The sequence below is a fragment of the Triturus cristatus genome, chromosome 11 (assembly GCF_964204655.1).
Source record: "Triturus cristatus chromosome 11, aTriCri1.1, whole genome shotgun sequence".
NCBI lineage: Eukaryota > Metazoa > Chordata > Amphibia > Caudata > Salamandridae > Triturus > Triturus cristatus.
In genome coordinates, this window is record NC_140594.1 from 432,938,552 (window position 1) to 433,010,640 (window position 72,089).

The following is a 72,089-nucleotide window of genomic DNA, read 5'->3' on the forward strand; positions in this document are numbered from 1 at the left end:
GTCCATATCTTCCTCCATGGCAGCCTGCTGACCTGGCTCAGCCGACCCTCCGCTCTCTGTCCCGGCTTAGGCTGCCCTCCGCTCCCTCTGCTTCTGCAGTTCCCGCACACCGCTGTCAACTCCCTGCGCACTAGCCAGCGTTTCCGGCGCTCGCAGGGACGTCACAATCAGGGCACCGAAGAGAGTCGGAGCGCTGGGCACAGCTTCCGCGTATCAAGCCTCGTTCTAGCGCGGGGACAAAAGTGAGTTTCAGGGCAATGTTTCTCCGGCGGGGCTCCCATGCTGAAGGGAGAGCCCCGCGGTGGCGACCGGAGTGGAGCGAAGACCCGGGTCCCAGGAGGGGGCCCGGATGAAGACTGCGGCGCCCACGCTGGCGCGGGGCTCCCGGGAGTGCAGGGAAGCCCCGCAAGAAAAGTGCTGCAGCCGCGAGGAGGAGCCCCCCCCAGAAGAGAAGCCCGGTGAGTGAAGAAGGGCTGGGGGGCTCCGTGTGGGCTATTGTTGGTGCCTGATCAAGGCACAGCGTCCTTTTGCCATTCTGAGCGGCCCCCGTCTTGCAGCGGGCCGCTCCAACAGGGCTGACATGTGGTCGGAAGGGGGACAGGAGATGTGCACGCCGCGTGGCTGTAAGCGCGTACACCAATTCAAATCCACTAAGAGCCTGCGCGTGCACATCTCCTGTCCCCCTTCCGAGGCAAGTCAGCAACAATAGATCTCGCTGGCGACAGCGCTTCGCGCTGCGTTTGCCAGGCGAGACCTAAAAATAGAAACAACAAAAATCCACTCAGTAGAACTGGAGTTATAACTCTGTAAAGTTTTAAGTGAAAACTAGTGCCCAGATGTTCAAAGTGACAACCACAGACTTCTATTCGTTTTAGCCCTGGGCAAAGTTGAAATTTATGGCTGACCATTATGAATCGTGAGAAGGTAAAGTTGAGCAGGGCAAGGCAGCCAGCAGTGTCTGAGGAGGAGGCATCATTCTAGGGGAGCCTCTGGACAAGTTGCGGTGAAGATTTCTGACTACGTTCTGACTTAGACTCTTGTTTGAAAATCAAATCTCTCCAGCAGGACAAAGCTGCAGACTGTAGTCGACATGTGCTCCAGGAGGCCACATACCCATCAGACAAGGAGCCATTAATCAGGATTTTCTGCTACAGAAAAGAACATAGATAGAGCTACTGCAAAGTCAGGCCCAACGCTGATGCACCTTGGGTGAATCGATGAGCAGCTAGGTCCCAGTCTCCTCTCAGTACTTGGGGCACTTTTTGGCTGATAATGTTCTAAGTTCCAAGTTTTAAATTTAGGCTGTTTGGGCACATTTAGCACCACTACCAAGTGTCCAGGACAGGGTGGGCACTACTTGGAGGGTAGGAATCACTTCAGGCATGGCCCAGATGCAGGGTTCAAATTGTTGGAGCTTTTTGTTTCCCATTAGCTCCCAACAGCATGCCTGTCAGCTTGCACTGGTAGTCCTGGGTTCAAGCAGCAAGGTAGTCCTCCAGCAGGAGGAGAGTCGTCTTAGGTCTCAAGGCGTACTTCAAGCAGCAGGCAGTCCTCTGAAGTACAAAGTAGGTCTCAAACAGGAGGCAGTCCTCAGAAGTGCATAGCATGCCTTCTGAGTGTCCCCTGCAGATACAGAAGTGAGCTGAAGAGTGGGTCTGAGGGTCCTACTTTTATACCTCATTTATACCTGGTGCTAGCTAGAAGTGGATTACATTTCTGGTGCCCCCCCCTCCCCACCACCACAGATGGTTCTGGAATGTCCTTTCTCCGTGACCAGGCTCCAAAGGGTCTGGGGTCACAAAAAGCTAGTGTAAAGATCATTGTGACTGTGCTGAGGCAGCTCCTTTGAAATGTAAATGGGGTAGGGAACATCTCCAACCCTCCTATCCTGTCAGGATGCCCCATCGTGCCAACACCTAGTCTCCCTTTGTGACACTGTCTGGGAGGAATACACAAAGGCCAACTACCAGTCTCACCTAATAACGTGACACAGGACACATGCTGCAGGCACCAAATGGTTAGGACCAGAAACGTCCAACTTACTAAAAATTGTATTTTCAAAATAGGGACTTAAAATCCAACCTTGCCATTTAAGAAGATTTTACATTACAATTCTTTAGACATCAAACATGATATTCCACTTTTTCCCAAACAAAAGTTATCACTTAATAAATATAACAGGATAACCCAATGTTACCCTATAGAAGACTTAGCACTCACAGTAGAAAAAACACATTTTGGAGTTTTTTACTACCAGGACATATTAAAATTAGAAGTACATGCCCAATGTTTTTATATAAAGCAATCTGCCTGTGGGCTGCTTAGGTCCACCTTAGAGGTGACTTATATGTATTAAAAAGGGAGTATCAGGCCTGGGAAAAGGTTTATTTTGGCAGGTGAAATTGGCAGTTTAAAACTGCACACAGGCTGCAATGGCTGGCCTGGGGCATGTTTTAAAATGGCTCCTTAAGCAGGGTGTACTATATGTGCTACAGGCCCACTAGTAGCATTTCATTTACTTACCTTGGGTACATGTTGTACCAATTTGCTAGGTACTTATAAGTAAATCAAATGGGGCAACCAGGAGTAAGCTAAGTTTACCATGCTTTAAGGAAGTGAGTACAAGGATGTTAGTACTGGTTATCAGTGTTAATGTGCACAGTCCTAGAGCCAACAAGAACACATTTCAGAAACTGGAAGGAAGAAGGCAAAAATGTTTGGGGGAAGATTATCCCAAGGCTGAGAGGTCTAACACTGGGCATGCCCTAACCAATGGGGTAAAAGTTTTTGGAACCAACCCTACCCACTATGGGCATTTTTTCGATAGTAAAAGGTTACAGCATAACTAAACTTGAGCTCTGAGGACTGTGTGTGTGTGTGTGGAAAGTGGGCTATGGTATTGCTTGTGTCTTCCCACATATAACACCACACTCCAGTTTAAGGCAGCTACTGTGCTCAAAATAAATCCAGAGGCAGAAGTCTACTAGAACAACAGTAGGGTGTTTCAACAACCAAACAGTGGATACACAAGAATTATTTTGGCATTTTGTTTCCTGTTCTTTGAAGTATGCCTGCAGTGTTATATCTAAATGCAACAGACCTGCCAAACAGTCTTTAACACTAAAAAAGGACTTGACTCTGTAATGTCAAGAAAGATGCTCACAGCCCCGCGTATTCTGGGAGGTTCAGAGGAGTGATCTCTGCCCATTCGGGGCAGCCTATTATTTACTCCTCAGAGGCATGCACCTTTTTTTATACCTATTCAAATGCTAAATACTGGCTGGCAGAAGTGGGTGAGCACATGCAAATTTAGCATCTAGGAATTTCAGGCAGGGAAAAGGTAAATTTAGAAAAATTGCTTTCCCTTATTATTCATTAAAAATCTAACTTTACCATGGAATTGGATTTTTAATAGCTATCAAAACTAGTTGTTTACTTTTTTTCTAGCTAGTCCTATTCCCAAGATACAGTATTAGGATTTTAATCTGTACTCTGGTTTTCTACAAAAGACAGCTAGGCCTGCCAGATGACTAATAACGTTTGGGTGCTAGTAACTCTAATAATATGTATGTTAACATTACATTTCCAAATGGCCTTCTTTTAAATACCTTGATCTCTGTCTTGTGGGTGACAAAGCCTACATAGGGCTGATGTATTAATATTTATCTGTGAGGTTCTGACCTGTCGAAGGGTTTATTATGACAGGTCGCATTGCAGTTTTTAAACTGCCACAGCCAGGCTATAATTGTAGGCCTGAAGCCAAAGGCGCGCCAAAGTCAAGCCCATATGCGCCCGCCCGTGTCCGACTGGGGCCATGGCCCAGGAACCCTGCTCCTTCTACTCCAGAACCTTCTCGACAGAAAAGATACAATGCAAGAGAATTGGTGCAGCAGAGACTGCCAGCTGCCCCTCAGTGTGCACACACCCTCACGGCAGAAAACCTGAAAGTCAAGAAGGCTATATGCTCCCACTGCAATGTCATTGTGAGTAAAGGTACCTCCGACAAAAATATGCAGTCCTCAAGGCCAGATGGGAGAGCACAGTGGAAAATGGGGCTAATAAATAGCAGATCCATTCCAGGACACAAAACAAAGATTAGGCTACTAATCGAGGAGGATTACCTAGACGTCTTATTTGTAACAGAGACTTGGCTCAAAAAATGCTCTACACCAGACATAGTAATGGCCCTTCCTCTGGGTTATGCTATTATAAGACAGGACCGGGTGGGAAGGGTCGGAGGTGGAGTGGCCATTATTCATAAAGAAGAACACAGATGTATTATCACACCGTTGTCCGTAATCAATTGCGACATAACACAATTCAGTATTGGGCTATCCCCCACGTTTACTTTCTCAGGGATGCTCGTCTACAGGCCACCTGGACCCTGTAACACATTCCTGGAGATTTTCCCGGATCTCATAGCAAGTACCACCGCTAGCAAAGGTTCAGTGACTGTACTAGGTGATTTTAACCAACACCTAGATGAACATAACAACGCATCCACCAACAGACTCATTCAAGACATAGAAGCGATGCAAATTTGACAGTATGTGCAATCTGTCACACATGAAAAAGGACATATATTAGATGCTATCTTCTCCAGTGACCCCAATATAAAGGTGGATACACCTATACCAGTTCCGTGGTCAGACCACTTCTATACCCTTTGGCAAAATTCATACACAAACAGAAGGCCATAGCATCATGAAGGCAGGCAGGAAATGGCCTAGACTCATACCGGGCAGCATGATTAATTCCCCAGAAGCACATACACCGGTTAAGACTAGGAATTTACAGGGTTCAGATATGATATGGTGTGACTGGTTCAACCAAGCAAAACCAAAGGGGATGATGGACGGAGTGTTGAACATTGCAAGCACTCTTCCCCAGTCAACTGATCTGGGTTTCATCCATCATCATTCTTTAGCTCACTCCGCCACCACAGTTCAGACATGGCCATATGCTAATCAGTCTGACCCTGTGCCTCATGGGAGCAGTCTAGCCCGAACTGTCAAGCCATGTCTTCCCGGGACCGGAAACAAGCATCCTGGGACCGGTTTCTGGCTAATCAGCCATCATCAGCCAGGCTAGCTTGAGTCCAGTGGCAAAGTGAGCAAGCGACCCACATCTGGGCATACCCTGCCAACTTAGGGTGAACAAAGCAAAACAAAAGGGAATGATGGACGGAGTGTTGAACATTGCAAGCACTCACCCCCAGTCAACTGATCTGGGTTTAATCCATCATCATTCTTTAACTAACTCCGGCACCCCAGTTCAGGGTAACTAGACATAATATCGAAAAAAAAATATCGAGTAGCCAGAATATCGAGTTTTTAATATCGAATGGACAGAATATCGACTTGCAAAAATATAGTGGTGAAGAATATCGAAAAACAGGTAAGAAATATCGATTGCAATAATATAGAAGTAAGTAATATCGACAGTCATAATATAGTTGTTAAAAATATCGAATTTTTTATAGTGTTTTAAGTGTTAGTATATGTGTTAAAAGTATGTATTAATATTGGAATGTATGTTAGAATATTTTTAAATTATTGAATTTTATGTATTTTGATTTTTTTGTAATTTAATTCCGTAGCGGGTTGTGGGTTTATAGGGGAGTAGGGTGGGAAGTAATTTAATTATAGTACATTCAATAATAATTTATAGGAATTATTAATTATTTTTAATTTAATTTTGCGTTTTACTTCTGTAGCGGGTTGTGGGTTTATAGGGGAATAGGGTGGGAAGTAATTTAATTATAGATTATTAAATAATAATTTATAGGAATTATCAATTATTTTTAATTTAATTTTGCGTTTTACTTCTGTAGCGGGTAGTGGGTTTATAGGGGAATAGGGTGGGAAGTAATTTAATTGTTATTAGTTAATTATTAATTGGTATTGCAAATTAATTGGTTGTTGATTAATTATTAATTGGTAAATAATTAGTATTAATTGGTAATTAATTTGTATTAATTGTTTAATTGATAATTATGTTAATTGTATTCATTTAATATTTGTAGCGGGCAGTGTGTTTATAGGGGAATATGGTGGCAAGTAATATAATTGTAAATAAATAATTATTTAATTTATTTGTGTATATTGTTAATTAATATATCTTTAATTTAATTTTGCATTTTACTTCTGTAGCGGGTTGTGGGTTTATAGGGGAATAGGGTGGGAAGTAATTTAATTGTTATTAGTTAATTATTAATTGGTATTGCAAATTAATTGGTTGTTGATTAATTATTATTTGGTAAATAATTAGTATTAATTGGTAAATAATTAGTATTAATAGGTAAATTGATAATTATGTTAATTGTATTCAATTAATATTTGTAGCGGTTATTGTGTTTATACGGGAATATGGTGGGAAGTAATATAATTGGAAAAAAATAATTATTTAAATAATTTGTGTATATCCTTAATTAATATATTATAAATTAATTATTAATTGGTATTATTTGCATTTATTAATGTTTATTATTAAAAAACAATTGTTTGTTAATTAATTATTCATTGCTAATTAATTAAACAAAAATGTATTGGTATTTATAAATAAACAATTCTTGTGTGATTGGTAATTAATTGTAATACTTGTTTTTGTATTAATAATTAATTAATTTAAAAATAAAAATACATTTATTATTTTCTCTACTATTGCACTTACTTGAGTGGGAATAGTAATTTTTACCCCTACACTATCCAATGCTTTCCCTATTATTGCACTCTCTGGAGTGTGAATAGTAATTTTTACCCTCCCGCTATCCAACACTTTCTCTAGTGTTGCAGTCACTGGAGTGGGAATAGTAATTTTTACCCTACCGCTATCCAACGCTTTCTCTAGTGTTGCAGTCACTGGAGTGGGAATAGTAAATTTGACCCTCCCGCTATACAACCCTTTCCCTACTGTTGCACTCTCTGGAGTGGGAATAGTAATTTTTACCCCAACGCTATCCAACGCTTTCCCTACTGTTGCACTCTCTGGAGTGGGAATAGTAATTTTTACCCTACCGCTATCCAACGCTTTCCCTACTGTTGCAGTCACTGGAGTGGGAATAGTAAATTTGACCCTCCCCCTATCCAACGCTTTCCCTACTGTTGCACTCTCTGGAGTGGGAATAGTAATTTTTACCCCTACGCTATCCAATGCTTTCCCTACTGTTGCACTCTCTGGAGTGGGAATAGTAATTTTTACCCTACCGCTATCCAACGCTTTCCCTACTGTTGCAGTCACTGGAGTGGGAATAGTAAATGTTACCCTCCCGCTATCCAACGCTTTCCCTACTGTTGCACTCTCTGGAGTGGGAATAGTAATTTTTACCCCTACGCTATCCAACGCTTTCCCTACTGTTGCACTCACTGGAGTGGGAATAGTAAATGTTACCCTCCCGCTATCCAACGCTTTCCCTACTGTTGCACTCTCTGGAGTGGGAATAGTAATTTTTACCCTCCCGCTATCCAACGCTTTCCCTACTGTTGCACTCTCTGGAGTGGGAATAGTAATTTTTACCCCTACGCTATCCAACGCTTTCCCTACTGTTGCACTCACTGGAGTGGGAATTGTAAATGTTACCCTCCCGCTATCCAACGCTTTCCCTACTGTTGCACTCTCTGGAGTGGGAATAGTAATTTTTACCCCTACGCTATCCAACGCTTTCCCTACTGTTGCACTCACTGGAGTGGGAATAGTAAATGTTACCCTCCCGCTATCCAACGCTTTCCCTACTGTTGCACTCTCTGGAGTGGGAATAGTAATTTTTACCCCTACGCTATCCAATGTTTTCCCTAATATTGCACTCTCTGGAGTGGGAATAGTAATTTTTACCCTCCCGTTATCCAACACTTTCCCTACTGTTCCATTCTCTGGAGTGGGAATAGTAATTTTTACCCTCCCGCTTTCCAACGCTTTCCCTACTATTGCACTGGAGTGGTAATAGTAAATTTTACGCGCCCGCTATCCTACACAGAAAATATTGAATATTTTTAATTAATATCACGTTAAGATATATGTATTAATTTTTTTTTTTTACTTACTTTAATTATTCATTAAGTTTACTGTTATTTAAGTATTTTTAAGTATGTGTCAGTTAATTATATGTATTATTTCATTAATTTAACATTACTTTTAAAACATTAAAAAAATTCGATATTTTGACTAACTATATTATTTACAACGATATTTTGGATTCGATATTTTTGTAATTTCCTGTTTGTAGATAGGACTTCGATATTTTGGCATTCTATATTTTGGCATCGATATTTTTGTAAGTCTATATTTTTGTAGTCGATATTATGTCAGTGATCCCCAGTTCAGACATGGCCATATGCAAATCAGTCTGACCCTGTTCCTCATGGGAACAGTCCAGCCCGAACTGCCAAGCCATGTCTTCCCTGGACCAGAAACAAGCATCCTGGGACCGGTTTCTGGCTAATCAGCCGTCATCAGCCAGGATAGCTTGAGTACAGTGGCAAAGTAAGCAAGGGACCCACGTCTGCGCATACCCTGCCAACTTAGGGTGAACAAAGCAAAACCAAAGGGGATGATGGACGGAGTGTTGAATGAACATTGCAAGCACTCACCCCCAGTCAACAGATCTGGGTTTAATCCATCATCATTCTTTAGCTCGCTCTGCCACCCCAGTTCAGACATGGCCATATGCAAATCAGTCTGACCCTGTGCCTCATAGCAACAGTCCAGCCCGAACTGCCAAGCCATGTCTTCCCTGGACTGGAAACAAGCATCCTGGGACCGGTTTCTGGATAATCAGCCGTTATCAGCAAAGCTAGCTTGAGTGCAGTGGTAAAGTGAGCAAGGGACCCACATCTGTGCATAACCTGCCAACTTAGGGCGAACAAAGCAAAACCAAAGGGGTTGGTGGACGGAGTGTTGAACATTGCAAGCACTCAACCCCAGTCAACTGATCTGGGTTTAATCCATCATCATTCTTTAACTAACTCCGGCACCCCAGTTCAGACATGGCCATATGCGAATCAGTCTGACCCTGTGCCTCATGGGAACAGTCCAGCCCGAACTGCCAAGCCATGTCTTCCATGGACCGGAAACAAGCATCCTGGGACCGGTTTCTGGCTAATCAGCCATCATCAGCCCGGCTAGCTTGAGTCCAGTGGCAAAGTGAGCAAGGGACCCACGTCTGGGCATACCATGCCAACTTAGGGCGAACAAAGCAAAACCAAAGGGGATGATGGACGGAGTGTCGAACATTAGAAGCACCCACCCCCAGTGAACTGATCTGGGTTTAATCCATTGTCATTCTGTAGCTCACTCCGCCACCCCAGTTCAGACATGGCCATATGCAAATCAGTTTGACCCTGTGCCTCATGGGAACAGACCAGCCTGAACTGCCAATCCATGTCTTCCCTGGACCGGAAACAAGCATCCTGGGACCGGTTTCTGTCTGATCAGCCGTCATCAGCCAGGCTAGCTTGAGTCCAGTGGCAAAGTGAGTAAGGGACGGAGTGAGCTAAAGAATGATGATGAATTAAACCCATATCAGTTGACTGGGGGTGAGTGTTTGCATTGCTTCAAACGCTCTGACAATCATCCCCTTTGGTTTCGCTTTGTTCGCCCTAGGTTGGCAGGGGATACCCGGACGTAGGTCCCTTGCTCACTTTGCCACTGGATTCAAGATAGCCTGGCTGATGAGGTTTATGAACACGAAACCGGTCCCAGGATGCTTGTTTCTGGTCCAGGAAAGACATGGCTTGGCAGTTCGGGCTGAACTGATCCCATGAGGCACAGGGTCAGACTGATATGCATATGGCCATGTCTAAACTGGGGTGGCAGAGTTAGCTAAAGAATGATGATGGATTAAACCCAGATCAGTTGACTGGGGGTGAGTGTTTGCATTGCTTCAAACGCTCCGTCCATCATCCCCTTTAGTTTTGCTTTGTTCGCCCTAAGTTGGCCGGGTATGCCCAGACGTAGGTCCCTTGCTCACTTGGCCACTGGATTCAAGATAGCCTGGCTGATGAGGGTTATGAACCCGAAACCGGTCCCAGGATGCTTGTTTCCGGTCCAGAAAAGACATGGCTTGGCAGTTCGGGCTAGACTGTTCCCATGAGGCACAGGGTCAGACTGATTTGGATATGGCCATGTCTGAACTGGGGTGGCGGAGTGAGCTAAAGAATGATGATGGATTAAACCCAGATCAGTTGACTGGGGTTGAGTGTTTGCATTGCTTCAAACGCTCCCTCCATCATCCCCTTCGGTTGTGCTTTGTTCGCCCTAAGTTGGCAGGGTTTGCCCAGACGTGGGTCCCTTGCTCACTTTGCCACTGGATTCAAGATAGTCTGGCTGATGAGGGTTATGAACGTGAAACCGGTCCCAGGATGCTTGTTTTCGATTCAGGAAAGACATGGCTTGGCAGTTCGGTCTGGACTGTTCCCATGAGGCACAGGGTAAGACTGATTTGCAAATGGCGATGTCTGAACTGGGGTGGCGGAGTGAGCTAAAGATTTATAATGGATTTAACCCAGATCAGTTGACTGGGGGTTAGTGTTTGCATCGATTCAAACGCCCCATCCATCATCCCCTTTGGTTTTGCTTGGTTCAACCAAGCGGCAGAACGTTGTATCCAGAAAGACAGGCCAAGGACACACCGCACCCATAGGAAAACAATATGGTTTAACAACCATCTTGCCTCTCTGAAAAAAGGATGCAAAAAATCAAAAGAAATTGGAGGAAAATATATGTTCAGATTATCAAGGATCAGTACAAGAAGGCCATCAAACATTACTATAATGAATTTAAACTAGCCCAGACTCTGCACTTCGATGAAAAAATAAAGTCAGCCCTCAACTCTTCTAGAGAACTTTTTAAGGTGGTCAGATCTCTCACTACTATAGAGCAAGAAGTTTCCTCTCGACTATCATCAAAGGAGAGATGTAACCAGCTCACGACGTTTTTCAAAAATAAAATGTAAAACATCTACAACACGATGCAAGGGAATACCCACACAGATAGTCCAGGTCTCCCAGTAGGAGACGATTACCCTTTTGGACAGGTCACACGGCCAATATTAGAGCATTTCCCAGTGCTAAGCAAAGAAACCCCTAGCATAATTCTGCAGAACATCAAATCAGTCTCTCCCCAAGGCCCTGTACCCCCAAATATTCTACTACAGGGCGGGGACACCACACTGACCATCACAACAGAGCTGTTATCGCTATCTCTTACTCAAGGGTAGTTCCAAGAAATTGGAAGCATGCCGTAGTTCGACCTTTACTAAAGAAGCCCCACTTAGACCCAATGGACCTGGGAAACTACCGCCCTATATCACTTTTACCTATTTTAGGAAACATTACGGTAAAGCACGTTAACAACATCCTTTCCCAGTTTCTGGAAGAGAATGAGGTGCTACATCAGACCCAAATGGGTTTCAGATCACACCATAGTACGGAGTAAGCTTTGCTGATGGTTGCAGAGGAACTCAAGGGAATTCTCGATCAGGGGGGCCTCGCTGCAATTCTGCTGCTTGACCTTAGTGCGGCTTTTGACACTGTGGATCATAAGACCCTTTTCCACGGGCTGATGAAGGCAGGTATCCGCGATAGTACCCTAAGCTGGATATATTCATTTCTAAAAGACAGTTCCTTCCAGATAATGGAAGGCGTGGCTCTCTCAGATGTTCTACAGAGCTCATGAGGAGTCCCACAGGGATCCGCCCTTAGTCCCACACTTTTTAACCTTTACATGCAACCATTGTTCAAGATAGTTCAGGAATTTGGCTTATCAATCGTATCATATGCAGATAATACACAATTGGTAGTTTCAGTGACGGAGAGTCCTAAGTCAAACTACAGCCAAGTAATTCCGTGTATGAAAAAAGTAGCCAAATTGATGGCTAGCTGTAGTCTAAAGTTTAATGGAAATAAAACTGTACTGATGTTCCAGGGAAATAATTCTCTGCCACGGGCTACTATCAGTTGGCCAAAAGAACTTAGATGTCCCCCCACCCCTAAAAATTCCATAAAGAACTTGGGAATGTGGCTGGATCACAATCTCTCCATGGAGATACAAGCAAGGAAACTGTCAGCCACTTGCTTTGGAATACTTTGCTTGCTTCGCAAGATTCTAGCCATTATCCCCAAACAGACTCAGCAAACTGGTACACCCTTTGATAATCTCTCGGTTGGATTGCGGTAACTCCCTCTAACTAGGATCCCCCAAATATGTGGTGAAAAGATTACAGGTGGTCTAAAACGCGGCAGCCCGGATACTCAGAAGCACACCCAGGCAAGAATCAGCAAAAGCCTCACTGAAATTGCTCCATTGGCTTCCGATCCAAGCTAGGATTAAATTCAAATCTTTATGTATGGCTCACAAAGCGATGAATTGTAAGGGTCCAGCCCTACTTAGAACACTCATCACCCCATACCTGCACGAAAGGTCTCTTAGATCCTCCTCAGATCTGCTCATGAAGACAACAAGGATAAAAAGATCCAGATGCGAAGAAAAATCGTTCTCGCACCTAGTGTCAAGGATGTGGATGGAACTCCCTACCCACAGAAATGAGACTGCTAGGTGAGGAACTAAGTTTGAGAAAAAATTAAACATGTGGCTGTTCCCCTGATCATCTTCTAATTCCCTCACACTTCACCACTTTCTCTGCAGCGCTGGGAAGCCCTTGGGCAGCTATGCACTTTATTAATCCATAAACATAAACATGTTTTACACTGCTATAGTAGTGAATGGAACAATTTAACTTACAAGCCCTGGGCTCACTTTGTACCATGTACTAGGACTTATAAATAAGTTAAATATACAAATTAAGAATATGAAATTTGACTATGTTTAAAGGTGGAGCGCATGCACTGTACCACTGGTTAGCAGGAAAAAAGTGCACAGGGTTCGAACACCAGCAAAGTATAGCATAGAGTAGCAATGGCGAAAAACTTTGGGTTACCACAAGGAAAAGTCAGATTTCTTACACCTTCCTTCACTGACCATCTTAAGCTGCTTGTCAATTGACACATCAAAAAAAGCAATTACTGAGCAGGAGTTATACAGGGTTACATCAGTTACAATTGAGTAAATCTGCTGGGTTTTATGGCTTTTCCGTGGAGTTCTTGAAAATCTCCATGATTAAACTAGCCAGCCCATTATTACAGGTGATTATGGTGGCCTTGAAGAGAAGAGGTTACCAACGAACGTGCACTTGCGGAAATATTTGTGGTCCACAAGCTAGGTTGCCCATCTAACTGGTGTGTGTCATATCGCCCTATATCATCATTGTCCATAATAGTGAAGAATAACAAAACCCTTTATGAATAGGGTGCTTAAAGTAATTAGCTCATTGGTTAAAAAAAAACAATCAGGCTTTATGCCTAGCCGTGCCACTTGACATAAAAATAAAGCTTATTCAGAATGCATTGGCTCTAGAGGCCAAATCAACTAGACACCTGGCGATATTTTTAGCAGATTTTGAAGAGGCATTTGAATGAGTGGGTGTGATTTTCTGTTTCCCCTACTTAAAAGATTAAACTTTGGCCCCACATTCTGCTAATTTGCGCAATTACTATATATTAACCTGCATGTTTAAGAGTGTGTGTCAGAGGTGTTCAGGCTACAATGAGGTGCTAGGCAGGGATGCCTGCTGTCTTCCATGCGCTTTGCTATTGTGATTGAACCACTCGCAGATTGAATTAGAGTACATGCCCATGTGAAAAGCTTTGACAGTGCATAAGGGTAATTGGAGAGGGTTGCATTGTACGCTGATGACATCTTATTCTTTTTATGCGATTACCAGTGGTCGGGAAATTGATCTGCAGATCCATAAATACAACTCGACTCTATTTCTAGTCCCAAATCCACCAAAACATCTGTCTTGGACCCACAATGTACACATGGTTACAGTGGGCTTTATATACATGGTGGTGCGCATTACACAGAATATACAAGTTCCTGAGAGATGAATATACAACTGCAAATAGACAGACTCCAACGAGATATCAAATTCTGGACACCTTTGCCCCTATCATTTCTAGGGTGACCCCCAAAACCTGTTTACAAAACCCTAACTCTATATTCAGGGAGTTTCTCTTGCAGTAGGGAATAACAAGAATTGTATTATAGAAAACTTGTATGATTTGAACCACGCATGCAATTACATCACATGCCTTAACAACGTTGTCTTTACCACAACCGATTTACCACTCATGCCTTTACCGCACATGCCTTTACAACAAATTGTGTTGTAAAGGCGTGATTGATAAAGGAATATGTTTGATAAAGATCACACCCCAGCCCCATGCTTTGAGCTCTAAAACCCACTCCCAGCCCTAAAAGCTACCCCAACTTCCCACTGAGCCCTAAAACCCAGCCCCCAGCCCTAAAAATGACTCCAATCCCAGCCCTGAGCCTTAAAACTGGCCACATCCCTAAAAACTGCCCCTTCCCTCCTGCCCTGAGCCCAAAAACACGGTCCCAGCTCATAAAACTACCCTGACCCCAGTCGCCTGAGCCCTAAAACTGGCCCCAGCCCTACTTCACAAGCTGCATCCTGATCCTTCCTGTTCCTCTACACAATCTCCCTGCCATTCCGCTCTGAATCTAGAGCGCTGACTGCCTGTACCATGCTTATGCATGGTTAAGGCATATGCATGGTAAAGGCAAGTGTGGTAACGCTTGCAGGGTAACGAAACATGTGGGTCTACCCGCATTGTAAACACTGCTTCCTTTATATGCATCAAGTCGACATATGAGGGGAAGATAGTGGAGACTATCTTCATGTCTTATTAAAGGCATCAATCCTAGTGATCCTAACTGAATGGCGGTGTGACACAGAGAGGAACGCTGCCTTAAGTGTTGAAAAGAAGGCGAGGTTTGGGCTGCACAGACATGCACTTACACCTTTTATCACAGGACTGGCATAGCTCCCTAATATTTGCCGTGTAGAGCCCAAAATATTGATAGAAGAATTGCAGACAGGTAAGATAAAACAAATATATAGATCAGAGGTTCTTACATTTTTGACTTCTGGGAACCCCCAACATTTTACTTGTAGACAAAGTTGAGGCCCACCAAAGCAATTTCTACGGTTTGAACCTCAAAACAATACATAAAACTACAGCAAAAAATGTAAACTAAACAAATATACACATTCAGAAATATTGTTTTTAATACACATACAAAACATATAAAAAACAAGATTTTAATGGCAAGGTTGGTGAGTTTCAAAAATTGGATTTGTTTCTAACAAAGTGATATAACAAGCTCAAGCATATTGCTTCGCCTTCTTTTCACCTCTCATTTTGACGGTGCATGTTAGTGCTTTACTTGAGGTTAATTGAGGTCACCAATTATCCATACTGCTGTTTGCTGTACTTTCAAATTTCTTCGCATTTACTGGACGTTTACATTTTTTTAATTTCTAATGTATGTTTTCTTACGTTTATATACTTTATTAATCAGCTAATATTATTTAATGTTTGTAACAATCGTGGACACCCTGCGTAGATATTGTGGCCACCAGGGGTCCACGGACCCCGGGATAAGAACCACTGATGTAAATAATTTGTGAACAATACTCCTGTCTTCTTACTTGGCTTGAAAGAGGCTTAGGAAGGATATTTTGGACCCCTGACCGAAGACAATTATAGAGAGTCTAGAGGCTCCCCCAGAGAACCTGCCATTGCCTCTCAGTTTAGGCTGATACAACTGAAATATTTCCATTGTACATACTTCACTAGACAAAAAACTATGGCGGAGGGGGCTGATAGCCTCACTGCCTTGCCTCAGATGTAATGCAGAAAATAATTATTTAATACACATGGTCTGGAGCTGTGAGGCTATTGCCCCTTTTTGGGATGGAGTATTACATGCCTTGGAGATGGGGCGGACCTCCACTGGTATCTAAGGGAGACACTGTTACATATTGGAGTGGAGCTTGACAGTAATAGATACAAGCTAGCATTGTTATGGATTGGCCTACTGGTAACAAACAGAGATATTGTGCAGAAATGGAAACTAGAGAAACTGCCATTGCTGTAGAGTTAGAAGAAAAAGTTGGACTTCTATATCAGCCTAGAGAGGCTGATCTATGAGGACGAGGATGTACACTTAAGCACCAGAATATATGGAATGAATGGGCCCAATACTGAGGTATTTCACTGGAGTCAAACCCTCAGAACTCTTTGTCAGTGGAGGCTTATGTTCACACCTTCTCTACCAAGCAATGATTAGTCCTGAGAAGTGGAGGCAAAGAGGGCGGGAATTGAGCAGGGGGTGGGTTAGGAATGATGCAAGTAATTCATGATGTATGCTGTACTAATCTCTTTTATAAGAAAATCAAAAAAATATGTTTTAAAATAATTGACACATCCAATATTGATAACCACCACATATTAAAAGTATCAGCTTGCGCTGGCAAGAAAGTTTACCCAGAGGGTCTTTGACCATCTGGGTAGAGGTTGGTTTAACTGTACTACTGCATTCAATAGCACTAGGTGAAATACCTGTTACTTAAGTTGCTAAATTATCTGACTTTACTTGTAATACTTACAGCAAAGTTTCAGTAATATTTCACTCTTTTTAGAGGAATTATTGGAATTCCTCGAACTGATGTCTGACAATCAATATGCCAGTTAGACTCACCTGGTTGGTATGATACTTACAGGTGACTTCATCATAGGACATGATACAGATGTTGCTGACCCTGATCTGGAAGCAGTGTGAGCAGTTGCGCACGGAACATGCAATGGACCAAACATTAGCCTGGAGAAGGAAATTTGCGCTATACTTTCTGATTGCAACTTGTGTGGTAAATGAGTGGTCGATTCGCTTTAGGTATACCTGCCCTCCCAACTTTTGTGGTCTGTGAACTACTGCCATTTATTGGTCTCAGCTACAGTACTGAATAAAAGTAGTCTGAGCTCATGTGACAGAAGGGATCACTAATTTGGCCTGCAGGTTGAGGCCAAAAGTAGGAACAACAGCTAGACAGAGGATAAATGTACAAAAGTTCAGTACAACAGTGATCATTCCTTGTTAGAAATGAGGGGGCTCTGGTTGACGCAGGTGTGAACCCACAACAAGCAGGGACCCTTTACTTCTTGTCAGGGCGAAGGATGACTCCCCAGAATAACCCCTGCTCACCCTCTAGGTGCGTGGCGCGAGCAGTCTAGGCTAAGTCTCAGGCGTACACGGTTAAGCAAGTGCAATTATACATACAGTAAACCCCTTGCATGCACCACAAACGGACACCAATCAGGTAGTATATAAAAATAAGCTTTTATGTAGTTGCAGCAGATTCAAATACACGGCCCAGTAACGTTGAACTGATGGGGCCCCAATTCTTAGGAATACGGTAAAGTTCTCTTTGTTACGGAAAGTTCTTTAGGCGGGCACAAGGTGACTGTAGGCCTCAGCGCACTTCGCTCTGAGGCAGCGCCCAGGAAGCACGCGGCAGATGACAGGGAAATCAGAACGTTGCGGACCCTGGATCCGATGCGAGCTCGTGGTCGAGGTTGTAAGTACAGTACCTTGCTTCTTGACGCGAAGGTGGGTGCGGGATTTTAGCGGCTCTTCGACAGAAGGGCGAGGCGGCGTCCGGGGCTCCCACACTTCACGATGGGGGTCTGATCTTCAGGCTCACGACAAGAGCGGGGTGTTGCAGGTGGCGGATGAACAAAGCGGGGCAGCCGGGCACGCAGATACGTCCGGGCCGTCCGAGGATTGGAGATGCTCACAAAAGCCGATTCCGGCGGGAGGGTGAAGGTGCACAGCGAGCCTCCAACGAGCGAGGTGACAGGAGCAGCCCAGCACAGCGTAGGGGGAGCGGCTCCGATCGAGCGGGGCTCTTCCCAAGGCGGGGGCGGCTAAGCAGTCCTGGTCACGGCTCAGGGAGGGACTGGGGCACGAGGGTCACAGCTCCGGCGAGGCAAAGGACACCACAGTCCAGTGGCAGGCGAGTGAAGATCAGGTAGAGCCCAATGGTCCTGGGGCTCAGTTCAGGGGACAAGCTCAGTTCCAAGCCCTTGGAGATCGTTTTGGAAAAGCACAAGTCTTGAAAGTAAAAGTAAAGTAAAGTCTTCAGCAACAGGTTCTCTTCTCCCCTTTGGCAGCAAGGTCACCACTGCAGGCCAATCCCCCAGGATAGGGACAGTCTTCCTCCTACAGCTTTCCCGGTGCCTCCTCCTCAGGCAGAGATTCTTCTTGGTCAAAAGCGAATCTAGTTTCTCAGGAGCAGGACTCCTCCATTTATACAGCAAATCTTTTGTTCTCCCAGGCCAGGGGGGCCCTTGCCTAGTTCAGTCCGGTTTCTGAGCACTTTGTTTACGCGATGCAGGCTTCTTCTTTCAGAGTGCAGGGCAGAGTCCTCAGACGCTCCACAGGGGGCAGAGCCGGCATTGAGGTGGTAGAGCACTGTCCTATTCAGAGCCTAGGAGCACTCCTCCCACCCATCTACCTGTCGATCGTCCTATTCACCACCAGGCTACCTAGCCCTGCCCATCTGGGTTCCCCCAGCCCTGTCACTCACACCAGCCCGACATCAGATACACATCACGCAGAGGCGGGCTGAAATGTTTAGGCAAGCAAAGGCCAGCTTTCTAAAAGCGGCATTTGCAAACCCGGAATATTAAAATAAACCTTGCGAAAAGATGTACCTCCTTATTCCGAGTTCAGGCATACTAAACTCGATCTTCTACCATGTTCCCTGGGTCGGTTAGGATCATAGGGTGTAACAATCCAAGCCGCCCATACTGGCCTATGAGAACAGGGTAGCCTTACAGTAGTGAACAACAAAATGGCGGTTCATTCACTACCAGGACATGCCACGCATCCAGGCTTGTCCTACCTTATGCTTGCAACGCACCCTGCCCGTGGGCCTACCAGAGGGGTGACTAACATGAAGTTAAGGGAAGGTTTCAGGGACCGGCAAGTGTGGGCACCTACCAGTCAGCATGTCAGTACCAGACTGCACGCAGGTTCTGCGATGGCAGACCTTAGACGTATTTTACCGGCCGCTTCTGTGGGTGGCACAACCCGTGCTGCAAGCCCACCAGCGGTGTTTGCATTTACATGCCCTGGCGCTCCTGGCGCACTTTACTGGGGTCTGATAGTAAATCAAACAATCCAATCATGGAATCCAACCAACATATACAATTAACAAGGGAGCACTTGCACCGCGACACTGGTTGGCAGTGGCACAGCGCGCTGAGCGGCCAACACCATAAAATCACATGAGGCACAGCGACAAAAAGAGGAAGGGAGACTCACGCCAAGGTGCCAGGTCTAACACGTGTCCCCTCCAGCTGAAAAGTGGGGAGAACTACCCTACCCCAGGGAGTTCCTCATCACTAAGGCGGAAAAATCTGGACAGACCGTCAGCATTGGCGTGATCTGTACCAGGGCGATGTTCCACCGTGAAATCCATACCCTGTAGGGAAATGGACCACCTCAACAGCTTTGGATTCTCACCCCTCATATGCATCAACCATCTGAGGGGCCTGTGGTCCGTCTGAACCCGGAAGTGAGACCCAAACAAGTAGGGTCTTAGCTTCTTCAGCGCCCAGACCACAGCAAATGCCTCACGCTCAATAGCACTCCACCTTTGTTCCCGTGGAAGTAACCTCCTGCTAAGAAAGGCTACGGGTTGATCTAGGCCCTCCTCATTAATCTGTGAAAGAACAGCCCCCACACCATGCTCTGAAGCGTCTGTCTGAACGATAAACTCTTTGGAGAAGTTGGGAGCCAAGAGCACGGGCGCCGTGCACATAGCAGTTTTCAAGGCCTCAAAAGCTTTCTGACAGGTGTCAGTCCAAATCCCTTTCCTGGGCTGCTTCTTCGAAGTCAGCGCTGTCAAGGGGGCAACCATGTTGCCATACCCCTTGACAAACCTCCTGTAGTACCCGGTGAGACCTAGGAAGGCTCTCACCTCCGTCTGGGTTTTGGGCGCCTCCCAATTCAGGATGGTTTCTATCTTGGGCTGAAGGGGTGCCACCTGGCCACTCCCAACTTGGTGTCCCAAGTACACCACGGAACCCTGCCCGATCTGGCACTTACTCGCCTTGATCGTGAGGCCTGCCTTGCGCAGCGCCATCAACACTTCCCAGAGGTGACGCAAGTGTTCCTCCCAAGTGGAGCTGAACACTGCGATGTCATCCAGGTAGGATGCACTGAACGAATCCAGCCCAGCCAACACCTGGTTGACCAATCTCTGGAAGGTGGCAGGGGCATTCTTCATCCCAAATGGCATAACCCGGAACTGGTAGTGCCCATCTGGGGTGGAAAATGCTGACCTCTCTTTGGCCCCCTCGGTCAAGGCGATCTGCCAATACCCAGACGTTAAATCAAACGTGCTGAGGTAGTTGGCAGCCCCTAGCCGATCGATGAGCTCATCGGCTCTGGGGATGGGGTGTGCGTCGGTCCTAGTGACTGAATTGAGTCCTCTGTAGTCCACACAGAACCGGAGTTCGGGTGTGGCTCCCGGCGCTGCAGCCCTTGGGACCAAGACCACGGGGCTGGCCCAAGGACTGCTAGAAGACTCAATTACCCCGAGTGCAAACATCTTGGAGACCTCCTCCTTGATGCATGTCCTCACCCTGTCAGTCACCCTGTAGGCCTTGTGCCGCACAGGTGGACTATCCCCAGTGTCCACATCATGGACGCACCAATCAGTGACACCAGGGACCAGGGAAAACAGATCAGAAAATTGTCCCAGCAACTGGCGACAATCATTCTGTTGCTCAGGGGTCAGGGTGGAAGAGAGGATGACACCATCCACTGACCCATCTTGCTCCTTGGCTGACAGGAGGTCAGGAAGAGGTTCTGTCTCCTCTTCCATCCCAGCATCTGTTGCCAAGAGCATGCCCACTTGGGACCTCTCCAAGTGGGGCTTGAGGCGGTTGACATGTAGGACCCGTAAGGGGTTCCTAGGAGACTTCAGGTCCACCACGTAGGTAACAGGACTCTTGCGCTCCACCACCTCAAAGGGACGGGTCCACTTATCCTGGAGCGCACACGGCTCCACGGGGGCCAAGACCCATACTTTCTGCCCAGGCTGAAGCTCTACCAGAGTGGCATTCTGGTCGTACCACCGCTTCATCTCCTCCTGGCTGGCTTCCAGATTTGCCTCAGCAAGTTGCCTGAAACGCCTAGTCTGATTCCTGAAGGCCAGCATGTAGCTCTATACATTCTGGGGAGGTTTCCTGGGAGATTGCTCCCAGCCTTCCTTGACCAGACTTAGAGGTCCTCTGACTGGGTGACCATACAGAAGCTCAAAGGGACTGAACCCCAGAGACTTCTGTGGCACCTCACGGTAAGCGAAGAGAAGGCATGGTAAGAGGACGTCCCACTTACGCCTCATGGGTCCTTCTAGGCCCATTATCATGCCTTTGAGGGTTCGGTTGAATCTCTCAACCAACCCGTTTCCTTGGGGGTGGTAAGGGGTGGTGAACTTGTAGGTTACACCACACTCTTGCCAAAGAGATTTCATGTACTTGGACATGAAATTGGTACCTCGGTCAGACACCACCTCTAGAGGGAATCCCACTCGGGAGAAAATTCCCATCAGTGCACGTCCCACCACGGGGGCCGTTACTGTCCTCAGAGGAATGGCTTCCGGGTACCGGGTGGCATGGTCCACCAGGACCAGGATGAATCTGTTGCCCATCGCTGTCCTGGGGTCCAGTGGCCCTACAATGTCAATCCCCACTCGCTGGAATGGAGTACCGACCACAGGGAATGGCTGGAGTGGAGCCTTCTGCTTCCTTCCACTCTTTCCACTTGCCTGGCAAGTCTGGCATGTCCTGCAGTGAGTATCTGAACTCCTGCGCATTTGAGGCCAATAAAAGTGGGTGACAAGCCTTTCAAAGGTCTTGTCCTGCCCCAAATGCCCTGCCAATGGCACATCGTGAGCCAGCCCCAGTAGGAAGGCTCTGAAGTCCTGGGGTACCACCAGCGCACGGGCTGACCCAGGCTCAGCAACCTTAGGCTCTGTATATAGGAGGTCGTTCTCCCAGTAAACGAAATGTGATCCTGACTGATCACCTGCGGCCTGGTCTGCAGCCTGCTGCCGCATACCCACGAGAGAAGGGCACTCCTTCTGTGCCTTACAAAAGTCCTCCCTGGTGGGACCCCCTTCCTGCTGCCAATGGGTCAGCTCCGGCAGGTCTCCCAGTTCAGCTATTTGTTCCCCTGTAGGCTCCAGGGCATCCCCCTCAAGGTCTGCTTCCTCCTGGACCGTGGGAACTTCAGGGGCCGGCTTCCCACGCCCCTTGCTCCTTCTCTCTGAGGCCGGTTCCTGGGCCTCTCTCTCAGGCTCCAGGACCTCTTGAGTACCTCTAGTGGCTGCCATGGACCGTGTGGTGACACACGCCCAATCCGGCATACCCAACATCTCCAGGTGAGCACTCCGCTCCACCTTAGCCCAAGGTGAGCTCTCCAAATCGTTCCCTAACAAACAGTCTACAGGCATGGCGGGCCTCACAGCTACCTGAAGAGTACCAGAGACCCCCCCCCACTCGAAGGGAACCTGAGCCACCTTGCAGTGCCTCTCTGTGTTGTCAGCGGCAACAACGGGATAGAATGCATTGGGGACCACCTGCTCCTGAGACACCAGGTGACACCTGACAGCTGTCACACTGGCTCCTGTATCTCTAAGAGCTTCCACCCTATGGCCATTTATGGTCACCCACTGCCTGTACTTCTTAGTGTTCTCAGGCAGCTGGGTTGGAGGGACCACTTCACGGTCTCCTAGCGAGACCAGGGACATATCTGCGGGACCCCACCCACCTTGGACATCCCTCTCCTCCCCCAAGGCTACACTAGTCACCTGCCGGGGTGGAGCACCAGTGGGTGCTGGCTTACCAAACAACGGACACTTTACATCAGAGGCAAAATGCCCCAAATTGTTACACCTGTAACATCTTACGGGCCCCTTCTGAACAGGAGGACCTGTCGGGGCCCCGGTCGGTTTCTGGGGTGGGGGAGGCTGAGAACCCTTCCCTTGGTTCCCTTGGGGACTATTTTGGGGCCCTTTTTGGAACTGCTTCTGTTTACCCCTGTCCCCCCCACTCTTCTGCTGGGGACCCTGCCCACCTTTGGCGGAATCTCCCACGGTACCCTTGTGGACCCTGGTACTGACCCAGCGGTCCGCCTCCTCAGCAAGCTTCCTCGGGTTAGTCAGCCTACTATCTATCAGGTGCTGGCGTAGCTCAGGAAAACAATTACTGGACAAGTGCTCCCATGCCATTAAATCAAGAAGCCCTTGATAATCATTTACCTTACTACCCTTTACCCAACCATCCAGCGCTCTGCAAAAGAAAGTCACATACTCCACATACGTACTATTGGGAATCTTAGTGCAACCCCTGAACCTCTGTCTATATAACTGTTCTGCTTGGGTTTTCGGATCAGATAGAACCCGCTCATCAGAGCCTCTCTAACCCAGCCAGAACGTTACCCTCTCCCTAGGGCCTATTCACAACAAGTATATACCACCTAAGGACAGGGAATTCCTAATATATATATATATATATATATATATATATATATCTAGACCTCTTATAATACAAGTGGCGGCCTCGCGATCCCAGACGGACCCAGGACTTCCTACCCAGACGGCAGCCTCAGCCTCGCGGTCCCAGACGGACCCAGGACTTCCTACCCAGACGGCAGCCTCAGCCTCGCGGTCCCAGACGGACCCAGGACTTCCTACCCAGACGGCAGCCTCAGTCTCGCGGTCCCAAACGGACCCAGGACTTCCTACCCAGACGGCAGCCTCAGCCTCGCGGTCCCAGACGGACCCAGGACTTCCTACCCAGACGGCAGCCTCAGCCTCGCGGTCCCAGACGGACCCAGGACTTCCTACCCAGACGGCAGCCTCAGCCTCGCGGTCCCAGACGGACCCAGGACTTCCTACCCAGATGGCAGCCTCAGCCTCGCGGTCCCAGACGGACCCAGGACTTCCTACCCAGACGGCAGCCTCAGCACAAGTTCATCCTATGATTATCATAACATACAGCAGGGGAATCAGTTCTACTATTTACCAGATCACACAAGAACTGCCAGTTTGAGCACAACCTGTTCTCTGGTTCGAGGGGTTCCTCTCTCCCTTATTCAGTTACCACTTACCTGATCAGGGTTAACATCTGTTCATGTCAAGTCACAGCTGACTAGAAGAATAGGCTACCCTCTTATACAAGAACACGCAGCCCATGTTGATTCACTACAAACTGGATACTTTATTATTTATTATATACGCAATCACATAACATTACTGTGTAACACATAACCTGCAAAGAAAAGTGAAAGATTAGGTTGTACACTCTAATAAGAAAGGGGTCGACATCACCTTAGTCGTGTGTAGCCTGCACTCAATGGTCATCTAGGTTCCCTTCTCGTCTGTGCCTCGGCTCGCCTGGAGATCACACCTCCGTAGCTCCCTTCTCCGAGTCACTGGGACCTCTTCCTCATCGGCTACTCTCTCCTCTCTGGCAATTCTGCTAGAATAGTATCTGTCTCTCGGTTTTTCTCCGCCTTCAAGTTTGTCATCTGTCTTCCCTGGAATAAGTAGTAGCTTTACTGCTAACGGCTAGATGCCGCCTACGGACTGAAGTAAGTGCCTCGTAACTGCCTCAGACTTTTACTAATATAGAGGTGCATTTCCTCATGGAAAATTCCGGCCCGTAACCTGCCGCCCACCAAATTCTTGTACCTCCCCGTGCCAAGGACACTTTCCCAGCCGGCCGGCCTGATGTAGCGTCTTCGGCATGAAGAAAAATACAATCCTTCGATAAGGGCCGGTCTGAACCGGTTCTCTCCATGCGAATAACACCTCATAACTAAAACATCCCCTTTAACCTAGAAGCATCTCAAGCTGCCGGAGCAGAAAGAAAGATGGAGACTCTCCCGTTTGAGGCCTACCAGGCCTGAATTCAGCACGGCTCCATGAAATACCCTCACTACAGGGCAGGTTATCCCTAATACTAACGAATCTATCCCCTAGGATATGTGTGCAAGCCCTAATCTATGGGGAAGAACACAGGATCATGTCGAAGTGCCTAGTAAATAGACTTCATTCGCTACTCTAACCCTTAGGCTTGAATGGTAAAGAGACTGAAGTCACCCTAATCACCCATCAACACAATAGGGCCGGGAAAATCGAGCAGTACATTTCACCCTTGACTTCAGTCTATTATACATTCATTAAACAGAACTAACATCTGTGGAGGAATAATATGAAACAAAGCTAACTGATCTATGTCTAGTACCAAATGTGCAAAATTGAAGTAGTGAAGGAATACACTGAATAAAGCAACAAATAGAAATCAAAACAGCGATGGTAATTAGAATACCTCCTAATATGCGACGTAACAGATACAAGTCTGGTAACCAATGAAAGAGCCAGTCAAACCAGCCCTGGTCAATGTGTTTTCTAACTTCCTCCGTCAAGTCATGTAGCCTGTCAATGTGAGCGCGAATAGATTGTGTATGATCAGACAAGTTAAAACAACAAAGACCCTCAAAATCGGAACAGTCGTGTCCATGTTTAAGCAAAAGATAATCAATGGCCGCTCGATTTTGCAAGATGGCTCTCCGTTCACCCTGGGCGTCTAACAGCATGTCAGACAGGACTGTAGAAGTATGATTAATGGATTTTACCATCCAGCAGGCCATTTTCTCAATAGATTTAGCATTATAAACCGCCGAAGCAGGAACACCAATAATTGAAATAGCCAGGCTAAGGTATTCAGACTTGGAAAATAAATGCAAAGATGAGTCACAATCCTCCTGTAACATCACTGTATCTCGAATTACACGAGAATTGGCATTCGGATGTGACGAGAACATCAGTAAGCTGAGTCTCGTAATGGCACAAGGGCCTCCAGAAATATTTGCGGGGACATATGGCCAGGAAGTATTACCACATGAGAAGAGCCATCCGGCAGGTAGTAACATCGTGCGATAATGACTAGGGGTAACTACCAAACTCTTGCAAGTCATATTGTTCTGGACCGAAGCACATGTTTTCGGTGTCCTTTGAAAGCACAAAGTTCGCTCATGAAGGGTGAAGGAAGTAGCACCTTTCAATTTCAGGCGTAGACATTCAGAAATTGCACCAGGATTACACGTAAGGAAAAAACACATATCTCCTTGTGTGATATTATAGGTAACTATTTGGGACTGGACGGGGGGTATCTGGTCTGGTAGTTCAGTACATAAGGGGCAATACGCATGGGTGGCAAAATCGCCCAGAAGAACATTGGGGCGAGCCTTTGAAATGTTGAAAATATTAGTTAAAGTTTCCAGCGAAGCAGGGACAGCAACCAGACAGGTCGCTAAGATGTCGTGTACAGATCTCATCAGCGTCAAACAAAAGTGAGGGGCATCGGTCACCCTTTTCGCCAGTAGGGTCCAAAAGTTCGATGAAGAATCCCACGCAGCGAGGGAACGCGACACTCGGGTGCGTAGCTCATCCGGGGTTGACGGGATTCCTCCTCTCTCGTCGAACCAACCCGAAAATATTCCGATGACGACACATCCTGCAGCAACAGTCCAAAGTATGATCTGAAAGAGAATCAAATACAGGCATTAATCATTCTCGTAAGTAACATTTGTCAGCCGGGACCGCTTCCCAGCTATCTTTCCCTGGTCTCATAACTAAAATGGTGTTATCATGACCGGTGGCGATGACCTCTGCCTGTTCAGGGGGAGTCTTAGGCGACTGCACCCAAACCCTGGCCCCAGGGTTATCTGTGGAGCCAAAACCTTTCTGGCCTCGTACAGTTAGCAAAGTTGGGGCAGTGCCTTTTACCATCCCACCACTGAAGACAGGCATTATGAGTAATTGAGCCACTCGGTCAGTTCGATGGATTAGCAAATCAGCCTCACTGCTATTTAGCAGGAGCACCTTAATCTCTCCCTGATAATCACTGTCAATGACCCCTCCAAGTACCTGAATGCCTTTTACAGCCAGCCCCGATCTAGGGGCGATTAATCCAAAATTCCCGGGTGGTATATGAACACCAACACCGGTCGCGATGATGACCCGATCTTTACCTTTTATAACGGTGTCATCCATGGCATGCAAGTCTAAACCTGCCGACCCTGGGGTCGCTCTACATGGAGCCAAAGCTCCGGGAGTAATCTCCCAGTACATCACAGTCTCTCTGATTTCATTTGGCTGAGCATTAACATTCGGAGGGAACAAACGCATAAGTGGAGATTCAGCATTTAGAAAAGGACAATTATTCAAAATTAAGAGCGCTTGGGACAAAAAGTCTCGCCAATTCTTATATTTGTCATCAGTTAATTTACGCAGCTGCCCCTTCAGCAGACCATTCAATCTCTCCACAAGACCCGAGGCCTGTGGATAGTATGGGACATGAAACACCCAGTCAATATTGTTTTCCACACAGAATTCCTGTACCAATCTTCCAAGAAAATGGGATGCATTATCAGATTGAATTTGGAATGGCACACCATAATACATGATAATCAATTCCAATGTTTTAATGGTATTCAATTGGGTAGCTTGCTTACAGGGAAGGGCTACCAACAGGCCACTGTATGTATCAACAATAGTGCAAACATATTGACAATTCCTACTCATGGGAAGTGGACCGATGTAATCAATTTGCCAAATTTGAGCGGGCAGTTTCCCACGATGTAAATGACCTTTAACAATTTGGGGCACTTTGCGCTGTCTGATATGCTGACAAATGGGACAATGTAAAATAACATTCTTGATCAAATCTAAGGGAATATAAATTCCTCGATCAGCAGCCCACCTGCTAGTGGCTTTCTCTCCAAAATGTCCTGCCTTCTGGTGGGCCCATTTCGCCAATCCCGCAATATCAGAATCTTGCCTGTCCACCACTGCCTCAGCAATTTTAGATTTCTCATCTGCAATGTTATGAAAAAATTTGTCAAGAGAATCTATAGGGGTGTGAGCATCCACATGGAAGATTGTAACAGTACTCTGTGGGAGCATCTCCCAAATCTCCTGCCATAATTCTTTTCCCCACAACTGTTTTGAATGCAATTCCCAATTATGGGAATGCCAAGTCGGTAACCAAACTGCCAGTCCATTGGCAGTAGACCAAGAGTCGGTGAAAATATGACATGTGCCGGGTAATTCTTGTTTCAGGACTTGATAAACAGCATACAGTTCAGCAAATTGACTGCTCTTACCTTCACCAGTTGTGCTCAGCAGTTTTTGTGTGATCGGATTATAGGACACCGCTTTCCAGTGCCGTTTCGGCCCTATGAACCTTGCTGAACCATCCGTAAACCAGACATGGTTCCTGTCCTCCGCGGACAAATCATCAAAAGGTCTACCCCACTTGACAGGAGACTCCTGTACTAAAGGTACGGAACATACACTCTCAGTCTCAGTCGATGGCGCTCGCGCCACCTGCTCATGTAAAGATGCAACTCCTTTTTGTCCCACACGTGCCCTGTCTTGTATATACCATTTCCATTTAATCACACTCGCCTCTTGAGCGTGTCCAATTCGGTGAGTTTTCGGCGAACTCATAACCCACTGCATGATAGGAATTTCAGGTCGCAAAACTATATCATGACCCAAAGTCAGTTGCTCGGTATCCACCAGAGCCCAATAACATGCAAGTAACTGTTTCTCAAAAGGTGTATAACGCTCACCAGCATCAGGTAACTTTTTGGTCCAGAAACCCAACGGCACTCTACTCCTGCCTTGCTTCTGCCACAAACTCCAATTCGCATAAAGGCCCTGTACAGACACATTCAAATCTACCTCACCATCACGTACGGGCCATAAATCCAAAGCATGTTGAATTGCCTCTTTTGCTAGGTTGAACGCATCTTGCTGTGGTTTATCCCAATCAAAAGCATTCTTTTTACGGGTGACACGGTACAAGGGGGCCAATATTTGACTCAAATGAGGAATATGCTGACGCCAAAAACCAAATAAACCAATGAAGCTTTGGGCTTCTTTCCTATTCCTTGGAAGTGCAAAATCAAGAATTTTCTGTTTAACCTGAGGGATCACTTCACGGTGCCCTTCATGCCAATTAATACCCAAAAATTTTACAGCCTGGGACGGGCCTTGTAGTTTATCCGGATTGATTTCCCAACCTTTCTCACGCAGGCACCCAATGACTCTGTCCAATTGGGTCTGAACTTCCTCTTGTGTTTCGCCTTGGATCAAAACATCATCAATATAATGACACATCTGAACTTGCGGATGAACCGGTACCTCAGCCAAATGCTCTGCCACCAACCGGTGACATATCGTAGGGCTATGCACATAGCCCTGAGGAAGACTTCTAAACGTCATCTGACGCCCATTCCACGTAAAACTGAACTGTTCCTGACACTCTGGGGCAATCGGAATCGAAAAGAAAGCATTAGCAATATCAATTGACGCATACCATGTACCTGGATGTTTTTGGATTCTTTCAAGTAGAGTAATGACATCCGGTACTGCAACGGTCAAAGAGGGTGTGTGTTTGTTCAATTCTCGATAATCAACAGTCATACGCCAAGAATTATCACTCTTACGTACAGGCCAAACAGGATTATTCCAAGCAGAAGTAACTGGGGCTATAACACCTGCATCCACCAACTCCTGAATAGTGGTACTAATCTCCTCATGACCACCTGGAATACGATACTGCTTCTGACAAACCACTTTTGTCGCCTGAGGAACTTTTATGGGGGGCATTCGTAAACGACCAACCCGTATAGGCCTGGACGATATATAATGCGTAGTTCCAAATTGGTAACATCCATCATCTAAATGCAAAGTCATTCCTTTCAAAATATCAATTCCAATTATGAATTCCAAGAGTGGCACCACTAGTACAGAGTATTCTTTTCTAGGGATTCTACCTATTCTCATTTCAAGTAAGGTTTGAACTGATGGAGTTTCCTTTCCACCTAATCCGGTAATTGTAAAAGGCTGACCTTTAAACTTCTTAGATTTTCCATGAATAAGAGTGGCCTCCGCTCCTGTATCTACCAATGCTCGGGCCCTTTGGATATTACGATGTCTCCAATAAATTTCAATATCTACATAGGGTCTATTATCCCTGTGAGCCCATCTGTGTACTGGAGCTTGACCTATTTCCTAGTCATGTTTACTGCATTCTGTGTACCAGGATACATCAGGATAAAGACTCTCACGTTTCTTAGGTATCGGTACCTCCTGTTCATATCCATTCCCAGTACGAAATGGATTCGTGTCTTCTGCAGTACACTGCTGGTTTCGATCGGCCAAATTATGACGATCCTCTCTCCTCCTCAACTCAGGGGATTGATCCCTATCATCTCTACGTCTGCTGTAAATATAATCATTTTTTCCCCTCTCTCTTTCCTCTTCTCTCTCTCTGTCTCTCTCTCGACGGGGGGACATATCACGTACATAACGACGGTCATCACGACGAACAGAGCGCCCACGGCGGTCGTCATCACCGCTACCGTCAGAACCACCACGATCACACTCAGACATCCGAACACGCCGGGCACCCTCCTTCCGATCCAAGCCACGTTTGCGAAACAACTCCCACAAACGAGCAGTAGTCTCACCGTCAATGTCCTCCCTCCGCACACCATCGGCCAGAAGACCAGAAAAGATATCACGTCTAGTAAGTTTATTGTCACCAGGAGTACGAGTGTCAGGCCGGGACTGACGTTCAGGTTTAAACCACTCACCTAACTCACCGAGTTGGCGTACCGATTCCAGTACCGTAGATAACACGTTACCAGTTTGATTAATCAATAAAGTCATCATGACCTGCTTATAAGCAACAGGGGAAGAACGAATAATACGATTACGCACAGAAGATGTCAACGAACCATCAAGCAACCTGTCAGCAGTACCCAGAAAAATTGCCGTTTTCATCACCTCCTCTTTGAGACGTTGTGCAGCGTCGCGCAAAGTATACCATGGTTTGTCATTCACAGGCCAATCAGACTCAGTAGGGTACTTTATATTACAACCCTCAGTCGCCAATTGAAGTAAAGAAATTTGACCACCACCATTATAGTTACGAAAATGATCCTGTACAGTAGAATCCGAACTCAAGGAACAAAACTTCAAACAATCGCCATTATCTAACATAATGCCAGCAGCGCCCAGTTCATAAAGGCGCACCATCCATGTGAGTAAGCTCTCACCAGCTGGCTGCCGAAATCGCTGCAAAATATCACTAATTTCCTGTTGAGTAAAGTCCTCTAAAGAGTCTAAAGAAACACCCTGCGGAGCAGCGGGAGACTGCTGCAATTTCCGACGAAAAACTGGATGCACCGAGACCGCGGGATGAGCATCACAAGGAGCTCGACCAGTACACGTAGAGGAACAATCAGTGGAAGAAGCATCAACCCCACTCGAAGGACGAGCGCAATCACGGGGTGCACCATCAGGGGTGCGAGAAGCAGGCTTACAATCATGGCGGGAGCGAGAGGACTCGCGCTTGACAGATTCCTCACCCGAGGAACAAGAATCACTCGAATTCCAGATATTACCATCCCATTCATCAGGATTCCAATCCAGTCCGGCTTTCGCCACGACCAGACGCACCTTTCGCGTCGAAACCCGACCGCGCCGATTCTTGTATTTATAACGGGCAATTCGCACAGCCGCCCTCTCGGCAATAGTCTGGTAAGTCTCAAGTTTGTCAGCAAGCAACTTATTTTGACACCGCAACAAAGTAGGAGAATTCTGAATCTCAACAAAGTGCGCTTCCACATCCTTAAGAGATATCTGTAGCTTCAACAACCTCTCATGCAGAATCCTGTACGCAGACAGAACAATCCAACCTCTGCGCCCCAAAATGGGAATCTCCTCACCCTTCGAGATGGGTGCCTTCTGTAAACAAGTAATCACATTAGCCGGCTCCGCCAGCTCCAAAGAAGAATTCCAATTCTCACTCAAACCAGTAGAATCAGCCCACTCACGGGCTAAGGCTTCATAAGGCGTTGAATCCCATCCGGGAATATCAACGGGCAACTTAAAAGTAGATTTTGACTTTCTAGAAAACATCGTGAAAAGAAAGAAGAAAACAAAGAAAAAGAAAAGAAAGAAGAAGAAAAACTATACACACAATTATACCACAAATAATATACAAACAAAACCACGCACACGCCGAAAGCAAACACGAGACAACACGACGCACACAGGTTTCGAAAATGGTTCGTGACGCCAAATGTTCTGCTTGGGTTTTCGGATCAGATAGAACCCGCTCATCAGAGCCTCTCTAACCCAGCCAGAACGTTACCCTCTCCCTAGGGCCTATTCACAACAAGTATATACCACCTAAGGACAGGGAATTCCTAATATATATATATATATATATATATATCTAGACCTCTTATAATACAAGTGGCGGCCTCGCGATCCCAGACGGACCCAGGACTTCCTACCCAGACGGCAGCCTCAGCCTCGCAGTCCCAGACGGACCCAGGACTTCCTACCCAGACGGCAGCCTCAGCCTCGCGGTCCCAGACGGACCCAGGACTTCCTACCCAGACGGCAGCCTCAGTCTCGCGGTCCCAAACGGACCCAGGACTTCCTACCCAGACGGCAGCCTCAGCCTCGCGGTCCCAGACGGACCCAGGACTTCCTACCCAGACGGCAGCCTCAGCCTCGCGGTCCCAGACGGACCCAGGACTTCCTACCCAGACGGCAGCCTCAGCCTCGCGGTCCCAGACGGACCCAGGACTTCCTACCCAGACGGCAGCCTCAGCCTCGCGGTCCCAGACGGACCCAGGACTTCCTACCCAGACGGCAGCCTCAGCCTCGCGGTCCCAGACGGACCCAGGACTTCCTACCCAGACGGCAGCCTCAGCACAAGTTCATCCTATGATTACCATAACATACAGCAGGGGAATCAGTTCTACTATTTACCAGATCACACAAGAACTGCCAGTTTCAGCACAACCTGTTCTCTGGTTCGAGGGGTTCCTCTCTCCCTTATTCAGTTACCACTTACCTGATCAGGGTTAACATCTGTTCATGTCAAGTCACAGCTGACTAGAAGAATAGGCTACCCTCTTATACATGAACACGCAGCACATGTTGATTCACTACAAACTGGATACTTTATTATTTATTATATACGCAATCACATAACATTACTGTGTAACACATAACCTGCAAAGAAAAGTGAAAGATTAGGTTGTACACTCTAATAAGAAAGGGGTCGACATCACCTTAGTCGTGTGTAGCCTGCACTCAATGGTCATCTAGGTTCCCTTCTCGTCTGTGCCTCGGCTCGCCTGGAGATCACACCTCCGTAGCTCCCTTCTCCGAGTCACTGGGACCTCTTCCTCATCGGCTACTCTCTCCTCTCTGGCAAGTCTGCTAGAAGAGTATCTGTCTCTCGGTTTTTCTCCGCCTTCAAGTTTGTCATCTGTCTTCCCTGGAATAAGTAGTAGCTTTACTGCTAACGGCTAGATGCCGCCTACGGACTGAAGTAAGTGCCTCGTAACTGCCTCAGACTTTTACTAATATAGAGGTGCATTTCCTCATGGAAAATTCCGGCCCGTAACCTGCCGCCCACCAAATTCTTGTACCTCCCCGTGCCAAGGACACTTTCCCAGCCGGCCGGCCTGATGTAGCGTCTTCGGCATGAAGAAAAATACAATCCTTCGATAAGGGCCGGTCTGAACCGGTTCTCTCCATGCGAATAACACCTCATAACTAAAACATCCCCTTTAACCTAGAAGCATCTCAAGCTGCCGGAGCAGAAAGAAAGATGGAGTCTCTCCCGTTTGAGGCCTACCAGGCCTGAATTCAGCACGGCTCCATGAAATACCCTCACTACAGGGCAGGTTATCCCTAATACTAACGAATCTATCCCCTAGGATATGTGTGCAAGCCCTAATCTATGGGGAAGAACACAGGATCATGTCGAAGTGCCTAGTAAATAGACTTCATTCGCTACTCTAACCCTTAGGCTTGAATGGTAAAGAGACTGAAGTCACCCTAATCACCCATCAACACAATAGGGCCGGGAAAATCGAGCAGTACAATAACTCAGGGGTCAACCCATACCTAGCCATCAATGCTTCCTTCATATGGGCATAAGAATTATGAACATCAGCAGGTAAATCTAACAGTGTGTCCCGCCCTTCACTCAGGAACCGTCCCCACAACCCCGCTCCCCAATCTCTCTCAGGGACCCGGTGGGAAGACATGGCTACCTCGTAGGCTCTGACCACTGCCCGATGTCGTCATTCTTGAAGAACTCCTTCACTACATCCTTGGGAATATAAACTCTTGGTTCCGCCGTTACTGGCGGTGTGCTGCCACCAGAGGGATTAAGCTCCAAACTTTTTGCTTTCAGCTCCAGCTCCCTCAGCTTCATGTCATGCTCTAATTGTAGTTTCTTTTCTTCCATGGCTAACCTTTGTTTTTCCATATCCATTTGCCCATGAAGTTTTGCCATCTCCACCTCATGTGCCCGGGTTGCTGCCCTGTCTGCCAACTCTTCTGGCGACAGGCCTCTGCCAAACTCCTGGACACTTTCTGGTGGAACCATTTCCACCTGATTCTCTGGCGCCTTTGACTCATACCAGGCCCTCAGCGCCTTCACGAGTTGGGTCTTGTTTTTCAATCCAGTTTGGGCAATTCTGAACTTGGAGCAAAAACCTTTCAATTCTTAATTTGTATAGCCCTCAAGCGCGCCTTCTTCCCAATCTATGTCCTCAAATCCAGAGATGATAGAAGCTGCCCTTCCGGCGGGAAGTGAACCAGGCATGGTTTAATCAACGGAGATTCTTGGCAAAACAGAAACAATTTCTAGTCTTGTGGCTGTGTTACTGGTCTGCTCTCACTACGTGGTGATCAGTGATTCACTATACGCAAACCACAAATGCAAATCCGTAAATCCTCACCGCTGCCACCAATGTTAGAAATGAGGGGGCTCTGGTTGACGCAGGTGTGAACCCACAACAAGCAGGGACCCTTTACTTCTTGTCAGGGCGAAGGATGACTCCCCAGAATAACCCCTGCTCACCCTCTAGGTGCGTGGCGCGAGCAGTCTAGGCTAAGTCTCAGGCATACACGGTTAAGCAAGTGCAATTATACATACAGTAAACCCCTTGCATGCACCACAAACGGACACCAATCAGGTAGTATATAAAAATAAGCTTTTATGTAGTTGCAGCAGATTCAAATACACGGCCCAGTAACGTTGAACTGATGGGGCCCCAATTCTTAGGAATACGGTAAAGTTCTCTTTGTTACGGAAAGTTCTTTAGGCGGGCACAAGGTGACTGTAGGCCTCAGCGCACTTCGCTCTGAGGCAGCGCCCAGGAAGCACGCGGCAGATGACAGGGAAATCAGAACGTTGCGGACCCTGGATCCGATGCGAGCTCGTGGTCGAGGTTGTAAGTACAGTACCTTGCTTCTTGACGCGAAGGTGGGTGCGGGATTTCAGCGGCTCTTCGACAGAAGGGCGAGGCGGCGTCCGGGGCTCCCACACTTCACGATGGGGGTCTGATCTTCAGGCTCACGACAAGAGCGGGGTGTTGCAGGTGGCGGATGAACAAAGCGGGGCAGCCGGGTACGCAGATACGTCCGGGCCGTCCGAGGCTTGGAGATGCTCACAAACGCCGATTCCGGCGGGAGGGTGAAGGTGCACAGCGAGCCTCCAACGAGCGAGGTGACAGGGGCAGCCCAGCACAGCGTAGGGGGAGCGGCTCCGATCGAGCGGGGCTCTTCCCAAGGCGGGGGCGGCTAAGCAGTCCTGGTCACGGCTCAGGGAGGGACTGGGGCACGAGGGTCACAGCTCCGGCGAGGGAAAGGACACCACAGTCCAGCGGCAGGCGAGTGAAGATCAGGTAGAGCCCAATGGTCCTGGGGCTCAGTTCAGGGGGCAAGCTCAGTTCCAAGCCCTTGGAGATCGTTTTGGAAAAGCACAAGTCTTGAAAGTAAAAGTAAAGTAAAGTCTTCAGCAACAGGTTCTCTTCTCCCCTTTGGCAGCAAGGTCACCACTGCAGGCCAATCCCCCAGGATAGGGACAGTCTTCCTCCTACAGCTTTCCCGGTGCCTCCTCCTCAGGCAGAGATTCTTCTTGGTCAAAAGCGGATCTAGTTTCTCAGGAGCAGGGCTCCTCCATTTATACAGCAAATCTTTTGTTCTCCCAGGCCAGGGGGGCCCTTGCCTAGTTCAGTCCGGTTTCTGAGCACTTTGTTTACGCGATGCAGGCTTCTTCTTTCAGAGTGCAGGGCAGAGTCCTCAGACGCTCCACAGGGGCCAGAGCCAGCATTGAGGTGGTAGAGCACTGTCCTATTCAGAGCCTAGGAGCACTCCTCCCACCCATCTACCTGTCGATCGTCCTATTCACCACCAGGCTACCTAGCCCTGCCCATCTGGGTTCCCCCAGCCCTGTCACTCACACCAGCCCGACATCAGATACACATTACGCAGAGGCGGGCTGAAATGTTTAGGCAAGCAAAGGCCAGCTTTCTAAAAGCGGCATTTGCAAACCCGGAATATTAAAATAAACCTTGCGAAAAGATGTACCTTATTATTCCGAGTTCAGGCATACTAAACTCGATCTTCTACCATGTTCCCTGGGTCGGTTAGGATCATAGGGTGTAACAATCCAAGCCGCCCATACTGGCCTATGAGAACAGGGTAGCCTTACAGTAGTGAACAACAAAATGGCGGTTCATTCACTACCAGGACATGCCACGCATCCAGGCTTGTCCTACCTTATGCTTGCAACGCACCCTGCCCGTGGGCCTACCAGAGGGGTGACTAACATGAAGTTAAGGGAAGGTTTCAGGGACCGGCAAGTGTGGGCACCTACCAGTCAGCATGTCAGTACCAGACTGCACGCAGGTTCTGCGATGGCAGACCTTAGACGTATTTTACCGGCCGCTTCTGTGGGTGGCACAACCCGTGCTGCAAGCCCACCAGCGGTGTTTGCATTTACATGCCCTGGCGCTCCTGGCGCACTTTACTGGGGTCTGATAGTAAATCAAACAATCCAATCATGGAATCCAACCAACATATACAATTTACAAGGGAGCACTCGCACCGCGACACTGGTTGGCAGTGGCACAGCGCGCTGAGCGGCCAACACCATAAAATCACATGAGGCACAGCGACAAAAAGAGGAAGGGAGACTCACGCCAAGGTGCCAGGTCTAACATTCCTCCTCTAGACCACTTGCTTCATTGCCAGAAACAGATGACTCTTTAGTGATTGCAGGTTTTCATGAGATAAGAAAGCACACTACAAATGCCTCATGAAGAACTTTCCTGACAAAGCTCGAGGTTGTTTAATCTTGCTTGTAGAAGGTGGAATCGCCATGCATGGAAGCCAACTTGACACACAGGTAATAGGGCACGAACAGGAAACCTATGCGAAAACTGTCAAGAATGAATGCAGTAAATTTAGCAAGAAACACACAGATAATCTAGACAAGGCCTTTTTTGATTTTTGTGTTTTTTAATGGCCAAGGTGCTCTTCTCTCTCATCATTTCAACACGGATGGATAGATATTTTGTTCAGCTATATAGTTCTGTGAGTGAGGAGTTTAGCACAGTTGTTGGGCTAAACGTAGACAGTAAATAAAATTGTTTTCATAATTGCAGGATATAGTAAAAGCTGTGAAGCTCAGTCTGTGAAAAAGTCAAGCCTTAATTGGCATTTTCAAGTGTAATTTGAAAAGCTGTGGCAAACTCCTCATAAGGCCTTTACTTGCCACTTATGGATTGCAAAAGGTCTCTGAATCACACAGCCTGTTCATCATTGCTCTGACATTAAAGACATAGAATAAGGATGGACTCTGTTGCTGTAGGTCCATATTTCCTTAATACACTCATTAATCAGGTTAGATGGGGAAGTATAGTACTTTGTTGGCTGAATGGTGGATCCATTCTGATGTTCAGTATGGGTTTAGGAAAAGCCAGATCACTAGGGTGCAATGCCTTTACCTTTGTTTGGTTATTAGCTGCTGGTAGAAAAGGCACATTCCATTTGGAATATATGTATCTCTTTGATTACGCTAAATTGCACCCCTGTCTTCCTCCTAACAATTAGTGCTCAGGATCTTTTATTTACCTACTAAAAGTGGTGGTTGGGAAAAAACACATCATAAGACAATGACCATATCATACCTGAAAGTACCACAGACTCCGACTGTAAGGTTTGTCAATGTATTATAAGGCCAAGAATAATAAAATGTATACACATCTTAAGATTAGCATATAGAGATAGAGAAAAATCAATACAGAGCCGATTCTACGAATATAAGTAATTCGGCACAACAGGAATACAACAGTTAATTCAAGAATCAGGATACAGCTTTTTCATTAGACATAAAACAAATCTGTCCCTATACTATACTAAGAGGAAATGCTATCTAATACCCTTCCATCTAGTCCCAAAGGTGTCAGCACGTGTTGACTTCCTGAGAAGTACTCACGTCAAATGGGTTAAGGTGCTTAAGGCTAGGAGCGAGTTCTAAGATGCTCCTTTCTCTCCGAAAGCTAGCAGAAGTCTGGGGTCACAGTCCCTGCGCATCATAAAATATAGAATTCGATTCTTAGTTTCATCCTAGTAAAACTTTCCATTGCAACTTTTTCTATCTGGGGAGGTTCTTTAATTAAGACTTCTTTGTTCGGCGTGGTGACCTTGATTCCCAGACCAGCCAGACACGAAAGATGTCCTCCCTTCTCGCTTCCAACAGTCTTCAAAGCATTCCTTATATCTTCTCCGGTCTGAAAATAACGAGTTGGCATTCCAATACCTGCAGTAGGATGAGAATACTGCTATTTCTTGAAAACAACATGCATTTCATTATTTATTTCTCGAGAAGCCAAGGAGGTGCAAAAACAAGTACAGTCTTGGGCCTAGGAAGTCGGGCAACTTTAAACTACGAACGGTTACATTATATGGTTATAAATTGTCCTGCTCTCTGTATATGCAGGCATGACAATACATACATAATCATATTATAACATTGCACTACCATGAACGTTAAATGAGTCTACTGAATACATGTTCATAATCATAAAACACTGCAAACGATATACTTGTGTGTAGGTGCATGACAATCATGACTATAGTGCACCCATACAAATAGAGTGCTGAAAGCGCTCTATTATCTTCATTTGCCATTGGGATGTTGAACGAGTCGAAGCTCTGGGATATTATGAGGTGCGTGCTGGTCTAGGAGCAGATGGTGGTATATGTACAGAGCGTGAATACATCTTTGTTAACCATCGTCCGGAACAGCTGAAAAGGTGAATGTAACAAGCCTTTTAAATGAGACACAGGGGCGCACTAGAAGTGAGTACTAGCATCTTTCTTCTCCACACTGTACATAAACCATTTAGAAAAAGAACTAGTACTCAAGAGTAAGCTAGCAAAGCCTCATGCTCCTTTTGTACGCAGCTGATGCCATATTAATATCTCAAGCAGCTAACTGCTTTGAGCAGTTGGTCTTCCAGTATATGGCAGTCATGGTTAACTTCGTGCTAGAATTTTTTTTTACCAAATCCATGTAACGTAGATGGGTCCTAAGAATTTAAGGAGAAGGATTATCCAGTTTGACAACCATTGCATGGAAATAATTGTGACCTTAACCTATCTATTTTACTGTGAACCTCACTTGCTCCACTTCTGTCCACAAGGAGAAGTCATAAGGGTAGAATCAACAAAGTTATAGATAATTTTGCTACAAAAAATTATGGCATTCATTAGACTACTATGTAAAAAGCACGCAAGTCAAAAGCATACTAACTGTTCCCTCTGGCAATGGTATTTGGGTGTTTAGTAACACCTATGGCCTGCAGATGTAGAAGAACAACTTTATATGGTGTATCTTGAGCCGCCACCAAATGGTAGCAAATTATCCCTTACATCACTGAATTTCACTTTTTTTCTTAAAAGGATAGAGTTAAACTTGTTTCTGGTTAATTGGATGACCTAATCCTTAAAACGCCCATGCTATAAATGATGTCACAGTTGATCCCAAACCCCAAGGAGACATTATGAAACAAAGGAGCATTCTGGAATGTCTATTGCTAGGGATGATGGAATGGGTAAGAAAAAAGTACGAACTTTGGGTCTGAGAAAAGGATTTACTGCTGCCATGAGTGTGTGGCTAGGTCTGAGAGGGGAAGAAACAGAGTGAAGCTTTAGGTTTATCTTAAATACACAGGACTTTAAGGAATCCGTAAGCCTCATAGGCTTTCAAAAAAGCATCCAAGTTACACCAGTTCTCAAGCCTCAAGCAAGTATCAATCATTTTATAGCAAAGGTCTAAGTTGTTGGCTGATTTGTTGTCATATTATTGACAGCGTAAATATGGTGCACTGTATGGGTATCTGGCTGCATTTTGTAAATTGCTCTCTGAATGGTATGGCTCTACTTGCCCCAAATTACAAAACAGCTTGGGGATTAGAACAGGTTTCAGCTGTGGATTTCCAACCAAAATTTCACAACATGGCGCCATCATATTATTCCTGGTGCTACTGTTCTCTGTCAACTGATGAGCAAGTGTGCTGTGTGTCAGATAAAATTGTCCAACTTGGAGAACGTTACTGAGCATCCTTCTTGGTCCATTGCAAAATACCCATTTGTACTCATAAAGGAGGACCAGTTTAAATGGAAATCTAGAGACCTCTACCAAGAATGTGCATCTTAAATATTGCTAGGTCTTGGCAAGTCTTGTGACTTGTATTTAACAGTACATAAATATTTCTGCCTTTTAAAAGTCCTGAGCTTGTTTGTGGTGCTCCTAATTACCCAACCAGAGAGACCAACTTTGGTTTTCGATGTTTACATACCACGTTTTTTACCAATTAGGAGCAATTTCCATAGTGGAAACTAGATACTTTCTTACTGCAGAGACAATAATTAGTAAAGACCCTGTGTGATAGAGCAACTTAGTGAAAGAGGGAGGATGTGTGAAGTTATACTTCCTTTTCCGCTCTTTCACATTCACCATGCCCAGTCCCTGTCATCTATACCACTGATTGCCATCATGCCAAAGCCAGCCCACCCAGTTATGCTTTTAGAGTGCAATCTGCATTTTATGTCCAATACAAAAAGGATAGTGCTTTGCTGACATCCTAAATATCTTTGTGAGACATGGGCATCTGTCTTTTAATTTATGTGTGGTTTGTGATTTAAAGACAACACATTCATAGTAGGCTTAAAATAAAATATTGGACATCACTCCCTCCAAGAACAAGTGAGGCCCAGAACTTTAAATGAAGCAACAATGAAGAGACGACAAAACATAATGGAATCCAAGGTTGACTGGACAGACTCTGAATCACAAGAGCAAGGAGCAATCGTCTGATGCCCAACATTGAAGGGAGTTCAGCAAAAAGTGCCCTGTGATCAATCTGAAATGTAGAAGAAGAAAAATATGCTTTGCAATGTGTACAAAAGTAAGACAAGGCTCAAAAGAGCAGTTCTGAAAAGAGTGTGGGATATTAATGTTATTTTCTACAATTCAGTATCCTCCCTTGCAGCACATCTGAGCCCATAAAAAGCAGGTTTGGCCCAAATTAGGATCATGGTAATAAAGGATTGGAATATAGATCTGGTCTGCCAAGTTTAGAAACCAAAAAATCTTAAGTACCCCAACCCAAAATAAGCAGTCATATATTTATTTCCAGTTCAGTTCCGTATACTTTTTTCGGCGCAACAATGGCCTTAAGAGATACACAAAATTAAAACATGCAGAAGAATAAAATGCGTCCAACATAGCAGCGTGGTGAATTAGCAATATTACAAGTGAAATAAACAGTAAAGTGCATACAATAAAGCAGCAATAGGATGGGACAATCCCATCCCAATCCAGTGATTCACTTAGGTATCTTGTGCATTCCTGACCCTTATTCATCTTGTGGCTGCTTAAAAGCTGTTTGCCAGGGCAAGGTATACACTGACACTCCATCATTCCATATTCTAAAAACTTGACTCATGAACATAATACTTAAGAGGATCCATCGCAATTTCCATCTAAAGCTTTAGTGAGTACAGATTAACATATACTAGGGGCTAGAAACATAGGGGCACATGCATCAAGGTAGGCTTTTGCGATCCCTTAATTGTGATTATTAAGAAATCGCAATTATGGAATCGCAAAAGCCTATGTTGTAGGAATCGCTAAAAAAAATAGCGATTCCTAAACATTCCATAATTGCGACTCGCAAATTGCGACTTGCAATTAAAGAATGGCTTCCCATTAATTCCTATTGGCCTACAGGCCCATAGAAATGAATGGGAATTGCATGCGCAATTTGCGAGTACTCAATAGGTACTCGCAAATTGCGCATGCAATTTCAAGGGTGCAAAGGTGCCAAAAGGACACCCTGTTGCACCCCTGAAATTGTAATGTGACCACATGTTGCGCACACACATGCCCCAAGGGCATGTGTGTGTGTAACCAGGAACTTTGAAAAATGCCCTTTAGTGCATTTTTTAAAGTTTTTGCAAATTACCATCAAGTTCAAATTGATGGTAATCTGCTACCCCTATTTGCGAAATCACTATTTCTCATTTCATCATGCATTGCATTTAGGGAATCGCAATTTGCGATTCCCTTAATACAACCGCAATTAAGTAATCGCTATTTTTGCAATTACTCAATTGCGATTTTTGCATTAGGGATGATGCATCCCAAATGCAAAAATACTGTTTGCAAAGGGTCAGATTCTGCGAATCTGCCCGTTCGCGACCGGTTTTTCGGTTGATGCATGGGGCCCATAGTTTCCACCAGCAGCTTAGCCCTCCATCGATTTTCTGCATCTCACTGTGGCTTTAAGAAAAGAGAAGACTCTATAACAGACAGCTGGAGATAAAATACTTCAACCCTCCACCTACAAAACTCTAATATCTTTAAAGTAGGCTATGAAAAGGACCAGAAAAAACGTCTACAAAAATTACAAAAAAAACATCAAGTACATCAGTGTTTGCTCTGACAGTCTATCACAAGGACAGACATCTAGGAGCTTCCCGGGAACCATAAATCTTTGAAAAACACAAGAGATGCCACACAGTACCAGCCCTGAAACGAAAAAGAAGAGATCTCTCCCCGCATGGTAGGTAAAGTATTCTCTAATCGAGCTTTTAGTAAGTTCAATGTTCACTCTTTGGGATTGGCAAAACTCAAGGAAACTAGACTTGACTTTCAGCTTGACATTCTTAGAGTGGCAGGTGCCTTGAACATATAAAGCAAGCTCAATTCATTTAGAGTTTTTAAAATATAGCCCGATCAGGGGATAGATAATCCCTTAAGACAATCAGATATGATATTTCTGTTTAGGCTGGCCTCTGAGTTAGCCCATATGCTGACCCAAAGCAACAACAATTATATTTTTATCCTCTTGAGCTCAGTTTCAGGCTTGGTCTACATAGAGAACCACCTCAATAGAGGTTGATATTTGATTACATCCTCCAAGTGTAGCAAGCCTAGTTTCTCATGACAGATAAACAAGAATAAGTAGGCAAAAGACAACTTAAAACCTGCTCTCCTCGGTTTGTAAATTGGTAATTACAAATCCCACTCTGTAGCTTATAATAGAGGCACATTTGGCTCTATTAATTGTTAAGAAGGGTGATCAAGATGGTGGCAGAGAAGCAGCTCATCCACAGAGCTCTGCCGAGTGAGGCCTACATCTTACATCGGAGGAAGCATCCCGAGGCTCCTGATAACCTGCCGGGAGCCGTGACACATTCCGGACCATGGGGGGCAGCCTTCGTGGCGGCCGTTGCAAGTAGTTCTCAACAGGATTGTTCTGGTGCTCACGGCGCCCTTCACAATGGCAGCCCCTATCTGAGGTGCGGGAGGGAGCAGGCTGTTGGAGACCATCCGGAACCCCTGACGGCACTTGAAGAAGCTGAGATCTGGTTCTGCACAGGAGCCCTGACAAAGACTGTGGCCCCAGGCCTGGAGGCAGAGCTGAGCAGAGGGTGGTGGCGCATCCTGGGACCCGAGAGGCCTTCTGCCTCCGACAGAGCGACCCTCGGGGCAAGTGGTGCCAGGACGGACATGTCCCACTTCAACTACTGCAGAGGTTGGAAGTGTGAGGCCTGATTTGGTGTGGTGTTGGGGCGGAAGAGCCCCATGGGGAGCTGGATTGTAGAAAGCTCCATATCTGCTGCTGATAAGGGAGACTGTGGATGTATAAAGCATCACCCTCTACTTCATTGCACCCAGCGCTACGCACAGTCCTCAGCATGTAAGACCCATAGAGTGGGGCTATGTCTACATAGCGACTGTCCGTGGACATGGAGTGTCCCCCCAGAACATTACTGAACTTCCTTCGGTGAGCCTGTGCACCCCCGGGATGTTGTCCAACCGCTCCAAAAAGGAGATCTTCATAAAGAATTTACTGCACAAGCCCACTGCTAAAAAGAATGAGGCGTGCCCTGACTCCCCACGGCTGACCTCCGTATGCAACGCAGACCCTTCTGCAGAGGAGACTAGCACTGAAGAGTCGGTCACCCACAACTTCATGGAACAGCTGTTTAGCACACTGTGGGATGACTGCGCAGGATGTTGCCACAGACATCAGGAACATCAAGTCTGATCTTACTGAACTGGGAGACCGAGTGGACTCCCTAGAGAGAGCTGGAGACCGATGGGAGGAAGAACTCCACGAGCACGCCCGTGAGCGGCTGGAATTGAGAGATAAGAACGAGGAGCTGTACTACTACCTGGAAGATTTGGAGAGCAGGTCTTGATGCTCCAACATTCATATAAAGGGTGCCCCTCTTCAAGCAGATGCATGAATGCTAGAAGACTTTGTGGTGTGGCTCTACAGGCATGTTGTTCCTGGCGCTGGGAGACAAAGATATCCCTCTTGAATGTACCCACAGAGCTGGGTGATCATCCATGGGGCCAGGGGAGCTGCAAAATATACTCACCTGTCTCCCCACCTAACAGCAAAAGGAGATGATCATGGCGGCAAATCAAGACTTGTATATATCGTTCGAGGGGCTTCAGGTTGGACTCTTCCAAGACCTTTCACCACTTACCATCCAAAGGCATAAAACTTTGAAACCGGCCACAGCCTTTCTGCTTGAGAAAGGGGTTTGGTATAAGTGGGGTCATCCCTTTTGGCTGATCTTCATATGGAAGTAGGAGACCCATGCAGTCCGCTCATTGGAGGAAGCACACTCTTTGCTGGGCTTTGAACTAGCCTCCGATAATTAGCCCAGTCATTCGCAACCTAAATCTTCAATGTAACCTGGCGCCAAGTCAAGACGTCAGCGCCGGACTGGGAAGTACTTAATGATGAAACCTTCCAACTCTGAAAGCCATAACGAAAGGGAGGTACTCCTTTACCAACTTCAACAACGAGAAGAATCGTTGGAGGCTGTGGGAATATAGGGCCTCCCCCTGGAACTCGCATGAGATCTGTGTCTCCGGCCCTTCCCTGAATGGAGATGCCGGGGTACACAATTTGCAAAAACCTTGCATGCTGGGGCTCCACCTCCTTTCTCGACTTTGTAGTGTTGGAATGGCTAGACGCCTGGCAGTGGTGATATTGTTACCCAGAAATGGGATTGTTCTTATAATATTGAGCTCTCTTTTGGAGGTGCATCCATTGTTTACCCAAGGGGCCTGTATGTAGCCTTACTTCGCTTATTTCCTAATGACCGCTGATGGGGGTTTATTTGCACGCTTTGTTAATGACAGAATCTGATGTCCCTCCGCATATGTTCCCCCTCTTCCGACTCCGCTACTCTCTAATGCCTTCGCATACTTTTCAAGGAGGAGTACTCTTGGGTAGTAATGTCTATGTGTGCTTGGTTTTACTTCAGAAAGGATTTAATAATGATTTTCATCGTATACTCTGTGACATGCCATTGGGAGTCTGTATCTGCTCTGGATTTGAAGGGACTTTTTCTTCTTGACTTGACAGCTTTCGTCTTTCAGCTAAAGTATGGCTCCCTTTGTTGCTAGGCTCCAGATTCAACAATGGAGGGGGTTTATCCCTTATCCATTTGCCAGCTGTACATCCTCCTTATGCCTAACCCTATGCCCAAGATATTGAGCCTCAATGAACGGGGTCTTAATGTCCGGCAAAGCTGTCAGCACTCCTTACTTTTCTCAGGGAAGCCAGATGTGATGCTTGTTTATGACAAAAAATGCATTTATTCTGCACGGACTGGAAACGTCTTAGATCACAGTGGTTTGATCGCAAATATTAATCATCCATACCAGGTAAGAAGGTGGGAGTGGCCATCCTATTTCCAACACATTTCCCAGTAAAGATTCTTAAGATTCACGCCGAAGTATCTGGTAGGTTGGTTGCCTTTCGGGTGGAGGTGAGGAACCATACATACAGTTTGGCCTCTATATATGCACTACATGATCTGCAAGAAACCTTCCTCAGGAATGTGCTGGTTAGTGTGCTGGTGTCCCCGGATGATCTATTGATAGGGGGGATTTAAATATAGTTGGTAATTCCCAATGGGATAGATCAGTGCGGAGGATGGGGCGGACGGGGGCTTTTTTGGACTCAAAGCAGAAATGGTTGGTGGATGTGGGGTTGGTGGACATATAGTGCCAGCACAATCCCTCTTCCAAGGAGTATACCTTTTTCTGTGCAACACACCATCCACATGCCTGAATAGATCTCTTCCCAATGTCTCCCCACCTTACCTTGACCACAGTGGTGGCCGAGATAGGGGCAGGAGCATTATTGGATCATTCCCCTATCACTCACACTGCACCTACCTGGGGGTTCACCTCATTAACAGGTGTGGTGGTTGAATCACAAACTGCTCATATACGACTCTAATATTACAGAGATTGCGAAATCAATTCAGACTATTCTGTACTCCAATGTTGATGGCACTACGCATGTTATGTTGTTGTGGGACACATTAAAGATTTGAGTGCAATTTATTGCTATAGCGGCCAGGCTGAACAGGGACAGGAAGGATAAGCGGGAGCAGTTAGAATGGATGGTTAAGGAACTAGAGGGAGTGCACTTGCGTACAGGTTCCTTTCAAGCTAGATGCTACCTTACAGCAGCTCAAAAACAGCTGAGGGCACTGGACTTAGACAGGGCAGAACACTCGCCCCTACTCACTAGACAACGATATTATGAGGGGAGCAATAAAGCTGGTAAGCCTCTGCCACATTGGCTCTGGGCTCAGATTGTCTGCCAATGGGTCTCAGAGATCGAGGAAATGAAGGGGACGAGACTGCAGACCCACAACCTTATAGCAGAAGAATGTGAACACTTTTATTCTGCGCTATACACAGCAGAGACCCTTAATGAGGCTGCTGCGGTGGTTTATGTGGTGCGAGCTCCAGTGACTCTGCACACGGACTTGGAGGTGTTCAAATTGGACATTGACATACGCCCTGAGGAAGTACTCCCGGCTCTCCAAAAGCATCTTACAGGTAAAGTTCCCCAGGAAAACAACTTCACCTCATCTCAGAATTTTACAAAGTATTTGCATCTGCCCTCACTCCGCTACTCACACGTCTTTACAATGCGTTCGATGACTTTGGGAATCTCAACCCCTCCATGCGGATGGTCGCAATTGTAGTTATTTCAAAGCCAGGCAGGGATCCGACGCGGTGCAATTCATATTGGCCTATTTCATTGTTAAATGTCGATATTAATTTATTTACTAGCGTGCTGGACTCTCGCCTGGTGTCGTACATGCAGGGACTCAAAGATCCCGATCAGTCTGGGTTTATTCCAGAGAGATTCTGTAGCGATGGCCCCAAGCGACTTGTCACCTCCTTGATTAATCACAATGCTCCCAAATGCCTGCCCAGCATTTGTCGGTAGAAGCTGAATAGGCCTTTGATGGGGTACATTGGCCCTACCTGCACCTGACACTGGTTAGACTTGAGCTGGGGGTGAGATTACGGCATTAGGTGAGCAGGAGCTCCACCACACCAGAAGCCAAGGTCCGAGTTAATGGTATCTCGTCCCACCCCTTTGGGTTCTCGCGGGGCACCCAACAGGGGTGTCCCTTGTCTCCCTTTCTTTTTGCATTCTATATGGACTCCTTTGCAGAACAAGTTCGCCAGCACAGCACTATCATGGGGGTCTGCATGGGAGACAGAGAGCATAAAATATCACTATATGCAGATTATTTTATGTATAAAACACAACCATTTTTCTCCTTACCCCCCCTTTTGTGTGAAATGGAGGACTTTTGTTTAGTGTCCGGTTTCAAGATCAACCTACAGAAAACGCAGGCCCTCAGTCTGACTATCCGCAGGACTGACAAGATACGACTGGCAAATATGTTTCCCTTTGTCTGGGAGATCAGTGGAGTGACCTATCTGGGACTCTAGATCTTCTCTATGACTGAGCACATGTCCCAGGAAAGCTACCCTACCCTCCTTGCCACCGTTTAAGAGGAGCTTTCGACCTGGAAAAGACACACGCTGTCCTGGCTAGATGGGCTAGCAGCGGTTAAAATGACCCTACTCCCCCAGATTTTATATGTTATGCAAGCCTTACCGTTGCACCCCCCCAACACCCCCCCATCAGTTCTGGCTAAATTGCAACATCTCATGGGAGACTTTATATGGGGTGGGAAGCAAGCCTGCGTGGCCCGTACTCACACATATTTTAAATAGAAAGGCGGTGGGTTGGGAATCCCTCCTCTAGAAAGATATTACCAGGTGGCCCAACTCCACTACGTGATAAATGGTACAGACCCACCTCTGAAAATCAATTGTGTTTTATTGATCGTGCCTTCGCCAGGATACATATCTCGAAGGTACCCTGCTTACCTAAAAAATACCGGCCTGCCGAGGTATATATTTCACCTATATTCAGTGGGAGTGTGGGACAGAGTACAAGACTCAAGACATCTCTCCATGCGCACGTCACCCCTGACTCCATTCATAGGCCACCCGGATTTCTCACCAGCAATGGAGAGCGATAGCTTTATTGGGTGGCAAGAGGCTAACTGTAAGAGAATTGGGGACCTCTTTGATGCGGCTGGAGTGATGGACTTCACCCGACTCCGCTCTGGTTACGGCTTGTCTCCGGGGACCTACTGGTATTACATCTCCCTGAGGCACTGGGTCTCACAGCACCCCATCCAACCACACACTAGTCACCCACTGACAGATTTTGAAAAATGGTTTCTTACACACCAATCGGATAATTACCTACTAGATATATACTCCTTCCTCCTCACACCGCTACATCACACCAAATCACCAGCACAACTTAGGTGAGAATATGAATGAGAGCATGAATTTTCACTTCAAGAATGGCAGGATATTATCAATAGAGCAAGGACTTCTTCAAGCAGCACCACAGGCAAGGACATTTTTATTAAAATAGCCCACGATTGGTATTATACCTCAGTCAGGGTGGCCCGTAGAAAGTCAGGGGGGGACCCTCAGTGCTGGCATCACTGCGGACAGGAGGGTACACTTACAAACCTGCTGTGGCAATGCCTGAAGATTCATTTATAAAAAATAATGGGGTAACCCTGTGTCCCTCAGAACCTGGGTATTTGTATTATATGGCTACAATGGTTCTGTCGGGGGAAATACAATTGCTTTGAGATGTTCACAATACAAATACATTACATGTAACATGTATCTATGATTCAGGAAAAGAAAAGAACAACACCCAAACGAAAGTTTCAATCAATATTTTAAGAAATAATAAATGGTTTAGGCTACAATGGTACAATTGAAAGAAATGTGAAAGAGGGGTGACATGTAGAAGTGAATACAGACAATACACTTAATACACTTAGTATGACAAATAAAGTAATAGTTGGGAAGGTGCGATTTTTGGTAAAGTCCATATGATTGATCACATGCGCCTCCTGTTCATATGTGAATAGATTTTTGAACAGAGACGTTGCGTAGACTCTTAGTATGCGTCGACGTTTCGACCCTATGTAAGGCGCAAATTTTAATGAGCGTCACGGCGGGTCTTCTTCGGGACGGAGGGGTATGTGTAGCCTGCGGGGTAAAAAGAACTTCTTTTAAGGGTGTGTGCTATTATGGGTGTTGTTCTTTTCTTTTCCTGAATCATGGATACATGTTACATGTAATGTATTTGTATTGTGAACATCTCAAAGCAATTGTATTTCCCCCAAATAATGCCTGAAGATTCAGCAATTCTGGATGGCCGTTCTGTTCAATATTGACAACACTTATGACACAGAACTGCTCAGGTTCCCCCACTACATACTATAGGGATTGCCCAATGCATTGACCTACTCCCTAAAATCCTGCCATGGGCGAGACATCACTTTGGTTCTGGGGCTGCTAAACAGCTCCTGCTGTCCCGCTGGGGTACCAAAATTGTTTCAACTAGACTAGATTGTCTGCATAAATTATGGGAGATTGTCAGTATGGAGAAACTGATGGCGAGCGTCACTCACACGCTACCATGCTTTGATAAAACATTGGGCTCAACTATTACATTTTTAGTGACTAAGTTTGTTGAACTAACTTGTCTGAAGTATTTACAGGTCCTTCACCTCACTCAATCAGTTCAAGTAAATGCATAACTTGTCAACTGTTGATGTATATTGTGCCTGTGCAGGAGGCGCTCAACAATTCAGGGGTGTTCCTTGTTCAAGCTGGCGAGTACCTACATTGATCTATAATTTCTTATGATTTCTCTTTCTTCTCTCAACTGTTCTTTTTATTTTTACTACTTTCTTGATGATTTTTTGGTTCCCCACCGTCCTGTGGATGTAGGTGGTTGCTGTTATTATCAGTTCTCAAATCAATAAAAAGATTTAAACCTAAAATGTTAAAAAGGCTGGTCAAGGGTTGGAGCCCAATTTCAAGGAAGACTCAAATACTGTCCCAATCTACTTCATGAATTTTTGCCATCTAACAGTAAGAAAATGTCATTTATTTTGCTGACCAAAATGGTTTCCCAGATACAAAAAGGAATTGACTTTAGTTATGATTTTGTCACTGAGCCTAAACATTCTGGTTTTACTTGACTTGGGCCTAGTTATCACAGTATATATTTTTGAGACATTTGTACTTACATTTCTTTTGTTCAGATAGGCAACACAGGACTCCACAAAATTCTTCAGCCCATTAGTGGACCTGGCCAGGGAAATATCCTCATTATTGTACAACAAAGCAGGAATAAGAAGAAAATCTATCAGGGACATTTCATAGCTGCTGGATATGTAAGTGGCTTCAAGTGGATTCACATACAAAGTAAAACAATGTGGAGCCAATACACAGCCCTGATACACACCTCTGCTTAATTGAAATGAAGTTCATCCTAGTCCCATATCGGACTCTCAGCATAAGATTAGTGCAAAGAATTGCCTCTTTTTGTATGTTCACCCCCCACATTTTAGGACTGATGCAGATGGTTTTTTGACTATGAGAGTGCACTGAGGCCTGCTAACCAGACCTCAGTGCCAGTGTTCTAATCCCTTACAAAGTGTATGTTGAATTGGCTATCTCCAATTGGCAGAGACTGATTCAATTATAGGACACTATTATATGGTACCCTGGGAATGAGGGGAGTGGTTAAGCGTCGAGCATGGCTGACGCTTAACGTCGAAGCTCCCGGGCTGGAGCCTGAAAATCCCATTTCAACACTCATGTCAGTCGCCATTCTTGGCCGCTGACCGCTGCAGAATGGACCTTGCTGTCACCGTGAAGAGGGGGAACGATTGGCCACCTTCCAGCGGGATCCACTACCTGAAACAGGCAATGCCGAGCCGAGGGCTCAGCAGAAACAAAACGGCAGATGACTCCTTCATTGTTTGTTACCCAGAGGACGGATGTCCAAAGGAATCGGTACAGAGGTGCTGAGAATTGGAGGGCACCAACCATCTGCGACAGAGTAGCAGACTCCTGCTTTCCTGCCGTTGCCCACCTTTCGTGAGTGGTGCTCGGAACTGTAGTCCAGACGTGAGGAACTGCGTACTCAGCCACAGGGGCTGCTGTGCTGCTCATGCGGAGCGCACCGGAGAGCATGGGAGAGGGTGTAACGGGCGGTGACACGCCGGAGTTGGGACTCGAATTCGGCAGTTAGACATGCTACTGGGGGGACTGCTGCAGCAGCGTCCTCATAAGCACAAGATGGCGGTGAGTGCTATGTCGTAGTGGGGCCGCGAGAAGGTGAACAGCGCTTAAATTACCCCTTTATCCCCTACTGATAATCTGCCGAACTGGCCTGTGAAAGGGAGCATCTACACAAAGAAAATAATGTAGCTGGGGGACCCAATTTGTTGACACTGGGGCAGGGAATCAAGGACATGTGGTGCACAACTGGCCCCACTGAGACCAAGGGTGCCCCCCCTGACTTGTGGACAGCCTGCCCTTCTTATAACAATACTGATGTTTATAACTATACAGCACTCCTGATATTGAACATATTTGAGCACACCACAGTGGGGCTCTGTCCCGGTCACTACAGACTCCCGGTAGGGAAAGCCAAGGTTACCTCTGTGGTTTACCCCCTCATGATTTTATAGGTGAGGTGTAAAAGTGTTGGAGCTGATGCTAGACACAGCGAGGGCACCAAGACATGCAAGTCGAGCACTGCCGGGACGGTGAAGCACAATACTGTGACCATAATGCAGTGCCTTTGTTGACCAGTGGACGCCAACATAGTGTATGCCTTATTTTTCCACTGCCCATAGATATATTGGTATCATTTGAATTACAATAAGCAAACTGCAGTAAGCTGGGTGTTTCTGCCTGAGTGATCCTCTAGATGTACACTGCCTCCACGGATTAATGCCTTGTGCATTGGTCAAATACCAGTGAAGATCAACAATGGGCCGTCCGAAAGGGTGGAAACGCAAGATACGGACGATGCCTCTTTATCCTCTTCCACTGCTCCCTCGAATGTTGTTCCCCCTATGGCAGAACCTGCGCCCACAGACAAATTAGACGTTATCCTTCAAGAAATACACCAATCACATGCTTCATTGGAACACCAATTGGGCTCACTTACGGCTGAGGTGACGCTAATCGGGGACGACCACAGGAAGCTCTCGGATAAAGTGGCCACTAACAAAACAATGCTTCAAGAGCTTCTCCCGAAGCAGAAAGAGCACTCTGCTGAGATAGAGCACCTGCAACACCAAATTTCGTTTTTACAAGACCGTGTTGAAGATGCGGAAGGCCGATCGTGCCGTAATAATGTCCGCATAGTAGGTATGTCAGAAAATGCTGAGGGTCACAACGCTACATCTTTTGTCAAGGCATGGTTGTGGACATGGCTACCGATAGAAACACTGACAAACAACTTTTGCATCGAGAGGACCCATAGAGCCCCAGCACTACAGAGGTTTCCGGGTGCACCTCCTCGTCCGATTGTTGCCGGGGTCCTCAATAGTAGAGATCAAGACCGTATACTACAGGTGGCAGGTGAGAAAGCCCCTCTCCAAAAGGACAATGCACGCATCTCAATATTTCCGGATTACACTCTCCAGGTTCAGAAGCAAAGAGCTGCATACCAGGGAGTCAAGAAACACATGCAGAATATAAATCTGAAATATGCACTGCTCTACCCTGCCTGGATCAAAATCTTGTATGAACAAAAAAATAATTTTTTTGACACTCCAAGCGAGGCATGGGAGTGGCTGAAGCATACATTCCCGGACTTCCCTATCGACTCGGCACAGCGTAGTGGTGAGGACCCGCACCCAAGAAAGCGATTGCAGTAGCAAAGGCACAGGAGGACACTGACGTTGGCACAAGTATTAGAGGGTCAGTGACAAGCCATAATATCTGCAGCTACCTTTCATGAATACAGAACAATTACAGATGAGGTACTCTCTACAGTGGATACAGTACACTCAGAGCCAGACACCAGTCAGTTGCTTTTCTCCTCCATATCTTCACAAATAATTACTGATCTGCTTAATTGACTACTATGTTCTGGCTGTTTTGGTGTCCTCTGCAGAGGTAATGGTTGATTTCTGGCAATCTATGAAGGATTTACTACTGTCTGGGTTGATGGCGCTTCTGTGGACCTTCGGATGGCCTCTAATGTTTTTTCTGCGGAGGCGGCTGTCCCGATTGGATGGAGGACCCTGGGGTCCGGCGAGTGAAGAGGTAAGCCGGTTGCCATTTCGGCCCACTGGACATAGACAGTGATAAGGTACTTTTTATGGTCCTTTGTTAAACTGATTTGTAATGCGATCTGTGTCATAGACCTTTGTTAACGGATGGGACTTGGGTGGGTATCTGGGTCGGGGGCCGATTCTTTTTCACTGAAGTGCCTAAGGGGCTTGATCAGCTCTCTCATCACTGTTACCACTATGACCCCCATTGCAATAGCACAATGTTTGCTCATAGATTTGCTAGTGTTTATTTTTGGTTTTGTTTATTTTTACTGATCAAACACAGTTTTGAAGTTGGACCCTGTGTTGGGTAGTTTTAGTGGGCAGCTGATGTGTACTGGGGGTTATCTACTGGGTGGGATATCGCATTAATGCAATGTTATCGCGACACTAATGCATAATGTACAGCAATATCATTGTCTTACTTGGAATGTACGGGGCATGGGCACTCCGGATAAACGTTATAGAATACATGCTCAATTGGATAGACATAAAATACAAATAGCCTTCCTACAAGAAACGCATATGACTGCTATAGAAATGTCCAGGTTACAGAAAAAGTGGAGGGGACAAATATACAGCACTGTCTACTCTGCTTTTGCCAGAGGGGTGACAGTATGGCTACACTCAGGAGTACCATTCATAGTGCAGGAACAGCGCATTGACAAAAAAGGGAGATTTGTTTTATTGAGAGGTGAGTTGGACGGCAGCCCCGTAGTGCTGGGTGGTCTATATGCCCCAGCAGCCATTCTACAGTCGAGTATATACAGCGCTGGCGAACTGGACTGACCACCCATGGATATTAGGGGGAGACTATAATGCGGTGTTAGATGTAGTACTGGATCGTTTACATCCCCTCCTGGATGGGTTCATACCAAACGACTGGCAGCTTCACTGAATAATTGGTCACAGGGCTGGTCTCTTATGGAGGTGTGGCAAAAACATAATACTCTTATCATTCGTCAGAGCACGACTTACACACCAGAATTGATCATGTATTTTGCAGTGCATCGATTATAACGCAAACTACATTCTCCACCTATGTGGGTAAAACAATCTCTGACCATAGCGCGCTTGAAATAACATTTGAATGGGGTCATGTCCCTTCCCCAGTGCCTACATGGTGGCTGAACTCACTGCATTTGGAGGACGGAGTATTCAGGGACACACTAGCCACCACCATCACACACTATTTAATAGAAAATATGGACACAGCAGCGAGCACCGTGACAAAATGGGAAGCATTTAAGTTGGTGATCTGGGGTGCAGCTGTCAACGCCATCACTTGATCTTATCATCAGACTAGCAGAGAACTATGTCGAGTAGAGGACCAGTTAGGTGCACTAGAGGTAAGGGTGACTTCGGATCCGGCTGAGATGCCGACACTGCAAGAGGCTTGTATTAAATATGCAGAATTATTGGAACAGGTGCAGATTATTGACTACCGGTCATATACACAGAGAATACATGTAGAAGTGGACCATCCTGGATGCTCCTCCACCTACACCAATTGTAGAAATAATCATTCCATGCAATAAGCGTGTTAACTCCCATGCAGAAATAAATTATACTTTCTATCGCCACTACCAGGCCCTGTACAGGGCCCCGCAGCGGGCAGACCCTCTTGAATTGCACTCCTTCTTAAGCAAAGTACACTTATCCCAAATCACTGATGAGGTTAGGGAATCGCTTGGAAGCCCCATATCGATTCATGAAATACATGCAGCAATAAAGAGTCTTCCCAAAAACAAAAGTCCTGGTTTGGACGGACTCCCTGTGGATTTTTATGCTACCTACGCACAGCAGCTGGCCCCACACCTTGAAAAACTATACGAGGCGATTTACGATACAAGTACCTAGCCACCTTCAACAGTGCAGGCTTTGATCACTTCCCTTCCTAGTCCAGGTCGCAATCTTTCAACACTAAATGCATACCGACCACTATCACTATTGAACACTGAATACAAGATCCTCAGCAAAATTCTGGCAACTAGGCTGAAGCCACTCTTGATGGGCTTAATACATATTAACCAATGCGGATTCATACCTGCACGCAACACTTTTCCCAATATATGCAGGCTTCGCTCTATATCATTCCACTGTTCTGGCAACCCATCGATTGCTGGGTGCCTGTCATTGGATGTCACTCAAGCATTCAATACTCTGAGCTGGGACTACATGTTAGCCACACTGCAGAAATTCGGTATACCCTCGGAATACATTCAGTGGGTGCAGGCGCTATACCACCTTCCCACCGCTAGAGTGCGTACGGGGCTGCATATCTCTAAACCTCTAGATATACAGAGAGGCACAAGGCAGGGTTGTCCCCTTTCGCCCCTGTTGTTTGCATTAGCAATGGAGCCACTAGCTTGTAGGATCCAATCAGAGGCGATTGACTGGGGCATCTCCATATCTAATACACTTAATGCTATCTCTTTATATGCCGATGCCATTATACTATACGTCCGCAATTTGCAGGAAAATGTCCTGGTTGCAATGCAGGCTTTTCAGCAGTTTGAAGCAGTTGTGGGTCTGGCTATCAATTATGATAAATCCTGTGCGTTCTTTTTCAACGCCACGATGGATGCTTTGGAGATCCTTTTCAGCACTCATCACATTGCATTAGCCCCTTCAACTTTTCAATACTTGGGAATACAAGTATATCGGATCACACAAGATATTATTGATGGGTACCTCCAGAAGGCGATTACATCTTTCAGTTCGCAGGTTGCTTTCTGGATGTCCCTGCCCATCTTGGTTGCAGGCAGGCTGACAATCTCCAAGACGGTGGTCCTGCCACGGCTGCTATATCTCTTCACTAATTTACCAGTCAGGTTCCAAGCCTCTATCTTTCAAACTCTGAATTCACTACTGAATAATTTAATTTGGGGTACAGGCTGACATCGGTTGAGCTTGAAAAAATTGCAACTCCTGTCGGACACTGGTGGATTAGGTGCGCCTGACTTCTATGCTTACTGTCTGGCTGCACAGCTTCAAAGGCTGTCTTACTGGCTGGCTGGCTGAAATTTAGGTGAGAGTGCATACACACCACAAATGTTAGCACAGGGCAGACTGTTTCACTTGCTGTGCCTGAGTGCTGAGTCCCCCCTACATCCAACATGCTGTTTATGACAGAACTGGATTACTGGAAAAGGGCGCTCCGTTATACGGCAGATGTTCCTGCATATGCACCTAATATCCCATTATTGGTAATTCCCACAAACATCGGGACTTTAACAACACGACAGCTGGACCCTTGGGCACAAGTCGGGATGGATACAGTGGGCAATTTTTTGGGGGTGGAACGGTACTCTTGCATACTGATTTCGTTAATGACTGGGGAGTATCAGATATACTGTTTTGACGCATGCTAGCTTAACAGCCTATGTTAAGAAAAAATGGACCCCAAGGGTACAGAACCCACTAAAAATGAACTAGTCCGGTTGATGTATCTTATGGGAAAAGGTAGCCACCTTACATGTTGGTTGTATCACATAATATGTTCTCACCAACCGTCCCCCCTGTCTGCTGTGCGTGGTAAATGGGAACGAGACCTTACTCGACCTTTTCCGGACAGGGAATGGGTGACTATATTAGAATACCCGAAACACGTTTCCCGTAACACTCATTTTAAATTCATTCAATAAATGGTTACCCAGCGCGCGTATCTAATGCCACCCATCATTAACAACATATATCCCGGTGCTAATGCCCTATGTCCTAGATGTTCCGACCAAGATGCCAACTTACTACACATATTATGGACCTGCAACAAATTACGGGGGTGCTGGGAGGAGATAGCACAAGCACTGACAGAGACACTGGGCGATATGGGGCTCCAAATGATAGAAGTTTATATTCTAGGGTTGTATAAAAGACGGAAAGGTTGCGAAGTTCAAGCTAAATTTATGGATCTGGCCTAATTGTTAGTCAAACGGGGCATAACTAGGAAGTCGAAATCCCCAATTGCCCCCACATTTCTGAATTGGAGGGATGAGATGGATAAATGGGGACTGGCAGAAAGTGTGGCCATTCGTGCTGAGGATAAAAGGGGTCTACGGAAAAATCCTATAGCCATGAGCTGGGACGCTATATTGGAATCTTTTAAGGCAGCTGATGTTGTAACTCCTGGAAATGTATAAGCCGGATAACATAAACTATTGACCACATATATAAAATGCGCATATTAGAGCTTCCTGTATGTCTCTGCCTGGGGGATTCTAATACGATAAGTCGTACAGCAGCAATGCTGTCTATAGGACATGTTATACTGTAAAGTTAGGATGTCTTGACGTTTTTTTCCTTATTTTTGTTTTCTCACTTTGTTTACTTCAGGTACCGTCAGTTGGGGGGAGCTTGGGGGGCTTTGTTTTAAAGTTTATTAGTAACAAGAAAAAAGATTTTCCCACAATGTAATCTTGCTGCTATCCAAGCAGGGTTAACAATAAAGGTTTCAGCAAGAGGGCAAGAACAAATGTTAACTGGACTTCAAGGACTATAGAGTCACTTGAGCCAATACTCTGATGAGCATTGGCATATTGTTTAGATTTTATAATTACCTATCTGAACCTGCTGTACAGCTGTAATATTTGTCACTATGTGGAAAATGAATAAAATTTGATTTTAAAAAAATATGGGCATGAACGGCAGTGTGGCCATTTGGGCTGCAGCACTGATTGTGCAACCCTGTCTGTGTCAAAGTCCAAATTGGTTCCCAGTCTGCCACTGCCGACTGGAAGAGCAGTTTTTAAGCTATCAGTTCGACTTTTCCATTTAAACCAATGACAAAGCCCCCACTTCCCTTGATAATATATATACGTCTCCCCTAAGGGAGGCCCACTAAGCCCTAAGGCAAGGAACTGTATATTATTAAGTGGGACATGCATTTTATTGTATATGTCCTGACAGCAACACTTCAAAACTGTCATTATGCTGTAGAAGAGTTAGTAGCTCCATTGGCTAACACAGAGTTACCCACTGGCCACTCAGCCCAGCTAACTTCTGAATGGGACTACTGAGATGGGTACTGTAAGGTATCAAATTAATCATGGCATTAAAACTGACTTGATGCCCAAGTCAAATTTAATATCACTTTTATAGAAATTCAACTATTAGAAAGTTGCCACTCTGTGACCCAATTTGTCCAGCAGCCTCACACGGTCACTGGCAACCAAACAGCTTTATGTCCTCCTGGGGAGTAGTGTGAAGGACTCCCAAGCTTAGAAACATTAGCAACCTGCTACAGGGCGAGGTGTTACCTTCTCTTCGCAGTAAGCCACTCAGGGTGTTAGCCCAAAAGGCGAGCTTGAAAGGTGAAGCTCTTTTGGTGGGCAAATGGGATCACACTCTTTAGGAGCTGCCTTTTGTTGAGATAGACTGGCTGGTGGCGGAAACAGAGAAGGGAGACCAGTGCCCAAACCAGTTTTTCCGTGGACTTGTAGCCCAAAGGTAGCCACACCTCTAGGGTGGGCAGCCAAGCTCCTAACATTCAAGGAAGGGTTCAGACATCTTGAGAGCGGATGTAATAGTTCACTCTGGGCTTGCTAGATGTCATATATAGCTGAAAAGTCAAAGTCATGAAAAGGTGGGAGGGATCCTGGTAGCCCGTTTGCTAGTGACTTCATCATCCCCCAGGGCACTTCCTGGACATAAATATGGTATTCTGAACCTCAGATCATGCCAGAACTGGAGAAAGGACCGAATAAAACTGCCCTGCTGACCTCTGGACTAGGCAAAGAGTGGCTGCACCATTGGCTGGACTGCATCTGCCGCACCTTAGGCTAGCAAAGAGAGGACTGAGCCTGTGGCTCATGGTTTAAGGAAAAGTCACTTCCAATCCCATCAATTTTGAAAGTCAGTAGCCACTTCAGAAGAATTACCACTGACTGTGCTGGGATGCTGAGAGACCCAATAGACCGATCCTCAATGCATCCAAATCTGCCAGACTCGGGGGTGTCATCTCAGTCCAGATTGGTCGCCCAAGAGGGTCACCAGTCTCCACCAAAGAATATTCCTGGGACAGCTGTGGATGGAAACCAGTAGCCCAGGAGCAGCTGGTCTTATACTGGCTCAAAGAGGAATTCAAGGGACTCCAACCTCTGTGGTCAAAGCCGCCCCACCTGACTTGTGGGCCAAGAAATAACAGCAAGGGCACCCCCCTCAACTGCACATCTCCCAGAGCATCCTTTAGCATCTTCCATCTGACCGCACAGCACCCAGAGCACCGTTGAACATCTTCCATCTCTTGCATCTTCACCAACGGGACCACTCCCCTGAATTCTATGGCGGTCATGCTGGAAAGATTGGTACTGGACAGGAAAATACTTTGTTGGCCAGGCAACGGTCCAAATTCTCCTTATTGGCCACCCCAGACCTTCTCCTTGTCAGATTTGCTTGCCCAAGTCAGGCCGGAGTAGCCTAACACAACTCTTACAAACTTTACAAAAATTTACAAACTTTACAGTTACCAATGCCTGTTTGCAGTTAAACTGTGATCCACGTTTTATTTAAAATCTTTATCTCTAAACTTTTCAGTGTATTTCATTCATCTTGGCTTCTGCAAATTCATGAACATATAATCTATTTTTATAAATTTGTGAGGCATTTCTTTCATGTTGTGTTCTTTCTTATTCAGTTGTTTGGTGCTGTTCAATGCTTTACACTAGTTCCTTTGTTTAAGTCTTGCTGCTCGAAACCATGACCACCAAGGGTTGAGTTTAAGGTTTTACAAATGAGACTAATTGGACCTAAGGCAGTTTTTGTAAGTGTATTACACAGTAAGGTTGCATAACAATACCATATAATATACCCAAATCCTCAAATGGAGCCTCATGGAGCTGGCAATAAAAAATTTGAATTGCTTGGGTGACCACCATGGATAACATGATCACCCACATGTTGGATCTATTCACAGAGTTAACTGCTGAGCTGAAATCGATGAATGTCAGATGCAAGGATCCAGACTTATGGACAGTAACCTGCAACTTTAACAATTAAATTGATTAAAGATACAGGACTGTAACAACCTGGATCTTCTTTGTATCCCTTCTTAGAGAAGGGGGCCATAATAGGATTTGTGAGGTAGAATAGAAAGTATTGGTAATGATCAGAGCCTATAGGTCTGGGTATCTTTGTTTAGATCCAGTGGGTCATTGTACTGGGGGCCTTGCCTTTGGGTCTGGTATTAAAGCTTCTACTAACTCTTCAACAGTAAATACAATTGAAGGCATAGATGTCAAGTTCAGAACAATCACTATAGTGTTGAAGGCCAAATAGATTTTAGTGAAATGGGTTACCACAGTATTCATCTATATATTATATATTAGGCATTATTACACAAATACCCATAGAAATGTTATCCACTCTGCAGAAAAGCCCCAACACCATTTGAAGCATAGGCAGCTATAACCTTACCCCATGACTGTTAGACCTGTCAGTCTTGATGTGGTTCCCCCTGACACTTTGCTTCTTCCTCCTGTATTTCCGACTGTGTGCTGGACTTTGTTTTTGCTGGTTTAGCTGCTCTGGGCACTTTACCACTGCTGCTCAGAGCTAAGGTGCAAATGCTCCCTGTGTAAATTGTAATTCTGATTGATTTTCCATGATTGGCATTTTTCATTTACTGGTAAGTCCCTAGTGAAGTGCACTATGAGTGCCCAGGCCCTGTAGATCAAACGCTACTATGGGGCCTGCAGCACTGGTTGTGCCATCCACATGCGTAGCCCTGTAAACGTGTCTCAGACCTGCCATTGCAGTGTCTGTGAGTGCAGTTTTAAACTGCCATGCGGACCTGACAAGTGCCCCCCTTTGCCAAACCCAACTATCCCTTTTTCTACAAGTAAGGCACCTCTAAGCTAGGCTCAAGGTACCCACATGGGGAGGGTGCAGTGTATGTGAAAGTTGGGACATGCACTGGTGTGTTTTACTGTCCTGATAGTGAAATACTGCCAAATATGTTTTCCACTATTGCAAGTACTAGCTCTTCAAAAGGCTTTCATTGGAACTGCCTTGTAACATTTTTTCAAGTTTTTACAAGTGTAACTTTCAATTGGGAAAAGCTAGAGATTAAGGGCCTCATGTAGGTAAATAAATTTTACCGGTTCTTAAATACCGAGCCGTACCGAATCGGTAAATTAGAATAGGTAAGTTATATGTAGGTAAAAATTCGGTAACAGTTACCGATTCGGTAACATTCGGTAATCACGAATCGGAATTCACCGAATCGGTAAATACCGAGGTGGTATTTACCGAATCGGTAAATACCGAGGTGGTATTTAGCGAATCGGAAAATACCGAGGATACTACCACCTTCCCTTAACCAAGTAGCCAATATCATAATCATGTTATAATAGAAGGTCTCTCAGGCTTGAATAGGGGACCCCATACCTCAAAAATCAGCTCAGTGAAATCACATCACAGGAGCATCAGGAGCCGTCTCGCAGGAAGGCACGTCTTCGGTCTGAACAATAAACATGATGTCTGTGATATGAAAAGCACCAACTTTCAGGTAATTGCAGCTGCGCGTGTGTCATGGCTAAATAGTGGGTCGAACAACCTAGAGTGGAAAACATGCATCGTGTAAAATTCCAGACTGTGTGTCACAGCATGTACAGACCAAGGTCGCTGCGCAGAGCTTGGGATGGGAACAACAGAATGCATTCGTCTGAAGGAAGTCTCGAGTCAGCAGTTTATTCAAGAAAGAACATGTAAACGCAGTGTCGTGTGCAAAGACAAAAAGATGGCTACATAATATTCAACGTGGTTATGCTAACTGAACAATGTATGTACGTATTCAGGGAGAACTCACTACACGCCCCCTTGAGCGAAGCAACATGTAATAGGCAAGAAAAGAGAGAACGCAGAGTTCAGTTTCGTCAGAGCAGAACAAGGCGTAACCAATGCAGCGCCAAAGTCCTAAAGTCCAATTCATTGCAGCATAAAATTCCAAAAAACACAATGCAAGTATAGTAAAAAACTCAAGCCGACCATCAGGAAGAGAAAAACGAGAAATAAGAGAAATAAATGTTGCGCCAGGGTGCTGTCCAGTAGCACAGGCGCAATGGACGACAATCCAGTTAATCCATGAATGTATAGGCAGCATATGTGGCCACGGCTTCCAACAAAAAATCGTTTGCAGGGCCACTAAAAGTCTCAGCCATCCAATCAAGTAAAGAAAAGGAACATACGTGTTCTCCAACCAACGGAGCCTCTAGCACAATCAGAGGGCACCCGGAATGTTCCTCCAAATAGCTCATGGACAAGAAGTCGTAGGCTGCCGCTGAGATGTCCCAATTACCCAGGATACCATGCGCCGCACCACACGCCATGATCCGGACACCAGAACAGGACAACTCGTGAGACACTAAGGGCCTCATCAGTCGATCGAAATCCGGCACCGGAGACACCATGTTGGTCAAGCACAAATCCAGAGGCCATTCAAAGGGACAATCCAGGCAGTGTAATACAGGTTGTACGCAGGTGAAGTAGGAATACCTGAAGGATAATCCATAAGCCAGGCTCACAGTCGCCAATGGCAAAGTACCATAGAAGTCAAGCATCCTATCACGAAGAAGATGCAGACGGGATAGGTGCTCGTGTGGCACAGAAGGAGCAGCCATTCCGGAGTACGAAAAGGTAAAGCAGCACACCTGCCACTAGCGCCAGAAGCAGCGGAACACCTCCAAAGATGCTCGAGAAAAGTGAATGAACAAATGCCGGAATTACACCAAAAATAGTTAGGAAAGAGGTCACGGGGCCCTGAGCCCACATGTTAAAAAAAATGAGCCAGGCTGGTCGTGGACGAGGCATTGATAATAGTTTGGATCAAAGAGCTGAAATGCAGGGGGAGGTCAGTGTTCAGAGGCGCCTGTACCTCAGTGCGCGTATTAGCAACGTGAAGGACAAATGTTTCACGAGAGGAAGTCAAAGGCACCTCTTTGTGGGACAATGGCGCTCTATTCTGCTCAACTTGTTGAACTCTGCTTTCAAGGTTGGAATCGAAGGCCAGATGGAAACATCCCGCCGCACATGCGGGGGTGGAAAAAGAACAGTATTGCAGCAGACAACTTTATGCGAGACAGTTATGTACGGGATTCCCACTCACATCCCGCAGCAAGCTTCATTAATCAAAATTAAATAAATACCGTTTGCAAGCAGAGTGAAAGAAGGTGTAATCACAGGCACTGGGATACCTCGTAGGACGCACGCCAAAATCGGGGCTTGTACATTGCATGCGCCGTGTACTTGCATGTGCCTATTGTCTCATGTATGAATCCTAGAAGTGAGAGTGCTAAAGCTATTATCTATGACGGCAAAAGCCTTCTCCATGTTTGCTTGGTCAATAGCTCTCAATCTGGAAGCCGCCTCACTGTGCGACAACTTGCAGACTTCGTTGTAAGTAGCATACGCCCACCTTTGGGTTCTGCCACCCACAGGACCATTCCCAAAATCATTCAATTCGGTATGCACATTGATGGAGTGGGTGGACTTCCTGATCCTGTAGATGTGCTCTGTGTCAGCTGGTGGACAGATTGGGATGTGTGTACCATCAATGCAGCCAATGAAATGGGGGAACTGTGCCATGTGAGAAATGTCTGTTTTTGTTTACTGCAGTGCAGCCTGTGTGTTGTGGAAGCTGATGTAGTGGTGCATTCTCTGCATCATGGCATCCAGGAAATTCCTGAGGGAACGGGACGGGCAACTCTGGGATACACCACCCACCGCAGCTGTCACCACCTGATAACTGCCGGATGCCAACAGATGTGGGCTGCAGAGCACCTGCACATGTGGGGGTATGGCGTGCGCCCTTCTTATTGGCTGGTCCAGGAGTGGGTGCAGGTCCCTGATTGAGTCCATGATGGTTTCCGGGTGTAGCCTGTACCTCTCATGTATCACTGCATCAGTCAGCTGGACTAGTGTGATGCGCTGTCTGTAGATGCGTTCCTCCCGTCGCCAAACCCTCAGTCCTGCTGCCTGTAGATGTAGGCGCCTTGCAATGACGTACATAGCGGGCATGTTGTCCACGCTGTTGCATTTTGGGATTGCTTATCTGCACTGTTGATGGTTACCACCTGCTTTCAATCCGTGTTAATTACCGACTCTAATTTACCGATTTTCTTGGATTTCTTAATTACCGAGTGCTCCTACATGTCATTTTCATTTTTACCACTTCATATTTACCACTTCATATTTACCGATTCGTTAATTATGTATTCGGTAACTCTGAATCGGTATTTTGGAATTCGGTAAATATGAATCGGTATTTACCGCCTCATATTTACCGAAAAGTGGTTTTTGGACTCCTACATCTCACTTGTCTGAATACCGGTCGGTAACGGCATATTTACCGAAAATCGGCCGTTACCGACCGGTATTTGGCTACCTACATGAGGCCCTTGGAGTTTGGGCTCTTTGAGATCAGAATTTAAAAACACATCTTTTAGTGAAGGAGGTTTTTAAATTTTGTGTTTGAAAATGTAACTTTGAGAAAGTGGGCATTTTCTTGCCTTACCATCCTGTGTACCTCTGTCTGCTTATGGATTCACCATCTGGTTTTAGGCTGACAGGGGCTGTTTGTGTATTTACTCCAGATACTCACACAAAGGGAGCTGGGGTGTGCCCTACATATCCTGATGGGTCTGCCTGGGCTAGAGTGGTCGGAGGAGTTGTCACTAACACCTGAATAGGCTGTGGCTGCCTTGCACAATGCTGTCTCCACACTGTGTAGTGTCCCTGGATCAGGGAGGACGGAACCGGTTTTTACTGAGCAAGAGAGACTTTCTTACAAAGACTTTTAATAGAAAAAGTACTATAAGTAGCGTGGCCCTGACCCCAGAATCTTGATCATTTTTGGCCCAAGGGGAACGTCTGCCAAGGAGAGGAGCTGAAGATGTGTAGAGGAGCAATGCCACTTTGCTGAGTGTTGCTTTGCTGGGTTGGCCTGCAGTTGCTTCTTCTGCTTTGGAGAGGACAAAGACTGACCTTTGCTGTGTATCCTGTTTAATAAGATTCTACAAGGGCTTGATGTAGAGCTTGCCTACTGTTAAGAAGTCTCAGGGACACAAAGACTTCACCTGCTGAATTCCTGAACTCAACTGTTGGGAGTTCTGATCTGCCTTCTGGTGCAAACTCCAGTTCTGGGCCATTAGAGGTTGTTTTTGCTGCACCTGTCGTTGAAAATCCACAAATCGCCCTTCCAACACCATATTTCCTGCCGCAAACTGCAGTGCGTTTGAAAAACACATGCATCAGTGTGGCTGAAAATTCAGACGTGCCTGTTCGTGGCACGGGAAACCACCTTTGCCAGAGTCCCAAGTCTCCAAAGTCCAAAACTCCCACTCCGACGCAGGCCCTGCTGTGCGCCTGGAAAAATAGACACACCACCTGTCTGCAGAAATTGACACAGGGCCTGAATCATTGCTACATCGACCTGTAGCACCTGGATTTTCTCACGCATCGCACCTGTGTGCCAAATCTACACCGATGCTGGGCTTGCAGTAAGGAACCGACACATCACCTCCCCTCGCTGTAAGATACCAACGCATCACCCCGTTTCCAATAAGTAACCAACGCATGACCTCCCATATATGGCAGTAAGGAACTGACACATCACCTTCCCTGGAGCAAGGAACCGACGCATCACCTTCCCTGCGAATAAGAAATCGATGCATCACCTTCCCTGCATGCAAGGAAACCGACGCCGCGCTATGTTTCCGATTCTTCATCTCTCCTGTGTCTGTTTTCCTCCTGTAATTTTGACTCATTCAGGGTTTTTTGTATTAAAAGTGACGCATCCATAGGTTTCTATAGAGAGAACTCTTTTTACCTTTTCAAAGTCATATTTTGTTATCTGTAGTTTGGATTTTTGTTGTTTTGGTCTTGTTTGTTTAGAATAAGATACTTTATTTCTCGAAACTGGTGTGTCCATTTGTAGTGTTTTCACGGTGTTAATGTGTGTTATATACAAATGCTTTACACATTACCTCTGTTGTTTCGCCTAACTGCTCTGTGCCAAGCTACCAAAGGGTGAGCACAGACAAAAGTACGTGTGTACTTTACGCATCCCGACAAAAAGGGAGGGTCCCTACTTGGGCAGGATGCATACCACTGCCAACTAGAGATCCCCAATTCTAACATTGACTCCTCTTAAAGTTCTGACTTCCTAGCCTTCAGGGTGTCCTTTCATATAGATCTACCCGCCATGACCACCAATATGTCACAGGGAGATCATTTTATTGCTAATAAAAGATTGAGGTAGGCAAAAGAGCAGGATCAATCAACCCGTTTGTTTTTAATAGGCTGTCAATAATATCTCTGTGCTGGTGCAAATCAGATCGAAAGAGGACAAAATATCTGAGCAAGACACATTAACATATAAAACACCTCCTTCATACGGCTTATCACAAATATTTCAGAACAATATAAGGTCTCAAAACATCTCAGCATGTCCTGTGGCCATAATTGTGCATTGTTTCAGTTTTCGGTAGGTAACAGCAGCTGGTTACTTACTATTCTTCCACAAAAGTGATAAATGTAGTGGATTGTGATCACTAAAATATTTTAACTTTAAATCTTGAAATCTCGTTTCTCATGTCGTCTGTCAGAAAATGTATAGTCAATAATACTATTGCGCCCTCTTCATGTAAAGGTTGGAATAGTCAGGTTAGCAGTATTACTAACCTCACGTGTTGTTATCAAACAGAGATTACAAAGTATACTGTACAACGCCTCTCCTTGCAGGCCATGTTCACAATGAAACAAAGAGTTGCCTGGAGACCTCCCTAAGCAGCATTCTGGCAGCATTGTGCACACATGTGCAGCTTGAAATCACCCAGTGAAATGATGGAGAGGGGATGATTTGTAGAGCTCTTATAATCCGCCATAAAAGGAAGCAACATCTTAATATTGTGAGAGTTATTTTTACTAGAATTGTCTTTATAAAAGTTTAACTCAAGTATATTCGTTATGTATCAAAGGGTTAACAGAGTAAGCGGTTTGAAATAAAATGACTAGGGAGCAGAATTACGAGGCCCGTGTGCCACATTTGCGCCGCCGTTGCATCACTTCTGTGACGCGGCGGCGGCGTAAACCATGCGCCACGTTGTGCCCTATTTACAACGTGACGCATCTAGGGAGATGCGTCACATTGTAAAGCCCTGCGCCACATGAAACCTCCATCAGGTTTCATGTGGGCGTTCCGGCGCGGGGGGGGGGGCGTTCTGTCTCAGGAACGCCTCGGAAACATGCCTGAGTGAAATCTACAAGATTTCACTCAGTCACTTTTCCGACACTGCTGCGTCAAAACCTTGCACCTGCTTGAAGCAGGCGTAAAGCATGACGCACCATGTTGAGGATAGGCCAGGTTGGAACAGTGCTGGAGTTCCGTCGCGCCCGCGACACAACTTCAGCTCTGCGCCAACCTTACGCCGGCAGATGCGACACGCATCTGTTTATCCTTGCGCCATGATGAGCCGTACAGTAAATGTGGCGCCTCTGTGGTGGCGTAAGGGTAAACTTGCGTCACGCATCTTTCCGGCGCATCCCTGCTGATTTGCAGGGATGCACCAGAAAAACGTAAATCTGCCCCTTGGTATTCAGAGGAGTTGCCATAAAATCTGAAGAAAAAGTCACGCAATTTAAAAGACCACCATTTGCTCTGCCGGCATGAAAAGGGCTGGATGGAATGGCAAAGGGCGTTGTCCACCAGGGGGCACATGCACGACTATTTCATTTTGCAAGCCTCTAATCGTGTGTTTTTTTGCAACTCGAAATCAGAGATTTGCAAAATGAAATGTACTAATGTGTCTCAGGCACATTAGAGATTCCCAATGGGGTCGCAATGGACCTGCCTCATCAATATTCATGAGTCAGGTCATAATTTGTGACCCATTGGGAATGGGCAATAACAAAGGGATGGTGGCCTATATTACCACAATTCTCTGTTTTTCTTCCTAAGCCTTCTTTTTAACTATATCCTCTTCATTGATTTCATTGTATTATCACAATGTACTTTGTTCCATTTAAACAAACTTCATTTAAAACAAAAAAGGAGAATTTGCAGGTTGTCGAACGTGTTTCGTTTCTCCTTATTCTTTGTAATTACTGGACCAGTCTCAGATAACGGAACCCATTTCAAAGCGGTCACAAAAGGACAAAATGTGCAATTCCTCCGTCTACCGCTGTTTACAGCAACAGTCTATTGAGTCTATGGAGAAAAAACAAAATGTTGCACCCAAATAAACAGAGGGTTTAATATAGAATTGTTATAGTTATTACAATATGATGTCAAAGCTAAAATAAGAATAACACTAATACTGGGATGATTTGCATAACACGTTAACTAGAAATGCATTTTATAACACAAGCACAGTGGAGATGAGTAATTATCTACTTGCAAACTTATTGTAGACATCATAGATACAGGAGTGTCAATTCTACTCCCACAGAATGCATGATACCGGGGGTCTCTTGAACTATGCGGGGGCGGCATTAAATTCAGTTTCTGAGTTGAATCCTAGCCTTTCCTGAAAAATTTGCAATTTCCAGGAAATCAGTAACTTTATGTCTGATTTCCATGCAAACACCATATTTCCCCCCAGACTTTTGACCAAATATTTCAGAAATCTTTGAGTGGAAGTAAACATCTGAGGTGTTCCAGGAGATCTCATAATTTAGATTGGGTCGGTAACTGCTGTTACCAGCCCCAGCAGCATTAAAAGGATCTTTTTATGAGATACGGAACCTAATCACAAAACATTTTTGTTTCGCACTAGTGCATGTCTTTAGTGGTAAGTTAAGGCAGTGTTCGGTGCAAACACCTTCATCATATCATGAAACAGGATTCTGGTGGTAGTATTGCATGACAAAAACATTTGTGCATAATTGTGACATTTTGTCATGGTGATGATGTGTTCTGTTGTTTTTTGCGCTGCTGTGTTTTTGTGATGCATGATTGCAACGTGAATATGAACCTCATGTTGGGTGGGTGGCGGTGACCACATTTGTTATGACATCATTATGGTAAGAAGACTCTTATGGACGGGCCAATATATCAAGATGTGGGCTGCAGAAGGTATCGTCATTAATTTTAGGGCAGCCGACTCAACCAGTTGACTTGTCTATATACTATCTTAATTATGTTGCAACAAAATTTCCTGAAGCCTGGACCAGGACATTATTCCTTAGTTTGTCTGTCTATCTATCTATCTATCTATCTATCTATCTATCTATCTATCTATCTATCTATCTATCTATCTATCTATCTATCTATCTATCTATCTATCTATCTATCTATCTGTCTATCTATCTGTCTGTCTGTCTGTCTGTCTGTCTGTCTGTCTGTCTGTCTGTCTGTCTGTCTGTCTGTCTGTCTGTCTGTCTGTCTGTCTGTCTGTCTGTCTGTCTGTCTGTCTGTCTGTCTGTCTGTCTGTCTGTCTGTCTGTCTGTCTATCTATCTATCTCTCTCTTCCCTTATTTGTGATAATTTCTCGAGTGTTGACAGAGGCTTGCAGACAACACATGTCCTTGGTTTTTGTTAACCACTTTTGACAGACTCAACCTTGGTATCCAACTCTAATAGAGCTATTTTGAGATTGTTCAGTAAGAATCCCTCATCTTCCCGACCTGCCCCATAACCTTCAGTCTACATGTCAGAGCCGGATTTTAGACAGTTCTTAGACAGTCTTTCTTGAAAACCCCAGGTATTTCAGAAAGGGCTCTTCAATTTATCTAACAGTCCAGGGCCCCTGGCACAACAAAAGTTTACAGGTCAGCCTGGTTGGCCTTTGGTAGCTGGTGTTTGGACAGGGGTTTGGATCCCCTTTAAGCTAATTAAACCTTCTTGGTCATTTTTCTAGATTCTTTGGCTGCGCAGGGAAAAGCTTATCATATGATCAACATCTGCAGATCACCTATTGCGGGCAAATGTCTCAGAGTGTTTGTGAGACCTATCGGAGAACACCCTTTGGTCTGTCGCCTATTGAAAGGAGTAAGATTTTCTAAGCCTCCCCATGTGGCATATTAACCTTGTGTTGAAATTGTTTATCATTTGGCAGGATAATATGGATCTTTCCCTCAAATACTTGTCTGTGAAATTAACAATTCTTTTGTGTTTGATTTCTTTGAAGTATTATTCAGATGTCTGAGTACTTGATTTCTCCGGTGCCCACTCTGCTAGGGAGGCTTCGGCCTCCAAGGTTTTTTGGGCACAGCGGGTTTCCACAACATTCTCAAAGCTGCAGATTGGTTTAATGTTATTACTTTCAGGGCTTTTTATTGCAAACTTATTTCTTATTTGACTGACCCTGTGATTTCAATGCCTTTATCAAACATAATCGGAGCCTCTGGTCTTGTAAAAAAATTAAGATTTTTGAAGCCTTGGTTTAAGTAAGGCTAGATTTTATTAAAGACACAGAGACAAGTATTATTCCACCGCTGTTTTACTACCCACCCCCTCTTGGTTTTTCTTCGCAGTTCCAGTACCATCAAGCAATAATCGTGCATTAACCTAGCACCATTGGCTACACTTTGTCTTTGGAACTCACTGAGCAGCTTCTCAAGCCTTATCCAGCCATTCAGAATGCTGTTCCTTAATTCGTGGACTTTGTTAAGGACCTTCTGACTATCCTCATGACGTTACATCTGGTTCTGATATTTCTTTTTATGCTTACCTTAATTGACTTGTTGCAAGAAAAGAGGGTTTGTTGCTCTCAGTCAGGATAATTATTAGTGGACTCGACATCCTACTGGGGGAGTTATTGTGATGTCATTTTGGTAGTTCTTTTCCCATTTTTTCAGGGAAATGTAGTTCTTTCCTTTCTTCTTGGCTTCTGTTTAATAAATGCAAGGAAAAAAAAGCATAATACTGGCATCCGTGTCTTTAATAAAATGTAACCTTTCTTACACCAAGGCTAAGAAAATCTCAATCAATTAATAAAACAGCATTTGTAAAGTGCATCACTGTCACCCCTGGGGGTATCTGAGCACTGTGTCTCCATCTAAGAGCCTAGTCTTGAGTCTCTTACTGAAGTCTGCCAGTGAGGGGACTGTATGGAGCTGGAGGGGAAGGTCATTCTAGGTCTTGGCA